Below are 72,089 nucleotides of genomic sequence, written 5' to 3' on the forward strand. Positions count from 1 at the left end.
CGAGCTCATCGACGTCGATGAGATCGGCGCCAAACTCCCTGACTTCGTTGCATAGCTTGTCGACTCTCTGCCACTTGAATCCACCATGCCGAGCGAACACGTCAGCCTCGTCGGAAGCCTCACCCGAAATGTCATCGTATTCGTCGGTAGAAACCTTGTCTTGGTCTTGGTCTTCTTCTTCATCGTCTTCTTCGTCCTCCTTGGCGTCGGAGAAGGCGCGAAAGGTGGAGGCCGGGGACTTCAAGGAAAAGGAGGTGTGGAATTTGAGGGAAAAAAGAAGGGATCGAGGGCGAAGGAGAGAGAATGAGAGAGTGGTGGATGAAATAAGTTTTGATTCTGGAACACTCTATGAGATTGAATGTGAGAGTTCTGATCCTCAAAGACCTAAAGGCCTCCTTGAGGAGTTCTTTGCCCGAAAGAGAGAGAGAACTGAGAATAAGTTCAGATCTGAATAAAAAACAAAAAAAAAACCAAGACCACAACGGGTTTGTTTAAAAACGTTGTTGAATAGAATAAATTACATCGTTTTTTAACAAAAACGATGTTGCTCACAATTCATGTTACTTACAATATTACCACCGTGTCTTTGAATAATGTAGTTCAACAACGGTGTTCCAAAAACGATGTTGTAACGTGCAAATAACACCATTTCTTGCAAAAACGTTGTTAAAATAAATCACTTATTTACTAAAATGCCATTGCCTCTAAAATAACATCGTTTTTGGAACCACCGATATTGAATGTGCGTTGTAGAATACTATTATTTTAGTAGTGACATAAGTAAGGGTTCCAAAGATAATTAGATACAACACAAATGGGACGTAGTAACAAAATTACATTGCCAAAACAACCGGACCTATACCAAAAACAAAAGAACCCCCTACCTAACCTAGCTAGACCTGTCAAAACATATATATAAAGCATAGTTGGTTTCTTTGACTTTGCTCAAATGTACAGCAATTTGGTGAAAGGAACCAAGGTGTTTACAAGTATCTCGTGTCACACACACTAACTAGACTTGTTTTGCATAGTATATATATACAACGAAAGGAACCAAGGTGTAAGTGTGAATTACTCTTATTAAGTGACACTCAATACCCAAGTAGTATTCAAACTATCAAATGGTAGTATACTAGAACCATGGAAACTATGAAGAGGTATGAAATGTATAGATTAAAATATCAGGCACAAGAATATGAATAGTTAGTCCAAATAAATAAATAAAATGAAATGATCAAAATCTACTAAACAAGTAATGCTTATTTTTTATCCTAATCAAAATTTTCTACTGTCTTCAATAGAGAATCAATAATGACATTAAACTTGTTGACTGTATAAGTGAGTACTCTTTTGTTCTAAAGTGATATTAAGTTGCTTCAAATCTAACCAAAAATAGCTTCTAAGGTGATATAGCTATATAGCTTAAGGCAATTTTTTTTATGAACTCCTTACATTGAACTAGCATCTTGCTTAAGCAATTGCAAGGCACACCTTAAAGCCATCAATAAAAGTGCTTGAATCTCAATTGGATAAAAGTAAACAACCTATTATGTCAAAAAAATGAAAGTAAGAATAAAAACAGTAATTGTGGATGCGTTTTCATTATTGGAAACACAAAATTGGATTGTTCTTTATTTATAAATAGGATTGAACTCTTCACAATATTAATCTGCGAAAGTAGAGAAACCTAGAACTAGAACAATATATAACATTTTCCTACAACTAATTCTTAATTATATTCTCTAGGCAATGTAAAATATGATGGAGTTGTAATCATAGATTTCAACAAACTCACCATGCAACATTCATCTGCCCATGTATATAGTAGAGTGAGAAAGGTGTCAAATCCCTCTGAAATGCATAAATTCAAAATCAAGTGCATTTGGGCAACTCTACGAAGGGAGAGTCTCCTGTAGACTTTGGGTATGCACGAAGCAATATAAACCAATATCCAGAATCAATAGAAGCAACCCTGCCTAATGCACTTTCACCAAACTTTGCCACGACTGGAAAAAGGTCAATCAACGATGGTTATTTTACACATTCAAAGATGACTCACCATCTTTGAAGCCAACGTCATGAAAAGTCAAGTCTTTTCACAATGATTCCTAAAAAATCATCGTAGAAAAGCTATCATTCTAAGACGGTTTTCAAGTCAAAACCGTCTTAGAATGATAATTTTTCTAAGACGATTTTGAAAACGATTTTGACTTGAACACCGTCTTAGAATTTTTTTTTTAAAAAAAATAAGGATTCTAAAACGATTTTTCAGAAAAACCATCTTAGAATGTTTTTTTTTTAAAATTGAGGATTCTAAAATGGTTTTTCTGAAAAACCGTTTTAGAATATGTTTTTTTTTAAAAAAAAATTAAAAATTCTTTCAATGAAGACCATTTTTAAAACACTACGTAGCTGATAGGTGATGTCTATTACTTTTCAGCATCAACTTTCAATGGAAAACATTTTCTTTCCATCTTGAATTTTCAAAGGTAGCTGTCAAATAAATTAATTGCCTACATGCACAATCTGATTTATATGACATTTCTAATCCCAACAACATGCTATTACAAAATCAATTCAATTCATTTGTTCAATTGTGTTTGACCACTCCATGGAGTTGGCTTGTCATATCTCTCTTTATTCAAAAGGGTGGCTTTGTATTTGTTGTGCATACATTTTGTTAGCCATCAGTGGAAGATACCAAACTTAAAACTGTCAAACTATTCTTTTACTGATAAATGTGGATGGCAGAAGACTAGGCATTTGCTTGGATAAACTTTGTCATGAGTACTTTGAGAAGAAAATAAGAAAATAAAATAAAATAAATTTCTCTATAAGTTAAAGTAAGTTTATGTATAAACTAATTTATATAAATTCTCTAATATTAGTTTCCCCAAAATTTGATATTTTTTTAAAGGCAAAGATTAATTTAATTAGTAAAAGGATTTACAAAAGTCCTGTACAAGTTGTATAGACAGTACAATATACATGTATATAAAAAAACATATGTCTAGAAAGATCTAAAACAAAACCTCCCTAAAGAAAGAGCATCACACAACCATATGCTTTTTACATTACAGTGTTACATAGTAAGCAACTTTTTGAATAAACTACAAAGCGAAGCAAATCAAAGTAACTAGTAGTCATGAATACATGGGACTACATTTAGGAATTAGAATACCAGGAATGTTGTGGAATTAACAAAGCTACTTTTTGAACACACTTGATTTTCCAAGTCATTAACCAAAGTATGAGTGTTTTTGTCCGAGAAGTAAATGATTTTTTTGACAATATAAGTTGTTTTTTTTATAATAGGAAATTCTTTCCAAAAAGAAAAAGTTTCTCTGAGAAGCCAAACTGGCACAAGGTTCTAAAAGGCAGGAAAAAAAACCCAAAACTTGTAGAAAATTTAAACAATTAGCAAATGTACCAGCTAGTTAGCACAAACATGATGCAACATTATATTGGCACTTGATCGAGACCGTACCCGAATCAAATAAACATTAAAAATACAGTATCTAGGAAGTGATCTTAGGTCGTCTCCCAACGAGCAATGGTCAACCAAACGTTCATAACAGATAATAATAAAACAGTAACGAATTGGGGGTTTTTTTTTTTGTAAATTAAACAGCAAGCAAATTTGAATTAGAAAATAACAGAATTAAAACATGTTATTTTCCCTTGATTCACAAGCAAGTCTCTTATCCTAGGTTACGAGAATTTATCCTTAATCAGTTCAACCACTTAATCCAACCCTAAATTAAATTACTAAGCGAAAATTAACATAAGGCTATCATTATGTGATTAAGCAACACATACATCAATTAATCATGAACGAAACTGATCATTAAACATGAACGTAAATTAAGTGCAGAGACAATTAATCAAGCACTAAACATGCATGGATTAATAACAACAAATACAGAGTAATTGGTGAAGAGGAAAAACTTATCAGAATTTAATAGTAATAACAAAACCTAAAAGAGAGTTGTGCTTGATCCTCAAGAGAAAACAACGCTGGAGACTTAGCCTTCCATTAATAAATAGAAAACGAAATTGTAGATTGAAGCAGAAACGAAATTGCAGAAAATGAATTTTATTCTACATGAACAGTGCACATGAACAGTAAAAACTGAAATTCTAAAACCCTAGAATTATTCTCCTCTTCGAAAACTTCCTAAACTAAAACCCTAGAATTATTCTCCTCTTTGAAAAACTCCCTAAACTAAAACCCTGATGTTGTTATATAGGTCCTCAGCCCCAAATCTTACAAATCTATTTTAAGTCCAAGCCCATAAACGAAATAAAATAAAATCTGAACAAGATAAGATAAGATTGGATGAAATAAAATATGGACGAAATAAAATCTAGATGAAATAAAATCTGAATAAGATAAGATTTGATAAAATAAAATTGTCTGCTCTCTTCAAGTCCAAGCCCAATTCCGAATTCAAGCCCAATTGCTTATAATTCTCCTGAAATTAAATTAAAAACACAAAATTAGTCAAGTAGGCCCAAATGATAAAACTGCATAATTAATTTGACAATTAAGGCTAATCGGTAATTAAAATGGTGACAAAAAGGATTAAAAAAAATGAGAAAATAATGACACATTAGCACTACTACATAAAGCATTACCTAAGTTGAAAATTCTTTGGACTGTACAAGAAAATATCGTATGTGAGTTGTAAATGTGAGGAGGTCATTTGTGGACTCCAAAAGGCCATTAACAAATTGAGTAACCTGCAAATTATTTGAAATTAGTCAGAAGCAGTCATGTTGGAAAATGAAGTGCTTAAAGGGTTAATAGTAAACTCGTGTACAAAAGTTGCATTACTTGGGTATGGATAAGGATTTGTAGCAGCATCCCAAAGGGCTCAGTTAGGGCACCAGTTTTTGCCTGAAAAATGTCAAACTCTTTCATTATAATGATTTCTCACTGATTAATAAAACAAATAAAAGCATGACTTTGAAACTGTATCAAACAGAACAAATGTTGAAGCACCAAGACATGGAATTTGAACCTAGGCTTCTTAAAAGTGTCCGTTAAGACACTATACAAAATGGTGCAAGGAATTAAAGGAGGGGAAATTGTACTTGTACATAATGAAGTAATAAACAAGATAATTTAAAAGCATAATAAACACTAGAAAATTTGTAAATCTTGTCATCTATGAGCAACCTGTATAATGAAGCACACAAATAAGAGGGTCGGTTGTGCACGGAGGGAATAACACCCAACTGTTACAACAAAGTTTAATAATAGCTTAAGATTCTAATTCTAAAGAAAGAACATTGTCATTGTTACTATGGTTGGCAAGCACACCACCATTTAATCATAATTAATATTGAAATTTTGTAAAGAGGGTGACATTAAAAACCACAAAACTATCACTAAGTACAAGAGTGTGTCTCAAATATCAGTTTGGAATAAATCCATTTCAAACTAGGAAAAACGAATACATAATATGATACAATACAATACCATACAGACATGGGTTCTAGTGCTTCAAGGAGCAAGAGGGTCTCCTCATCCGTCCACTTTCCATCACTAAACCCTGGAAATTTTGCTGGCTCCATGAGTATAAAATCAAAAGAAGGCATGCCAGAGCCAAATTTTCCATTACTGAAGCAATCAGTACATAGATCAAAATCTTCCTGTCAGACACACCATTCAACAAAGTAGGATATTAAATAATCATAACTCTAGCCTTCCCACAAAACATGAGCAATAGACAATGGTTTAACAAATGGTTAAATAGTTGACCAAATTGTTGCTAACTGAATGACAAACAGACAGACAGGAAAATCAATCAACACAAAAAATAAACAACGGTCATTGAACCAACAAAATTAATCAACAGATACAATGACCATCAGCAGACAATTACACTCTCTAGATGATGCATTTTTTAAGAATTTGGAAAGGTTAATGAATTTTCTAAGCGGTCAAAACAGATGGAGTATTTAAAAATTAAACTCTACATATGCTACATGCTAGAAAGATTTAATTCAATTCACAAAAATATTGCAAACTAATTTTGTTTCCTCTACTTCTTTTGGAGAGAGATTATAAAACAAAAGTTATTGAACAAAAATCCTATTAGGGCCATTTTGTTTATGATTAAAAAAGAAGTGGTTCTGATATAAAATAATCTAGTAATTATTATTTAGAGATTTAAAAAAAAAGAATCTAGTAAATATATATATATATATATATATATATATGAAAACAATTGATTTTATGATAAACTATTCAAAACAGCTTTTGAATTTAATCAAATTTTAAATTATTTTCAACTTCAATTATTTTCAAAAGCCGAAACAAACACCTGAAAAAATAAAAGAAAAGCTAATTAAAAAAAATAATCTTTACAAATAAAATTGTAACAAGCAGGCCCTTAATCCCTTGATAAAGAAGGGGCGCTACCACTTCACAGACCAATGTAAATATTCTACAACTTTTACAAGATTATCAAGCTTGGGAAACACATCTAAGTTGTAGATTAAATCAGAACTTAAATATCTTGAAGATTAAGCCATCATAAATGTCTTCAACATATTACTAAGTTATGCAAATACATCCAAATTATAGGCAAGAACCTGCTTCTGGCAATGGTAGCGTTTGCAAGAACGGTCAACAGAACAAGAGTTGCAATGGTACTCAACTTTTGGCCCTTCATCATGTTTCACTAACTCTTCAGCAACTGTAGTATCTAGAAACAAACCAGAGGTCATAATTGGAGTCATTAGGCCAATCTTCTGAGCAATTGGTGAGAATTGATGACTTTCAAAGCGATACAATTTTTCAAGGAAGGAATTATTTTCTGGTACCCTGTCATCATCAATGCTAGCCACAATAGAGCCCATAGAAAGTAACGGGTGGAAATTAATTAAACCCCAATAACCCAAAAACTCCAATTCCTCTTGCCTAGAACCTAAGTCCCCAACATTAATCTCTAACAAATCTTTCAATTCAATATGTACATTTGGATTTGTGTGAAACCTCTTCATAATATAATTATGTATCTCCATGTATGTATTGATGAGAATCCTGAAATTGGCCAAATACAGGCTAAAGGCCGAAGTGGAGAAGGGCGAAGGCCCAAGTGGAGAAGGATAAAGCCCCCAAGTAGAGAAGGATGAAGGCCCAAGTGGATAAGGATGAAGGCCCAGAGGCAGAGACACTATCAAGACTATTAATTGTTGCTGAAGGCCCAGATTAATTTAAAGGCCCAAGTTAAATATGTTTTTTAGTTATAATTTTTATTTATTGTAATTTTGGCCCAAATTATTTAGAAGGTCCATGTCTATTTTTATCTTTTTGTTCAGATACACTATAAGTATTGGTTTTTATTTTGAATAAAAAAGACTTTTGGGCATTTGATAAAATTTGGTGAGAGTTTCTCTCTGAGTTCCTTATTGAACCAATCTCAGACTTATCAAGGTAATCCATGTGGCGTCTACCCGGACTTATCTTCCTTCACCGGAAGTGGCGTCTACCCTGACTTATCTTCCTTCACTGGAAGTGACGTCATCCAAAAACTCTACAGCCTGTATCAAGCGATCCGCTCCTAGTCAGGATCACATCATCTGGTATCAAAGCTTCGGCTCTTGATATAGGTTCTATCCTATCCTATTATTTTTCTTTGTAATTTGTCCAGGTTTGAGTTTTGTCCTTGTTCTGTTATTTGTTTTCTTGTTTGCGTCTTGTTGCGTTCTTGTTTGTGTCTTTGTTTCGTTCTTGTTCTTGTTCTTGTCACGTTTTTGTTCTTGTTCTTGTTTCTTGTGTCTTTCAGACTTTGTGTAAAAAAAAATCTGTTTGAGTTTTATTTCAAGTTTAAAAAAAAAGTTGCAGAAATTTGAAAAAAAAGAGAAGAAAACAAGAAAAAAAAGAAAAGAAAAGAAAAGAAAGTGGGGTGTTTGATCTTTGAACACGAAATTGAGGAAGTTAGAGGCTTTTTTTTTGGCAGAAAATCATGTACCAAATCCCCTTATCTAGATTCTGCTCTGAATTCTGAGCGTTTTGATATATAGTGGGCCTCAAACGGACAACCGTAGCAAAAGTTATGAGCATTTGAAGTTTACTTGTCCTATCTGTTGTCCTATCTAATATCTTATCTGTTATCCTATCTAATATCTTATTTGTTATCCTACCCAATATCTTATCTATTATCCTATCTAATATCTTATCTGTTATCCTACCTAATATCTTATCTATTATCCTACCTAATATCTTATTTGTTATCCTATCTAATATCTTATTTGTTATCATATCTGTTACCCAAATTAAAGCTCATCTGTTATCCAAATCCAATCTAATATATTATTATCCAAATCAAGTCCAAGTTGTCATCCCAAATCAAATCTGTTTGTGATCATTATATTGTCTTTCCTTTTATTTTATATTACCTTGTGTGTCTAATTTGGTCCATCCAGGAACTTAAGAGGAAACACAAGTGGTAAAAGGCAAGAGTGAAAACATCACACAAAAGCCTATATTGAGAACATCAAACACGAGTGAACTACCATCAAAGAGAGAAACACGTGAGTAGAGTGTGGTGAGGTTTGGAATTTTTTTAAAAAAATTACTGCAAAATTCTTTGTTCCTTAATCATGGCAGGAGCTGGTGACAATGGTGGTGTATATCATCAACTGGACGGATTTCAGCACTTGTTACTGGACTCGATGACTACACAAATGCAACGTTTGTTGAACCGTAATAATGAAGTGCTCTATAGGCGAATAGAACGACTAGAGCACCAAATGAATCCAAATGCTGGGAGACCTTATGGTGGCAACAGAAGGGTCAATGATGGATCGAACCGAATAGAGGGGCAAGACAGAATTGAGGGAGTAAAACTCAATGTATCCTCTTTTAAAGGCAGGAGTGACCTAGATGCCTACGTTGACTGGGAGATGACGATTCAGCATGCATTCTCATACAATGATTATCCTGAAGAACAGAAGGTAAAGTTAGCAGCAGCTACATTCTCAGACTATGCCCTTATTTGGTGGAAGAAAAATCAAAGAGAGATGAAGAGAGAAGAAGGGCGGGAGATAGATACATGGACTGAGATGAGAAGGGTTATGCGAAAGAGGTATGTTCCAACTAGCTACAGTAGAACCATGCGACAGAAACTCCAGAGGTTATCCCAAGGAAGTTTGACTGTTGAGGACAAGGAGATGGAGATGGCACTAGTGAGGGTCAACATTGAAGAGGACACCAAAGCAGTGCATGATGGCTTCACCAACAAGATTTCTTTCCAGCACCATGACCAGAAAATTATTCATAAACCTTTATCCCTTAGAGAAGTGTGTCATAACCAAATCAGAAGGAGAGAAAAGAGAGAACAAGAGAGAGACAATAGTGAGGCATCACAGAGGAATAGAAAATGGAAGAGTGATACACTTGAGAGATAGAGTGATACACAAGAGAGAGAGAGAAAGTGATAATTCTAATCAGTTAACTATTTATGTTTCTCTTAGTGTTCAACCCTTATTGTAGGAATTTAAAGATGTCTTTCCCAAGGAGATTCCTCATGGACTGCCACCTTCAAGAAGCATAGAACATCAAGTTGATCTCCTTCTAGAAGCTTCATTGCCTAACAAGCCAACTTACAACAGCAAGCCCCAAGAGACTCAGCATAAGGATGCACAGGTCAAAGTTGAGTATGTGAAAAGATTGTATGACCAAGTGAAGGTGCAAATTGCAAAGAAGAATGAAAGTTATACTAAGCAAGCCAACAAGAAAAGGAAGGAAGTGGTACTTGAACCTAGTGATGATCCTGGACATTTGAGGGCAAATGTTTTCCAAGAAGGAGGGAATGATGAGAATCCTGAAATTTGTCAAATACAGGCTAAAGGCCCAAGTGGAGAAGGGCAAAGGCCCAAGTGGAGAAGGATAAAGCCCCCAAGTAGAGAAGAATGAAGGCCCAAGTGGAGAAGGATGAAGGCCCAGAGGCAGAGACACTATCAAGACTATTAATTGTTGCTGAAGGCCCAAGTTAAATATGTTTTTTAGTTATAATTTTTATTTATTGTAATTTTGGCCCAAACTATTTAGAAGGCCCATGTCTATTTTTATCTTTTTGTTCAGATACACTATAAGTATTGGTTTTTGTTTTGAATAAAAAAGACTTTTGGGCATTTGATAAAATTTGGTGAGAGTTTCTCTCTGAGTTCCTTGTTGAACCAATATCAGACTTATCAAGGTAATCCTTGTGACGTCTACCCGGACTTATCTTCCTTCACCGGAAGTGGCGTCTACCCTGACTTATCTTCCTTCACTGGAAGTGGCGTTATCCAAAAACTCTACAGCCTGTATCAAGCGATCCGCTCCTAGTCAAGATCACATCATGTATCATAAGTCTGATTTTCAGTTTTGCCATTAAAGAATGCTTCTCAATTGGATGGATATTCGTCCATGAAAACCAACCTGAAATCAATTGAAGGGGCAAAATGATTAATTTAATATTATTTTTTAGACCTTCAGATAAAAATTCAAATCTACTTACAACAATTAAATATTGAATAGTTGGAAAACCAACAACTTCAAAAATTTAACCATCTTCCGAGATTTTAGGGAGATTCAACAAGACACTAAGGTTGCAAGCATTTGCATAATGGCATTCCTAATATATTGTTGGACAATGGAAGCATTGTACTTACAAGTTACAACTAAAATCCAAAAGCAGATGCAATTGCTACATCTTATATTCCCTTCTTTATGTTTTGTAGCATATTTTACTCCCAGATGATGATTTTATTTTTTTGAGAAGCTAGTAAGGATGATGATTAGTTGTGGTGTTTCTTCTTTCTAATCCTAAGAAAGTTTGGATAAAAAAATAAATAAATACAAATACTCCGTCAAGGAAGAACAAAGTTGTTTCTAGTCTTCCTTGCAATTATTCACTAACGGAAAAAGATCAAAGGTCTATGTAGCTCAACAAAGTTATCCAAGTCAAAATCTCAATACAAAGATTCCAACATCACTAACCTTCTCGTTAAGGTATTGTTATTAAGGCGGGAAAAACAATACAAAAAAGAGAATTCACCTCGAAACCTAAAAAAAAACTACATCAAGGTGTTACATTGTCAACAATTATACCTTGAATTTCATAGTTAAGATTTAAGAATGACCACACAAAATCCCCCACAGAGACCTTTTTCTTCAGCCAATATTACTCTAAATTAGTAGAGGGAGATGAACCATAATTTGACAAATTGTATCACTCACCAGTTCAGACAAGTTCAGCTCAATCATTCCTCCATAGAACACCAAGTAAACAAAAAGCATATAAAAGAAAACCATGTATATTTGCACGAGTACAAAAACTACGATTCTAGAATAGACGCAAAGTTTCACCGCAATGATTGGGAACCACATAAGCATTGGAATCATGTTATCTAACAACTTCAAATTGAGCTTCAATCGCAACTTCCATAGCCTCTCACTCACTCTGCTCTTTGAGTTGCTCGGCTAAGGCCGCGGAATCCAGCACACATTCGGAGTGTTTCACGGCAAGCGACGCCGGACGTGGTGGCGGTAAGGATTTGATGAGCCCTAGTCAATGGACCATTGTGGAAAGGAGGAGTGTGTGGAGGCAAAGCCTTGTCGCAAGTAATGCATTTGGAAGGTGTGGACGAATAATTTGAGGCATTTAGAGCGTTGGCTTTTTACTTCAGAGCAGCGCCACGGCATTGGATTTGCTCTTGGAGGCGTTGACGGAGAGGTGGCCTTGGTCCCTCTTGCGACGGCTTGGGAACACTAGAGGGGGAGTCGAAGAGTGAGAGGGGAAGTCAAAGAGTGAGAGTGTGAGTGGAGGGAGAAATGAAATATTAAAAACAGTAAAAAATACTCTAAGTAAAAATCGTCTTAGAATGATAGTCTTTTAAGATGATTTTCAAAAATCTGTGGTAAAACTGTTGTATTTATTTACAAAAATATTACCATATTTTTTTTAAGTCGATTTTTGATCAACCGACATAAAATCAACATCTAAATAATGATTTTTGTAATAGTGTACTATCAACAAGGTGTCATGATTTCTGGATCATCAAGTACTTTAAAACTTTCCTTCATCTAGGTGAAACTTATTAATCCTCATCTCCCATGATTGAAGGCAAAGGGTCTTCAAGATAAAATTTCTAACCATGACAGATTGCATGAGTAGCATTATTGTAAAATGGTTTTCTCAGATGCTGTATCTCTCAATAATGTGTTGTATAAGTACATGAAATTGTTGCTAGCAAATCTAGCAACTCTAGCCGATACGTTAAAAAATAACAAATCTAAAATAACAACTCCTATGTATTCTATATAGCAGCTTGAATTTAAATAACAAACTGTTTGTTAAGGCTTGTTAACAGCAGTGTGTTACAACGACAATTTGTTACGATATTAATTATAATGATAATACTTGATTAAGACGGAAAGAGAAAGACACTTGATTAAGACGGAAAGAGAAAGACATTAGCCTGTAAACATGTACTCTCTAATTTCGGTTCGTTAACAATTCTATGAATTAAAAACTTTGATTTATTTAACAATAATGTGAAAAGTCAATTAGGTAAATGTTGCTTCATCATGTTCTTGCAAGTTGGAAGAGTTTTGTTTAATTAGCCTGTAGTACATATCTTTGATTAATTCTTCATCCATTTTCGATTCCTTTGGATGGTGTGTCCCTTCATCAAACAAATTAAAGCAGCATGCAAAGAGGATTAGATCGGATTGTGCATATATGGGTCACATCATTTAAATTCCATAAATTAAACAAGTCAAAACTATAGGTGCTCATATATATCCTCACTTTTTTGGCTTTCTCTAAATATAGATTCGTTTGTTTTGCATTAAACGTCAAACAATTCAAGGGGTTGTGATCAATATAAAGGTAGGTTAAAGCATGAATTTCTGGGGGACCTAGTTGTATGTGCCGTTGTTGTATTTCTTCTTCAAACTCTTAATTCCTTTCGATCATTATTTTTTCTCTAAACTCTGAAATTTATTTACTTGTTGTCATTTATTTTTCTCTAACTTCTACATGATCTTAGATTTGATTTCAATTTACATATCAAAAGCACTTTACATTTCTAATATTTTATCTTTGTTCGTATATCAAATCGATTTATTTTCAAAGCATGTTATTTAGAGATCTTATTGTGTTTACATTTCAACTTCATTTATTAGTCAAATTTTACATGGTCTTTACTTGTTTCGAAAACATCTGTTCATGAAATACTATGTCTATTCTGAAACTATTGTCGTGGATATTAAATTATCAAAATGAATATTTTCAGATTGATATAATAATACATGATTATGATAAAATTTTATGTGCACTCGATTGATCTCATGTTTTTTTAATTGAAAGTTATATCAACAGTTAGTTTAAATAAGAAAAACTTGCTATTGCAATTCTGTCACAATACTAAATAAAATAAATTATTTGTGATTGATAAGAATTAAGTGTAAAAATATGATAAATTATATTTCGATTATTTTAACAAATTTCCACCAAAAATAGGGACACAATTGTCTCTATTTGATAGTTATCAGCTATGAAGCACCAACATCGACACGGACACCGGATACGACACGGACACAGACACGTGGACACTTGTAATGTCCAAAATATAGAACGTAGTACGGGTGTCGTGTCAGTGTCGGACACTGACACGGACGCGTGTCGGACACCGGAAACGGCAAGGGGCTGAAGTGTCTGTGCTTCATAGGTTATCAGGTGTTCAGGCTCGGGTTTATTTTTGTAAGCTCATCATTTACCATATTGCTGGAGGATTCATACTTGCTGAACATGTATTTCTCTGGATTGAATTATACCAGATTGGGTGATATGATGCTCATCTTTGAGATACATTCTGCGGTTTTGTGCAATGCTTGGGAACATGTAAGGTGCTCTATCACAACATAAAGGTCCCGATGGTGACTTGGCTTGATACAGGTTTTATAGGCTTTTACTGTTTTCTTTCTCTTGTTGGTTTATATCTTTCCTTTTGGTGGATCCACGATCCTTTCTGCAGAACATATTTTGGGTGGTGGGATAGGTTGTTGGTAACTGGGGTTATCTCTTATTTATATCTTCATTTTGATTTAAATAAGTTATATCCTTTTTTTCCCAACCTTGTTATTCTTGCTCTTTATGTATTTCCTTGGTACCTCTTTTATCTTAGAGATCATGAATGTCTCTTAACCCATTAAGTCAATGTTGATATGTGACTACCAGTGATTTAAAAGAATTTTACACAAAATAAAAATCAAATACAGAAATTTTGGTATCTCTCGTACAATTTTTATATAATATACATAGTTGTTTGTCGATAAAAAATAAAAACAATAAAAAAACTACTTATAAATTTCACGACTCGATTGAAAGAATTTTATCTTCATTTTGTTCATATTTAACCGGGGGAGAACTGTGTAGACTCTATAGGGAGTAAGACAGGTGATTAGATTTCCTTCTTTTTGTTTAAGAGGTGACTTGATTTTCTAGAATGTAAGAAAAAACAATGTTAAAAGGACTTCGTAGAATTAGAAATAAGTTATTTGATTTTATCTGTTTCAATATGTAATCATATCTTAAAATATATTAATCTTTCTCACATTAGATTTTATTTGTTTTGAAAAATATTTTTCAGAAAATTTATGTTCAGGAACTACTTTCCAAAACAAATATTTCTTTTTAACATTTGGGAAAGTACTGTCCTAAACACTTGTGTTTTACAAAGTTTTTTTTTTAATGTTAAGAAAAACATATAAGACAAATAGGACCATTAAAAATTTCGTAAAAGAAAACTTGTTTAGCAGTGAAGCAATTGAAGTGAATATATATATAAACCAAATAAACAATACAATTTCATTATTTCTAAGATATCGGATTTTTTTTGTATGAGTAAGAAAACTGCCTTTTTAGTCTTACTAAGTTATATATTTTTTAAAAGTCAGATTTATTTTTCAGCTTATACGAAAAAGTAGTTCAAGAGATTGTCTCTAATAAATCATTCACTTACAAAAAAATAAAAAACATTAACTCTTCATATATACAAATCACAATGTGACCTAGAACTGCATTTGGATAGAGATAACTTAATACTCAATCGATAAATTCTTATCATAAAATTGACTTTAAAACTTATTAGGAAAAATTAAAAATCAAAAACACCCCCAAGTACAATCACATCAAAACCTTTATGCACAAACCCACATATAATAATAATAATAATAATCTAACTCCACATTTCTTCAGGCATGTTGTTAGTGCGAAGGAAGCGAGGAATATGAGTGAACACTTCCCGCCCAAGGAGGCAGCAAAAATGTCTTTCACGTTAAATTTGACAATAAGAAAAAAACAAAACTAATGAAAGATTACAAAATTGGGTTTTACAAAGATGAAATCGAAGTAAGCTGCCCAACAACTATACCTCGACAAGTGAATAAAATGTTCGAATCCAAGTCCTCCCAGCTAAAAAACTCACTCTTGACCATACTCAAGGTGAAGGACCTCTTTTGTTACATCGATCACTTCCTCCACCTCGATGTCCTTTGCCTCGTATTCCTCCTCTTCATCGCTAGCCTCTCCATCCCTGAGCTTTTGCCTCTGTAAACTCTCTTCTTCGTGGATCTGCTTCCATTCATTAACCCACTTGTCCCACTCTTCCTTCAACATCCTGCGCTTCTCACGCTCCTGTTCACTCAGCAGCAAGGAAACATCTTGATCTTCTGCCTCGTATTTCTTGCTGTATTTCTTCAAGTTCTTTGCAATCTCTTCCTCTTTCTCCGGAGTCAAGAAAGATGGTGGCCTTGGTCTCCATAAGAACTATATAGCAAACAAAAAATAAGAATGTGTAGTTGATTACACAATAAAGGCATTCAGTGGTAAACATGCAGATTAGCAATAATAAGGACTACAGCAACAATTTCAATGATGAGTAAAATTCTGCTATAACAAAAATTTATACTACCAAAACATCGATTCAAAATTGGAGCATTAAAATGTCCAAAACCTATCACCGTATGAACATTCACACATGATTCATTGTACCATGGTAATAATATAATAAGTATAATTGCCAACAGTGCATCAAGTGCAAATGTCGAAGTACCTGAAAGAAGTGATCCTTCAGAATCCGATATAGATGCTTGCCATTGAAAGACCATATATTGAAACCATTCTCCATTTCATGAACTGAAGTCACCGCAGTTGCAACATATCTACAGTATAAAGAGAAAGCAATATAAGCTTGGGATAATTAAGAAACCAACCATAAGCACTTTTTCAGTAAAATTGCAATTATCAAACACATGATGACAAAGGTAAATACAATTTTAAACTGATTTTACAAAAGATTAACCTATAAACTGCCTTTATTAGCAATATCATTACTCATTCAGATAGACCATATACCTTCCAGTTGGATCCCATTCAATATCTGTTGCCATAAAATGTTCAGCAGTAGCCATGGTTTCAAGTTCATCAACGTTGTAAAATTCCAACTGTCCATTGAAGCCTTTCAACCCAGCCAGTACAATGTAGCGACCGGCAGGTGACCAAAACAGAGCATTTGCTTGCTTGCCCTTCAGAGTAATGAGTTTTGAAACTCGGCTGTTCTGACCAGTACGCATGGAATAAATGCTAACATCAGGCTTAGGGTTATCACCATGAATAACTGCAAATCTGTGACCCTTTGGCTCCCAAGCAAACGCAATGATCTTATCATTCTTATTCTCAAGCTCCAAAACTTCAATTGGTATATCCCGTTCTTTTATACGGAAAAGCTCAAAGCCTGTGTATGTGCTTTTTTTTGTTTTCGTGTACCTCTCTACATTAACAGCAAGGTAGTCTCCATTGCTTTGCCAGTAAATCTTGCAGTCACTGACACTGAAAAGGTTCTTCTGCCTGAGTTCCTCTTTGCTGGGGATTTGAATCAGACTAACCTATAAATATATCAAAGAACATAGATATAAAATAATTGATAAATAATATATGACCATTCATTATGATACCCAAGTAAAACAAAACTTTAATCCATGTACATGAAAGAAAAAGACAAACTTACCCTGGCAGGCTGGTTACCGCCTCCCATCTCAGGAACAAAAAGAGCAATAATTGGATCAGTTGGAGACCAGCAGAAATCCATTATATTTTCAACCTTTAAAGATTTCTTGTCAACAAGAGAAAAGGTCTCTGCCTCATAAACGGAGAGTATATTTTTCCCCATCCTTGCAAAGTATTTATCATCTCTTCCACCACTCCATCTGCAAAGATAATGACAAGAATGAATAACTGCATTAGACACATGACAGATGCAAAAATAATTGCATGAGCTAGATAAAAATAAAGAAAAAAAAATGTACTTGAAAACAGGCCATGAAACTCCAGTGACACCCCCAGCACCTCCAACTGCAAAATCATCAGCACTCCCTTTGAAGTCCCTCATCACTTTACCAGTCCTCACATCAAATATATTTATCACAACTCTCTACAGAAAGGGAAAAAAAGAGTCTGTTAGGAACAGTGTCTAAAATGTCTAAAATACTATTAAAATAAAAACAAAGAAAAAAGCACTCACATTGGCATCTCGGGGATTGCTTGGTTCATGGCTGCTATATGTTACCAAATACTTCTCACCAGGCGAAAAATCAATAAGTTTTACCTATAAATATAAATAATCATTAGTATGGAAAAAAAAACCAAAACTTTTGCCAAACAATGATAGAAAGCAAATCACAAAGAAAACCTGAGGATGTGCATATCGCATAAGTCTATTAAAGCTTGCAGCACCTCCCCAGACTGCTGCCCCCTGTCTGTGAACAGTGGCCAAGTATGTCCCCAAAGGAGACCATTGCACAAAACTCTCTGTCCAAAACTGTTATTAAAAAAAATACATGAACACCCATGCCAGCAGCAATAAAAAAATCATGTAAAAGTAGGGCACTTGTAAATATTAAATAGTACAAGATACTGAAATAAAACGTCCACTCACTGCACGCTTATAAACAGGATCAGGCTTTAAATGCCTGGCATCGTTCCACAAAACCTCAGTATCCGAACCAGCACGAATCACAAACTGGTCCCTGGCCTTTGCATCAGTGAGCCAGTGTTGAAGATTTTCCTGTAAGAGATACCAACACCAAGGAGCATCAGAAATATCAATAAGGTACAAGGTTCCAGAGCAAAATCTACTAAATCATAAATCATAACTAAAATACAAACATATATTTTTCAAACTTTAAGCTATACAACAAGTAAAGCAACTGTATTCACAATTCCACATAGAAGGGTGGTTCGTCAGAAAACCTGAAAGTGCTTTAATTCATCTAAATACTAATATAATAATAAATATCAGCAGAACCACATTAAAAGGGAGCCAGTGCCTATATATTGTATAACATATTATGAAAGTGCAGCTAGCAGAAAGCATCATATAATCCAAATTATCATAGTAGCAAAAGGCAACAATTGAGACAAAACTAGGCATAAGTCATGGCTACAATAATACATTACAATATAAGCATAACAACCTCTATAGAGTAAGAGGCAAAATGTAGAAAAATAAGCATATGTAAACATATGAACCTTACCCCTGGAGCATATGGCTTAGTTTCAGGAGGAGCCCACTCATTAGGCACCTTCATGAATCTGTCAAAGTCATCAAACATGCTCACGGCAAATATGTGTGCCCGGTCCAATTTGTACCCATGAGTCTTCTCTTTAGCAAGCTCAGCTTCCTAAGAAAAAATAAACGCCCAATTTAACCACACCCAAATCAGAAAAACAACATACAATTCAACATCGACTAAAAACACAATTGACATCAAAATCACTAACAACAAACAATATAGGACAACAATTATTTTTAGATTACATTGAAGAAAGAGCGTGTATACCTGAGGGGTATTGTACTCAATGAAGCAGTAACCTAGGGTTTTCTCGGTTTCAGGATCAACCGGCATCCAGAGGCCATCCTCCTTGATAACACCAATTTGACTATAAATTTTTCGAACCACTCCTTCAAGCTTCTCGAACTTCTCCCTCGGAACCACGGGGAGGTTATCCACGACAATGATGTTACCAAATCCAGACTCAAACTCGAGATTCTCCTCCTGGTAAACCACCTCGTCATCACTGTAAAAAAAGAAAAGAGTCAGAAAAGCGCAACCCTAGGGTTCCGTTTCAGGGGCCAGAACCTGAAAAGGGCGAAGTAGTTGATACCTGACGATGCCGCAATCTTCGCCGGGAGGGAGGCGAATGGCGTCGAGATCGAGAGTGGAGAGATCGACGCCGAGACGCAGCGCCGTGTCCTCGATCTCCTTCATTACCATGACGTCCGCCATGACTGTAGCAAGCACAGTGTTATCGTTATGGAGGCAGATGGCGGTGCGAGAGAGGGTTTGCTTTCTAGGGTTTTCTCCAGTTTCTGAAACGCAAAAACGGTGCGCCGCAGGGTCTAAGGATTGCGTTTTGATATTCTTTATAGGTTTCTCTCTTTATATTAATTCTAGGTGTCACTCTCTTTTTTTATATTAACTCTGGAATTATTATTAAAATTAAAATGCTGTCAACATTTTTTTCTTATACTGATATTAGGTGTCTCTTTTTTTATATAGTTTATGTAGTATAAGTTTAATGGGTTTTCAGTCAAAAAGTATTGTGAATTTTATATTTATTATTTTAAGAATTATCTTTTAAAAGTATATTTTTTTATTATTTGTAAAAATTAAATTTATATTTTATTTAGGTGGTTGTAAAAATATTTTTTAAGGAATTTTGTGATGTATGTTTTTGGAATAATAAAAAATTTAACAGGTTGAATTTATCTTTTTTTATTAGAAAAAATACTTGTTTTGTGTCTGGCCATATTTAGTAGCTTTTACCAATTCTGTTTCATATATGTCGTGTCCTATTTTAAATTTAAATAAAAATAATTTAAAATACATTTAAATTTAAGTATCAGTAACAAATATTTTATTTCAAAAAAAAACAATGATAATAGACATAAAAAGTTATTTCATGTACAACTTAGCCGCTCATACTAATTTTCACGTATAGGTGTAAGGAAAAATAACATATTTTATTATATACTAGGTTAAAAATAGACACCTTTTTGGAACTAAAAGGTATATGTAATTAGTGTCGCCTATTTGAAATATTTGAAAATATGTAACTGAAATTGGTAGTTAAAATAAAATTGAAAATATTTAACTGAAATTGAAAGTTTATAATTTTTGGGAGTAAAATTGTCCATTAGAAAAATGGATATTAAATAAAATTATTTCCTTTATAATCATTATAGATAAAAATAAATTAAAGAGATAAATAGTAAATATTAAAGGGAAAATATTAAAAAGATCCTATGTTATATTATTTTTTTCACTTTTAAATTGAGCCACTTAACAAATTCATCTTTTATACAAAAAAATATACCTTGTTTGGTTGGATAAAAAAGAGAAGAAATGAAGAGAATTGTGTGAAATTTAAGTGTGCATGTGTGTTTGGCTGGATGGATTTGTGTGGCAATTTTTTTAATTTTAACATGGATGTCACAGTTTTTAATTGTTGGAGTTTCATGATTTATAATTTAATATTTTCTAAATAAACCATGAGCCAAAAGAATTCATTCATGAACCACGCATTAAGCAATAGTCATTCAGGGTTGCCTTCGTAACACACTTTCAAACAGTAGAAAGGTGTTTTTTTTTATTACCAAACGTTAAAAAAAACAACACATCTACTCAACCCACGCGAATAACACTGGAGCGCTCACAAAACCAATGCGGTTTTCTCATGCGTCATGTTTAAAGGCATACACCTTATATAGAAAAGGTGAGGTCTATCTTAATTTAGATCATATTTAATCAATTATTTTCTAATTAAATTGAATTTTATCTTAATAAAATTAAATTCTCAAAAATATTATTTCCATTTGCTTGACATTAGTAATTTAAAATATATATATATATATATATATAATTAAAAAATAAGTGGAAAAAACTGAAACAATAAATAAGAATAGATAATTATCGTAGAAAATAAGTTTCGTTCTAAAACACAAAATAGCCTCTTTTTCAGCCCCGTCAAGTACATGTGGATGTTGTTATATTCTATAGACCAAGTTATATTCATCATCCAAATATTTCACTTTAAAGAAAAAGTAGTTCCACGATTATTGATTAATATTACATGCAAATATATAACATATTTATTTCCTTTCTTGTTAAAAATTTACTGAAAAGTTAGAACTACAAAATTACAAATGAAGATCGTGTAAATGAAAAACACGACTTATAAAGTTGTAATTTTAATTAAATTGTCAATAACAGAGGTTCTTTATACGTCAAAAAAAAAAACAAGTACATTAAATATCAGTTATAATTCCTCATATCTGAAATTACCTATTACCTGTACGATAATGAATACTTGTTTATAGAAATGGGAATCAACACACCCCTCGGCATAGTCATCCTTACTTCTAATTTAAACTTAGCTACATAGCCCAACACCATTAATTCAATGTAATGTGTCCCATCCCTGGATAACTGTCGTAATTTTGAAATTCCAACAGTTAATGAGTACAACTCTTCAAAGTAAGAATTTTCTATAAAAATATTTGCAAGTTGGCTATATCAAATCAAATTAAATTACAATTATTGTACAATCATACAAAGAACTCCAACGGATAAGTAAGGTGCAACTAAGAAAAAAGCTAGTGCCACAAAAGCTATCAATCAATCTTCTTTGAAGAAAGAAACTTCCTGGTGAGATCAGATTTCAATTTGCATCCAAAAGAATGTGTTTTGATGAATAGGTCATCAATGTCTTCCTCCTTCTGCTCGTATACGTAGAAAGCTATAAACGCAAAGGTAACCCCTGTAATCGTGACCAGAAACAAATTAGTATCATTCCTCACCCAAAAAAAAAAGAAAAAAGAAAACAAACAAGTATCATTCCCATGGGAGTTCAGGCAACAGCCCCACCAAAAAGTGATTCGATGAGGTGTGACATATAACTTGTCACCCTCAGGAATGTCAATTCAAATTATTCAATGAGGTATCCATAAGAAAACAGAGCTACAGACTTCTGAATGCTGATTGCAATTTGCAAATGAAATTTTTAGAAATAAAAGGTTATCAGACATGATTCAAAAATTCAACCAATGTCAGAAATCTATTGTGAATTCAAGTAATATAACATTGGCTTCCTGTCATAATTTTATTGGTTGCAGAAATAAATCCAATTAAATGGAGGCAAGCATAGCAGTATATTTTCTGTGCAGACAAATTCATGTTGACACATGCAAGTTTGTTTGTTGTGTGTGTGTGTGTGTGTGTGTGTGTGTGAGAGAGAGAGAGAGAGAGGGAACCTATAGTATACAAGCTCTGCAGTGAAAAGGCTCCAAGGAAGCTGAGAATGAACAGAGAGAGAACAACCTATTGATCAGCAAGGGAAAGATGTCAGCACTTCTGATACTTGAGAAACTTATACTCAGTAAATTGTCTGCATATGTAAGCTTGCTTATAAACAAAATTTCAGAGAGAAATTTTAAAACGAATGCAGTGCAGATACCTTGAAGAACAGCACCCAATCATTCCCTTCTGCAAGGGATTTCAAAACATTCACAGCAATATTCCATGATGAGGCCACTGAGAGAGCAATTTGATGAGACAAATATTCTGATAAGTGAAACCATGATTTGGGTATTTTCTCAAGAGTAAACCCCAATCTGCACAAGCATTAAAGCAGAACAATAATTAGCATTTATTTTAACATTAAAAACTCCAATGCTTCTAACTACTAGATTATCTTTATAGTTATCATTGGACAAGTTAATTGTGTGACAACTGCAATATTCAACAGTACATAATGTACTCACATTTTTGCAGGTAGAATGGCATGAATGAATAAAAAGATCGATGCAAACAATAGAAGCTTTGTCAGAGCACTAATGATGGTATTTTCCGATGCAATGAAGTTGAAGTATATTGCAATCAAGACTAACAATGCGATGAAAGTTTGCTTTTTATCCTTCCAAAGCAATGTGTCAGCAACTGCAAATTAGCACATCAATAAAACTCAGATAAATAAATGTAAACTGTAAAATTACTTCCAGGATGAGCTGGTTACAATGTTCTGTTGGTAAAGTAGGTAGAAGAGATCTGATAGTATTGATCACACAAATAGATAATAACTGGTCAATTTATGATAATCAATTAAGTTAGAAACAATAACTCCAAAATTTGTTAAATTGTTGTTTTAGGCCTCTTACAGCTACCACATCAAGCACAGACATGCTTTATTACAATTTTAAAAAAGGAATTATCAAGATTGAGATATATGGATAATAGGTAGTATATGATACGGACCTGCAGTTGTGAGCATAAACTACAACTTCCTGCACTATCTGTTACAATTTTACCCGATTTCTCTGACTTGGAAGATAAATGTTATGCAAATCACATGTCTATCAATATGCTCTTGATTATAATCTAACCAGACTCATGAGACAACCAAACATATGATACAGTAATGTAGGAGCAGCAGCCATGTGCCTATTTTTATATGTCTATTAACAGTTTAATTCTACTTTACAATAAACCCAGACCAATTGTAAAAACAGCAAGTCCAGATTGCCCAAACAAAGAAGTTAGATACATATAGTTGATTATTCACACCTCTTCCACTTCCAAGATATTTGGAAGCTTTTGAGGGACCTTCTCTTTTAGTTTTAGGTTGATTTTCAGCCTTCAAGTGTGTGAATGATTCAATTGTCCTCCGCAGACCCTCCTGCAAGAAACATTACAATCTCATTATTATGGGAGAAGCACCAGGCAAAAAGTAGGATTAATGAATACACTCACTGCAATAGATGTAAGGAACTTGGTGCACTGAAATATCATCCATTTAAGGAAAACATCTCATACTTGATTTCATGATATATATATATATATATATATATATATAGATATAGATAATCTTAACTTGTTATCATCAGTGATTTTGGGGGCCTTGAGTTAGCCAAGTTCTCATGTTTTTTATCTTTCAAAATATGAACACAGAATGTCCATGATAGAGCATATATATTATTACTTTTCTGAAACGTCATAGAACCTGTAGTGTTACGATGGGTGCATAGCCAAGGCGATCCTTTGCTTTTGAGCAATCAAAAGTTCTGCTGCAAGATGTGAGTCTTATTCTTGAAGGAGTTAACTGGGGCACCTTCATCCCATATGGGCCTAGTAGCCTATATATCCACTCCACCAAATGTGCAATTGGCATGATAACAAAGGTAGGGATCTTTATTCTTGGCCTGCAAGTTACAATGTTACATGACTCAGATAACCAAGAAGTGGCATTGATAATGCCATAATAATGTTTGTGTTTGTTTATCTGAATGAAAAAGCATAATTATGTTCCTTATTTATTTTAAATATAAAAGCAAGAAACATAAATACTTATGAATTATTGATTAATAATAGGAAGCCAATTTTCTAATTTACATAAAGAAGAAGCCATCATTATGCATAAAATAGATAACAAATAATAGCCACTAGCCAGGCTAGCAAGACCAAAAATTCCATAATCCAACATCCCAAATTGACAGCAACTTCAGCCTAATCCTGCTGATAAGAACAACTTAAATTTGCATCTTTCATACAATTTTACAAAACAAAGAAAAAAGATGTATTAATGTTATAATCACATAGGGTGATGCAGACTAGGCATAATCTCAGATAACTTGTTATATTTAAGTTTTTAAATTTAGGAAAATATTCCATATCTCTAGATAGCCTCTATGTTTGATTAGGATTTGACCATTGGTCCAGTCTAGGATTATAAATACTCCTTTTTTGAGATTCAAATTGGTATTTTCTATAAACTATTAATTATTAATAAAAAAAGAAAAGTTTCAAATTTTTGCATGAAATTTATGGGTGTTTTGAATCCTTGGTTGATATCTAATGGTTAACAGTACGTAAGAACCTACCCTTCATACCCAAGACCTTCCACTACCACTGACACGAACTCCCAAAATTTCATAGACTCCATATTTGTTATGAAATATGCCTACAAAACAAGTATATGTTAGCAAGAAAATACCAAAGCAATTGCTAGGTTTCCTAACTTGCAAATCAATCACTTTATGCAATAATTCATTCTTAGTCTAACAAACTAGGTCACTAATAAGTCTTTTCTAACAGGCATTTTTTCATGTTTCCTCATTTTCCCAAATGAAGAGATCTACCCTTCACCATATTGTCATCATTTAATCAATAATTTACATCTTCCCAAGTATACACTTGTGATGAACCAACAACCATTCAACGATGAAGCTGCCCTGTCCAAACCTTCAAATATATCATCATCATCTTCTTCCTTGCATGTATGGCTTTAAATTTTCATTTACAAACACAAATAAACAAAAGATACAAAGTAATAACAGAATCTTTCAGTGGTACCTCTCCTGCAGCTTTTTCTGAAATTGGTCCTTCTGAAACTAGAGCTCGATCAGCACATATATGGGCATGAGCCACATTTTCAACATATGTGAAATCATAAACATTATTGCCATCACCAATAATGAACTGGTCAAGAGAGAAATTTTATAAATATAAATAATAGAAACAAAGAAAGGTTGAAGAAAGTTTCTGCTAATAAGTAGTTAAATATGCATATTGCTTAGCAACCATTTTTGTACATATCCCTCCTAATGTGATAAAGCAAAATGTTTTTCTTATCAGTCTCAGTCCAACATGCAATTTGTGGATAGTTTCCCATTCATCAAGAACATCCTAAGGCTAATAAATATTTCAAGATTACATTGTCATTAGTGTTCAATTAGTTATTTATCAAGACTCCACATATGCACAACAAAATATAACCTTTAGAAAAAACTGAACACACCATAGCATCAGTCAATAAACTAATAAAACCCAGTCAAGCTAATGATTAACTTATATGTCATTACACTCAACCGCAAGGCATGGGATTTAGAGCATAAAAGCAGATCCAATAGAATGGGAGCTTCCTTTTAGTCATATATTATGCAATACAATAGACAAATTTCATGCCTTCTATAGGCCATATTTAGGTTTCTAAATAACTTCCAAGGTATAACAATTATGCCAGACAATGAAGTTACATTTTACATATACAGACACTAAAATCTATATCAGTAGGAGGAAGTACAACATGTACCTTAGACTTCCCTTTTCTGGCAGCATCAACTAGGGAAGGCACCAACAGCCTATCACCAGGCCCAAAAATGCTGCTAGGGCGTATGCAACACGTTAGGAGCCCATTAGTTCCATTAGCTTTAATAACCAATGCCTCACCCTCGGCTTTCGTCGCTGAATAATGATCATTAGGCTGAAACAAACCAAATTCATCTCAGAACTACCCCAATCGATCTAATAACAAGATTGATAAATAAACATATAAAGCCCCAGTTCTCACACACTCGTAGATACTTACTACTATCATCTATCATTCTCAAGTTCCATGCGAGAAAGAATGAAAGCCGAAACTAATAAACACGTTCGAATATTTTGTTATTTAAGTAAAAAGAGTGTTGCTAAAGTGTGTACCGAATGCGCATAAGGCATTGTTTCGTTTCCGTTATGAATTCCATGAACGCCGTCGAAGACGACGCTGGGAGAGCTGGTGTAAACGAGACGCTTCACGTTCAGCTCCACGCAAGCATCAATGACATTCTTGGTCCCTTACAAAAACAAAGATCTCAGCCAAAGAATCAAACTTGCAGCAGCAGAAGAAGAAGAAGAAGAAAAAGAGTGAGGTTTTTACCTTGCACATTGACGGAATGATGAAGCTGGTAGTTGTTAATGGAAGAGTTCGGAGCAGCCATGTGGAAGACAACCTCAACTCCCTCCAACGCTGCACTACTCATAAAACAACATTAGTGTGTCGTGTCGTGTCAGAGTGAGAGAAGAGCTTTGTTGGCTACCTTTTAGGACTTGGACCTTGTTGCGAAGATCGAGCGAGACATATTGAGCCCGGCCAGAGTGCAGGGCCTGTCCGAGAAGCCCTAACTGCTCGGCGGGCTCGAGAACAATGCTGGCTTCCAAATCGGCGATGCGAACGCAGTACTCGTTGTGACGGATCAGCATTTCCACCAAATGCCGAGCAGCGAAACCGCGACCTCCGGTCACCACGCACCACTTATCTTCCACTGCCATAGTCAAACTCAAAAACACACACAACGCTCACCTGATTCGAAGAATCGCAGATTCACCCAAAACCCCAAAACCCTCTTCCAAGGCTGTAGATCTCGCCGCAAGCACGCCACCAACGGCGGAGGGACGGAGGAGCCAAGAGAAGCGACGCCGCGTCGGAACAGAGGAGCGAAGAGAAGGGACGACGGAGGGGGTGAACGCCTAACACACCAGTGTAGAAGAAAACAGTACAGCAATAAAGCAAATCTTTATAAATTTGAGAATTCATTTTTATGTTAGGATTTGGGATCTTCGATTTTAGAATAAAAAAACAATTGTACAATATTTTAAATTATATATAATTATATATAGATTAAGAAAGTAAAACTTGATTGCTTCTCTCTTGAGACGTGTTATTATTTTTTTATGGTTGATAATAGATGGGTTTGATTACAAATTTATATTTAAATTAATTAACACATTTATACCCCCATTAGATAATATATTTGTCACAAACATAAATTCAAATTACACTTAAGTTTAGTCTTAAATACGTTTTTGATATCTAAAAAATAATTCGTTAAATTAATGTCTCAAATTTATTTTTGGTCAATTATATACTTGAAAATTTACTTTTTAACGTAATATTTGTCGTTAGTCTCATTTTATTAAATAATGACAAAATGGATAAAATGTCACGTCATCAAACCTAATCACCTAACACGTAGTCAAATTAAAGTCATGTCATTATTTGGTATTTATTTTTTACAAAAATCAAATTATTATATTTCATTAACTAATGAAATTATAAAAAAAAAAAAACTTGACTGAGATTTGGAAAACGTTCCCTCTTCGAAAATGTGAGTTCATCTTCTCAAAAGTGGTAGTGGCTTTTTGCAATGGTTGATTGTAAGTGTTATCAAGGTTGACTGTGATATCTACTAAGTGGAAACAAAATGAGAGGGTCTTCTTCACATGTATGTGTTGTCGCATTCAAGAGAGGAGTCATCTTTGAACTGTAGCAGGTACTGTGATTTTTTCATTTTGTTTATTTGTTTTCCCTTTCTTTGTGGTCCCCTTGTCTCCTATTACGGTGTTGCAGTGGTCCCTGTTTGTGAAGTTGAAAAATTTTATTTGGGTTTTATTAAGGTCCGAGTACAAAATGATTAAGGGTTCGGGGAAGGTTCGTTTAGGGTTTGATTATGGTTTAACCGGGTTCGATTAGGGTTTGATTAATGGTGGACGGTAAATTGATAAACATTGTTTCTATTTCTATTGCAGGCATGAGTTTCAAATTAAAATTGCATCACGATGGTTTCTTTCAAAGAGACCCTGCAATGCAATATGTTGGGACTAGTGATTCTGGAAGTGTCATTGATATAGATGTTGACAAGTGGTCATTCTTTGAAGCAATTGAGATTTTAAAAGAAGACTTTGGATATGGTGATCAACTAATGAGGCTATGGTGGAAAGGTGGTTATGGTGAGTATAAGGAGATTACTATGGGCAGTCATGCATTGGAGTTGTCTAATTATATCATTACTAACAATTGTGAGGTGGAATTGTTTGTGGAATGTGTTGGTGGTAATGAGGGGGTTGTGGATGACAATTTTTCTAGTGATTCTGAAGACAGAAGTGATGAATCAATGAAGGATGTCCAATTATATGACTCTGAGGAGGAAAGGACAATTGGATTGGATGATGGTTTTGATTTAACTATTCCAAAAATTGGTGGAATGAAAAATAAACAAATAAAGAGGTTGGCTTTAAAAAATGTGTGTAATCTGAAGGGGTGAAGGTGCGAGGGAGAAAGGTGATTCAAGTGATGATGCTTGTGTCAACATTTTTGTTCATAAAGATAATGGCATAGCTAACAATCAACGTGTACGTGTTGAATTAATTGAAGTATCTGATGATTACTTCAGTCGGGAGGAAAACTTAAACCTATCAAATGAAGTGCAGAGTGATGCACATTTCAAGCCGGTGGACAAGGCTAGTGGTGGCAAGAAGGCTACTGGTAGAGGTAAGAAGACTGCTAGTAGAGGTAAGAAGGATAGTAGTGGAGGTAAGAAGCCTGCCGGTAGGGGTAATAGGGTTTAACACAATTATGTGATTATTAGTGACAATTTATTTGTGCACACATTTGCCTAAAAATCATATTGAAGATGTATGTTTGTGAACAGTTGTGTAGTGATGATTCAGAGTTAGAGATATTTAAGAAAAACTATAAGATTCAACTACGAAGGGTCCTGGTAGACCAAAGAAATTGAGAAGGAGAGAGCCTGATGAAGACCCTAATTGGACAAGGCTAAGAAAGGGACTCAACTCCTTATAAATGAAGCCGGTGTGGGGCAACAAGTCATAATACCATGAGGTGTACATTGTCACCTTCGATAGTACTTGAAAAAGTAAATGAGGAAGCTAGTGGAGTTGTTGAAGGTGTAGTTGAGGGTGCAACTCAAAGTGCAGATGCTGGAGTTCAGACTAGGCAACTCAATGTAGTTAAGGGTGACACTAAAGGAGTAGCTGAGGGTGGAAATGAGAGTGCACTTGTTGGAGTTCAGACTGGGCAAGTTAATGTTGTTGAGGATAGCACTGAGGGAGCAGCTAAAGGTGGAATTGAGGGTGAAAGTGATCGAGTTCAAACTAGTCTTATTCAACATCAAAAGAATGACATCAAACAAATCAAATATACAAATAGAAACAATAAGGTAAATTTTTTATATATTCTTAACATACTATATAACAATTCATATAAATTAATTTTGTAACTTAATTTTGTAGGAAAAAGATGTGTAGTAGTCTATAAGAAAAGTTCTTGGTCATCATCAATAGCAATAGGCCAAACCTATAAATTAGTACACAACTGTACTAATTTCATCAATGTCAATGCATTAATTTTGTATTTTCTAACATCAACATTATCCATTAATTTTCAAAAATTTCAATTTTGTAGGGAGAGTGTGGACATCAATGTACTAATTACTAACAACAAAAGTTTTGTCAATGAAAGCTTACTCCTAAATGCAATGCACCAACAATAAATATTACAAATTCAAGCAAAAAAATAAAAATTATCAACTACCAACCAACTGTTGAGAAGAAGGTTGAGCTGGAAATTGGTCTTGTTGCAGGCAAGGCAAAGACAAACACATCAATTAACAAATCTAAATGACCAATTCAAGATACTAAGTCCTAATTAAAAAATGATATTGTTGCTCTGTCGCCTGGTTAGTACTCTTTTTTCCTTATACCACCAGATTAAATTGTCTCCTGGTTAGTACTCTTTCTTCTTTTTCCATGTGATTCCACTACTTTTATACTAAAAATTAATAAATTATCTAGCGACTGAGTTTAATGACGAAAACTTGTTTTCTTCCATTTTTAATTATGGAGTTGCTAAACTTTAGTGATAAATTTTTAAAAGTTATTGTTTTGTCACTAATTTTAATTTTTGCAATAGATTTTGATCTTAACTAGTTGGTATGACCTGAGGCTGAACTGTGATTAATATATATGTCACCTTCCAAGTTAGTTATATAAATAAAGTTGCAGGTAGCAATGATGGAGACGGGGGGCACGGACGACCAAGCCTTGACACTTCTTATTTACATAAATATATATATTTTTAAGTTAGTTATAAGTAAAATTGTGTAAAATTAAATATTGGCTTAATTATTATAATAACGATTAAGATTAATTAGTATAAAATTAGTTATTATTATTATTATTATTATTATTATTATTATTATTATTAAGCTAATAATCAAAATAATTGATATAAAATTAGCTATGTTTATTATTATTATGATTAAGCTGATAATTAAAATAAAACAATGTAAAAGTAATTGTATGTTTATTATTTTTTAATTTTTATGATAATGGTTTAAATTATCATTATTTAAAATAAAAATGATGATTAGGTAATGGAGAATTCTCTTTAGTTTATGGAGAAGTTGCAACATTTTTTTTCTTATTTTCTTTTCTTAAAATTACTTACAAAAAAGTTATCTGAACATGTCCCAAATATATTTGGTGACAAGACCAGTAAATCTGATGACAACTAAGATTGTTTGTCGTCCACATGAATGGAAACATTTCCAACTGGGTTGTGCTGCCCTTTAATTCCAGAGATCAAATATTGAAGCTATAAGTTTCAAGCAACAATCTTCCAATTATAATTGTAGTGTAGATCAATTACTTCTCATGTCAAATAAGAAACTGGGCACAAGTATATTCACACAAAAATGTTGGAAGATCAATATCATCAGTATTTATAGCAGGGATTGCCTTATCTATGTCTTCAGCAGAAAAAGGAATGCTGCACAAAAAATTGAAGGTTAAGATGAGGGGAACAAAGCAAATGGAATTTCCAATATACTATAGGTCCTATGGAAATATTTTACCCCAGGAAATGTCAACATAATCAGTGATTTATATCCTTGAGTAGGCATAGAAAATCCTACACATGCTACATGACATGATCAAATTAAGACAGTAGATTCTGCGTTGTTTCAGAACTACATAAAAGGATATTAGTTTATTACCAAGTAGGAAATTATAAGTAAAACATCTTAGAAACCAAATTTGCTTTGTAGCATGTCAATAATTAGAACATCTAAAACACAACTTGCCTCATTGGACACATCCCAGTACATAGTACTGATTCGATAAATTTGCCTCACAGTCAAAGCCTGTTAAAGAAGTGAACTAGGAATAGGTTAACCTTTCTTTAAATTGTATTATTTCAGCAAAAGCACAAATGAGAATATTGCACCTGTAATGCATGTAAAATAATGAGATACACATGAAACAACAAAAGGAAAAATAATAAATGGCATAAATAATTGGTGCAAAGGACGCAAGTTCCTCCCTCCCAACACAGTGCATTGAGTCATTGACAGTAGTCCAACTGTTACCCTGGTATTCTTAGATAGATATGTCGGGCATAAAGAGACACCGACATGTTTTATTGAAAGAAACTAATAATTTAACAAATAAATGAATCGAATCAATTACATTGGAGCAAATATTGAAATTCACATACAGGCATTTAATACCATCAACATGGTGAGTTGAATGAGGCAGTGTTTATTGAGCAACCTTAAGGGTATGAGGAGTAGGCGGTAGAAGACAAAGTATATAGACTCAGAAAGCCCTATATGAACTCAAACAAGCTCCTCAAGCTTGGTACAATAATATTGAATCCTATTTTGCCCAGATGTTTGAAAGATGTTTTTGTGAGCGCACTTCGTTTACAAAGACAGAACAAGGAAGAAGATTTCTTGTAGTTAGCTTGTATGTGAACAATCTCACTTTCACAGGTAATGATGAACCAATGTTTGAAAGGTTCAAAGATTCTATGAAACAAAAGTTTGATGTCTAATATTGGAAAAATGAAATATTTTCTTGGTGTGGAAGTAGTGCAAAAAACTAAGGATTTTTTCATGAGTTAAAGTAAATATGCTAAGCAAGTGTTGGAGAGGTTTGATTTGAAGCATTGCAATCCTCTAACACCTCCCTTGACACATGTCTGCAAAATCAGCCGAGCCTCCTAGAGTAAGAATCAAGATGAATTATAAGTTTTGATATCATATTAAATTTTAATTTAAAAGTAATTAACATGTATTATCCAACAAACATATAAATTACATTCCAAGAATTGAAGAGACAATGTGAAATTTTCTAACAATTATGACTTATAATGGTGGGAAGTCTCATGTATTTGACTACCAGAATAGACTTCACATAAATGGCTAATATAATTAGTTGGTTCTCTAAAAAAATAATTGGTGGTCACACCGAATCTAGAAAATTTTCTTAGTGTGAGCAAAAATTAATTTGTAATATTTTTACAAAAAAAGTATTACAAACTTTTATAAAATACATAATGTTATATGACAAAATAAATCCAAAATACTTAAGCTTATATGAATTACAAATATTCTTTATATATTTTCATATTTTGAAAATGTTATATAATTTTTTTATTGTCAATACATTCAAAAATTAATAGTATAAAATAATAAAATTATAATCAATTTATTTTTCTTTTTTAATTTCTTATATTTTTTACATTTATTTTAACAAAAAATATTTACAAATAAAATAAAAATTCTAGTGGGGACAATTGCCCCACACCCTACACTATCCACCGAAGCAGAGTTCATAGCAGCTGCCTCATGTGCATGTCAGGTAGTGAGCATGTGTACGATTCTCGAAAAACTTGTTCATGAACAACGTAAGTTCAATGTGGTGTTTTATGACGATAGCTCATTTATTAAACTTTCATAGAATCCTGTTTACTTGGTAGAAGTAAACACATTGACATAAGATTTTATTTTCTTTATGATTTAACAAAAGATTGGGTTGTTGGGTTGGTGCACTGTGAGTCCCAATAAATTGCAACACGTTTGAAAGAGTGTCTTGGTTTCATTTTTATCATATTAACATGGCCCTTTTTTTAGTTAAAGTAAAATATATTTTTTGTATGTCTGTTTAAAGCTTCAACATGTAAGGTAAGAGCTATTCACATCCTTATAAGAACTACTTAAACATCTTTAATCGATGTAGGATCTCAATTACTCAAGAGCTAACATCTTGATGATTACATACTATAACATTTTACTCAGCTTTTTTGGTCAGAGTTCCTTTATAGGTAGACCTTTTTTGAGACATTAGCAATCAATTTTGATAATAAGTTAAAATTAAGACATACAGGAGGAGTATTCATTTGTAAATCTACTATTTTTACCTTCACCAATTTTTCAGTCAACTATATTATGAAACCATTCTTCATTATAATTTTAAATCCATCCACCAAATAGACTCAAAGGACTTCTCCCCTTCCTCATTTAGGCCTTTGCCACCCTTGATATTTTGAATCCAAGACACGTTCCCACAAATATCTTTAGTTGTTAACTATGCAGCAAAGGCCGGATGATACAAAAAGTACTATTATTTAGACAAATAGAATTATAAAAATTGAAAAATTGTCTTCTTTTGTTTTGATAAATTAAAAAAAGTGAAAACTAAAAAATTGTATTAATTAGGTTTTTTTTCTTTATTATAATTTTATTTAATTAATTACTATGGAATTATTTTTTCAGATTAAAAAAATATTTAGTAATAATTATTAATCTTTAATTTTTATATAAAATATAGAGTATTCTATTGAAATAATTTTAAAATACCCTCACCTTCTATTGAAATAAATTATAGTTCTTGATTCCTCACCCTTTGGTTTCTTCTTCTTTGGTTATACCCTAATGGATCTCAACAATCTCCTAAATTTCTGGTGGATCATTTTTTATACCGCTTTTGTGAAGTTTGTCCTTGAGCTTGTGATTCAAAGTTGTTTTCGGTAGCAACCTCAATGAAAGATTGAAGATATAAAATTCACTTAATGATTGAAAATGAGAGCTTAAGAGTGAAGGAAGAAGTGGCAAGTTTGAATTTCTTCCTTTTTAGTAATACTAACAAACTAAAATTTATTACCTGAAAATTTTGGGTAATCTTTATAGAGTTTTTTTTATTGAAATAATTTAAAAATATTTAAATTTTCTATTGTAATAATTATAACTAATTAAAAATATATAATATATATTTTTATATTTTGAAAATAATTCTTCTATATTTTTTATTGTGACATTTAAAATCCATGGCTAGTTTAAGATAATAAGAGTAATCCATTGTATTTTTTTGCATGAGTAGCATTAAAATTACTAGGAAAAAACAAACACTTTGTGTATTTTCATGATTTTTTTAATAAAAAGAAAGATAATAAAGATTAATGGGTGATTTGTGTAGTTATAGGGATAAAATAATAGTACATAAAAAAAAACTCTATTATCTTTATATATATAAGATAAAAAAGAATGAGATCAAGCCTGCAAACCTATTTAACTCTAATTATGGTTCGTTAACAATTCAATAGATTAAAAATTTGATTTATTGGGTTCCCGAGAATATTATTTTATGTTTGAGTTTTATAGATGAAAAAAATATAATTAAAAGTTTAAATAATATACACATTGTCATAAATTATAATCTCAATAGAATCATTATATTACACTTCGTTGTGTTTGTCAGTTGTATGAACATGAGCCATTAATTAGCTTTGTTGCTCCTAAGATTGTAACATATCTTCGTAGTAAATGGTTTAGTGAATTGGATTCAGTTTAATATTACATGTGTTTATAATTCTAGAATAAGGTATTATATTGTATTTACAGTGTAATGATTTGGTCTGACTGATTGAATAAGAATACCACGATGGTATGGAGCATCAGGTTTCAATTCAAGGATGTATGCATGTATGCTGAATACAATGTTTAACATTGGTGTTTGTAGCACATGTCATGTAAGCTAAAATTAGTTTGATTTTGTATGTTATACTCTGTTGTGATAAATGGTATCACAATGTAATGGTGCAACTTTTATTTTTGAATTAGAAGCATCACTTCCTAAGAGTTTAAGATGCAAGGTATCATGATTGGAGACATATTATTAGCATGAGTCTTTGCTCCATCTTTCTGAATACAACAGAGCTAAAATTGACCTCACTATTTATCTGCATTTTGATGTAATATAGTGAATTAGCATTTATTCATACATGTGTTGTGTATACCATGATCATTCCTGATGATATCAATTGATTTCAAAGGCAACATGAATTACTAAATCGCATAAGGCATAACGAAACAACTAAGACAAGAACTATAATTTCCATTCATTCATGCTACCTTGAGCCATATGTTTTCGATGACCACTTCAAATAAATTGTAATTTATCTTTTTAAATATCAAAGTCTTCTATTAATCAGTTATTGAAATAGTCAAAAATAGATTAATTATATAATCAAAAAATGAAGTTGACTGTTATGATAATTTCTACAAACCCACATTTTCTTCCTGGAACGATCAATTGTTACTAATAGATATAATAGGCCTTAAGTATGTCTTTGACCATATTATAGGATACCATGAAAATGTTATTTAATTAATTCGAAACATATTTTAAATTGTCATATTAATGTCATTCATTGGTTAAAATCTTAATTTTAAATAAAATTGCACAAATTATTTGTATTCACATAAAAAATATTAGTAACAAACAAATAATCACTATTGACCTATACAAATTACAAATCCATAACAACTTTATCGATTCGTAATACATTTCAGATTCACCAAATGACAATTTTTCAATTATCTAAACTAACGTCGTTGTGGAAGTATATTGGTGGGTGCAGAAAGTAAAGATGACACTCCTGAATGTATGTTCTTTTTTAAAACCGCAAACACGATTTCATTCCATGTGTTGCATTTCCAAGGCTTCCTTTGCCTTCTTGACTGACCAGTGGGAGAAGAAAATTTTTTTTTGTAAAAAATGAAAAAAGAACCTGGCTTGGAAGATGAAGTTGGTCCATCTCACATGCAACCATACCGCCCTCTTATGCCAACGATGTTGTTTAACATTGTCAATCTGACACCCAACTTGCGCCAAGGCACCGGGCCTGGTAAGATTTTTCGTTCAAATACAGTGTATTTAGGTTATTTGTTGTCTCTTACCAAGCAAACATCATATTAGCCTTTTAATTATCTACATTTCCTTTGTTTTTTTAACAGAGTATATCATTTTTTCAATAATCATAACACTGTGGAATAGAAAACATACAACTGAGCATTTAGTTTTAATTCATCAAACAAGTGTCTTGCTGATAATAATATGTGTAGATAGTCCTTAGTTGTCTACTTTTGTATGAACACGTTGAAAATATGATTTGAAAAATAGTTTTAATTGAATAAACTTAATTGTTTTTAGTTCATCAAATATACCCTGATAATAATATCACTGTTTTTGCACTTCTTTGAGTATTATTGATATACCATGTAGTCTATAATGAGAGAGTAATTTTTGAAGTTCATATAAAAAGCTCTGTTCTGTTGCGTTTTGATGGCATTCCATCAATTTATGAGTGCTGCAATTTTTTCAATGTCATTACCTTTGTGTATTGGTTGGTTGTTCTGTTTCAATTCATAATATGCATAATCTGGATCTACATTATATGAAATTTATCAGTGCTGCAGTTTTATCAATTCATAATATGAAATTTATAAGTACTGTAGTTTTATCAATTCATAATAGGTGTGTAACATACATATTTATTTGAGGCATTGAGGAATTGGCTTTCATGCTGATACAGGATTAGTGTTAATTTTGTTATAAGATTGTATAATAATGTGCTTCAACAATTATTTATGTATGAACATTTAACACTGTGCACTCTTGAACTGTATATGGAATTCATAATTGATGAATGAAGACCACAAACAATGCTATGAGATGGCCAACATGATGTTGCAAATCACAAGAACTGAAGAGGAGATTTTAAACACCGTTCATGCTAACGAGCAGGTCAACCATTTATTATGATGTTGTTGTCATTTTCATTTCTATTTAGCATATTATTTTCTCAATTAATTTTGACAATGGACCAATGATTTTTTCTTATTCTAATGTCACACGTATTTCAAATGTAGACTTATGGTGAAATTAGTAGGTCATTTGCCATGAGATGGAAGGATGCCCTTGAATGATACTGATATTTGGTTGACAAAGATGAGAATATGCATACTGTTGTGTACAACCAAGATTTGCAAAACCCTACTATTGTCTTAGGGTGGACAGCACTAAAGGATTTTTATCAGTTGACCGGAGATCATCAAGTGACGTTAAACCATCATGGTCAAAGTGTCTTCTTGCTTACCATTAAGTGCCGAACTTGGTGACTTTCTCGGTGCTTCTCAATGAATACAAAATTAGTTACAACAACTTGGTAAGTTACTTAACACAAAACTCAATTATTTAATTAACCTTTATCTATCAAATTTCTAATTTCTTCCATTTCGCACATAAATTTTTGTTAATATAAGGATGTACAGAGCAATATGTATTATTTCATTAAAGATAGGATTTGATCATTTGAATTTGGAAGACATTACGGAATGTCGTATAGTTTACAATCATTGGAGGAAGACAACTAAAATTGGAGCAGGATGGAATGCTTTTTGTGAAATACAAGCTTTCAAACTTGACATGCTAATTGTCTTCGAATTCTCCGATCCAACCGTTAACTATGTTTTATTTTGACCATGCTTATATTAAGACTTTTTTATTTCCATTTTCGTATATAATATATATTTTCCTTGTGGTTCATATCCAAATTAGTTTATTCGTAGTCTAGATTCATTTTTTACTTATATTGTTTTTTTTAATCATCTATTTTCCTTTAAATTTAATAAATAACAACACTATACAACATCATAATTGTATAATTGACATGTGTATTGTAATTTTTATTTTTCCTCTTGCGTTGCAGACAACACAATAAAAACTAGACAATTGAATGATTTATAAAGAAAGTAAGAAATACAATTACTACAATTTGCATCTTGAACTACCATATGCCATATTTGTCTTCTATTCAATAGTCAAAAGTTGATTAATTACATCTTCAAAAAATGAATGTCTAATGGCTACGAACCCACATTTTCTTCATTCAGCTGTCAATAGTTAATAACGGATCTAATAGGCCTTAATCATCACATTGTCCATAATATATGATATCATGTCAATTCTTTTTAATTAATTCAAAAATGTATTTTTAAGTGTCATATTAATGTCATGCATTGGCTGAAAACTAATATTATATACCACTGGAGCCCAAATTATTTTTATACACATTCAAATTAGTAGCAATAAACAAAAAAATGATATTGACACATACAAATGAAAAATTTGTAACAATTTTATACATTCGTAATTCATAACAAATTCACGAAAGGAAAATTTTCAAATTATCCGAAATGGTGTGGGTGTGCAAGTATATTGGTGGGTGCAGGATGCAAAAGTGGGATTGCTAAAACATGGTTCATTCTTTAAACCGCAAACATGGATTCATGAATTTGCTTTGCATTTCAAAACCTTATGTGCCTTCTTCACTGACTAGTGGAAAAAGCATGGATAATCAGCCAAAAATGAAGACAAAGCCTGGCTTGGAAGATGAAGATGGTCTGTCTTACGTGCAACGACAATGCCATGCTCCACCAACGCGCCTACTTGCCTCTGTCATCCAGACAACTAACACGTGTACAACCATCACGCCTGGTAAGATTATTGGTACCTATACACTATACCTATATTTTTCTATTGTCTCTCACGAAGCTAACATGATGTTACCCTTACGAGTCTTTGCATTTCCTTTCTTGGTTAATAGAGTATATTCATTTTTCGATGATCATACCACTGTTGAACACAAAATGCAGAATTGGACATTTAGTTTTAATTAATCAATTTGTATAGCGAGTGCAAAAAAAATTATAGTGTTATACATGTCATAGAACACAGAGTATTGAGTGTTAAACCTCATTTTTTCTACTCAATTTTCATTCTTCAAAATACATGACTGTTAAGCCATTTTATAATTCATATAAGCATTTATATTATAATTGTTAGAAAATGATTTCCATTTGGCCAATTTCATTTATATCAACAATGTAAATATAGATCTACCTGTTGTCAACACCGAATGATATATTAAAAGAAAACCATATCAATCATGTGCTATTACAAGATTGGTTCGTTCATGTATTTCATTTAATCTCATTTATACACATGTACTGTGTTATGAAAGAGTACCTGCCATTTTAATATATTAGGTTTGTTCTGTTACATGTTGAAATTGGCTTTCCTGCAAATTATTTGTGGTGTAGTTTTTTAATGTAATTACAATTGTGTATTCATTAGTTATTTTGTTTCATTTCTTAATATAAATAATGGTGGGCACATTGACAAGCAAAATAGATGTGCCATCTGCATTTTTATGAGAGAATAAGAAGGGAATGCTCATTTTGATTAACATTGTATAGTATCAGCTACAAAATTAATGCAATTATGTTATAGCATTCAATGATAATATTAGCTATATATTAATCTGATTAATTGGTTTTTTTTCAAGATTTAATGATGTGAAGTTTTTAAATCCATTTGAAGTTCAAATTTGATTACCAATATAAGTTAACTATAATAGTTTTTATCCATTGCTTATTTTGTTAAGCCTATCAATATTCTTTCTTGCCTTTTTTATTTCATGCTCAATGATTTTCCAATATTTTTCATGACAGTCCACACTTCTCCTACACATTTCCTTCTGATCAAAGTTCATTCTCAACTTCCATGACATATCAGTATTATTAGACAAGCTTTCCTTCTGTTCAAAAGTCATTCCTCCTGATTGCGTTGTTGCTTGGCTTTTCTCTATGAGCAGTGCTTTGTCTACTTACTTCGAAAAGATTTGTACTCTTTTGAGGCTGCTCAAACTGGTATGTGCTACGAAGTGCCAAGCAATACTCTTTTGAGGCTGCATTTGTATCTTGAAATGATGACACTGCCTGTATAACACTCCTAGAGAAAGGCTCACTAATATCTGATAGAGTACCCTTATAAATCACAAACAAGCAAATATGTATATCAAGGTCTAAAGAAGAGTACAAAAACATGACATTTTGAGTGCAATCTTGGGTTTACAATTCAAAGTCATATTTTCCAAAAAACCAAATAGTAACCACTACAGGTTTTCTTAGGCATAAACTATATTTTGCTAACTGTGACTTGTGATGTTGTATCAGCGACAAAAACCTGGGACTAGTGGGTTACAAGGTAGTAGCCTATTATGATTCAATATGATTTATATACATGTAGTCTATTATCAAACCCTACTTCTCAATTTAATATGTCAACTTTGTTCTGTTACCTCTTGAAATTGACCTTTTTGTAAATTATGTCTGTTGGAGTTTTATTAATGTGATTACAATTGTGTATTGAGTATTTCTTGTGTTTCAATGCTTAATATACATAATGGTGGCCACATTGCACATGGAAAATAGTTGGGTCATCTGAATTTTTATGTGAACCTAAGAAGGAACTGCTGATTTATGTATAACATTCTATAATAGTATTAGGTACAACATTAATATCAAATTTGTTATAGCATTGTGTAATCGTATTATGTTTGTATCAAGATTTAATGATGCCAAGTTTTTAACTCCATATGGAGTTCAAAATTGATGAATGATATGAAGACAAAGTGCTATCAATTGGCAAAAACAATGATGCAGATTACAAGAAATTGAAGAAGAAATGTTCCAGACCATTCTTGCAAAGGATTAGGTCAACCATTTATTATGATATGACTATCATTTCCAATTACCATATTGATTTTTGAATCATTTCGCTACAGCTAACCAACCAATTAGCTTCATTCTAATGTTACATATTTCAAATGTAGATATATGTTAAAGTCAGTAGGCCGTTTACTATTAGATGAAAAGACCAGCTAGATCATCACTCGCATTTGGTAGACAAACATGACAACATGCATGATGTTGTCTACAATAAAGCTTTGGTCAGCCCAACCATTGTGCATGAATGAATAACACTAAGGACTTTCTATGGGCTCATCATGTCACGTTAACCTATTATGGTCAGTGTCTCTTCTTGCTAATCATATTCAAAACCAGCAGTGATGCAAATTTTTTTCCAAAATGACACTCATTATACAATTAAGTGCTGGATTCAGTGACTTTCAAGGTGTTTCTAAATAAATACAAGGTCACGTGCAACAACTTGGTAAGTTACTTAACTATATACTTAATTAATTCATAAACACATTTATTTGTCAATTTTTTTTTATTATTCGTTATCTCAAATTAAGTTATTGGTTATGTCAGGATGTTCCAAGTAGTATGTATTACTTTATGAAAGACAAAAGGCTCACTCATTTGATTATAGAAGATTGTGCCGAATGTCACAGTGTTTACAATGACTGACGAAAGACGACAAAAATTGAATTTGAATGGAGAGATTTTTCCTAAGTCCAAAGCTTCACACCTGACATGGAAATAGTCTTCTAATTTCCTGATTCAAATGTAAACTATGTTTTGATTTCACCATGTTTATAAATGTACTCAATGTCGAAAAAACATTTGTAAATTGCACATTTATTTAGTTCTTAAGCTTTTGCGACAAACTATGTCTGCAACATTATAACTTTATTATTTCGGTTTTGATACCTACTTTTCTTTTGCATCATCATCAAATTTAATTTGTACGTGTTGATGATTCACTTTTTTTTCTTATATTACTTTTTACCTCAGTCACTTGCTTTTAATTTTAAAAAATAACAAATATTATATCTACATAATCTACACCTATATTATAATTTTTATTTTTCACCTATATTATAATTTTTATTTTTCAACTTATTTGCGCGAATGCACTCAACTTAAACTAGTTATACACTAAAAAAAACTAACTAAAAATCATTATTATTATATTTTTAAATAATCTTACACGATGGTCGAAAATATCACTTAGGATAAATTGGAGTAACTTTATTGATCCCATAATTGTTAAGGTAGTAACAATAATAATACACCAGAGCATGAGATTGAGAAGACAGTCACATCTAATTTAACCTTCAGAATTTATTTTTTAACGAAGCAAATAAACCTATATCAACCTGCAAAAGTGCAAACGCACTATCCTTACCCGTCCGTCACATTCATTATTCCTGGTTCCGTTTCTTCCCACCAAACGAACAACGATGACGACGGCGTTTGAGCGTCACGCGCTTCCTCTGTTTCTGTTTCTGTTTCTGACTCCGATTATCAATGCCTCCATTCACGACTACTCCAACGAACCCTTCACTCATCGCTCCGACGCCTTCTTCTTCCACGGCGGCAGCGAGGCCCTCTTCGCCAAATCCTTCATCAGGTTACTCACTTACTTAGTTAGGCTTAGGGTTAGGGTTTCACTCCATTCATTCTAATTCAATATTCAATTCAGGTTCGAAACGGTGACGTTTGCGCGTCCTCGCGAGTCCGCGAGCGTGCATGGTAGGATGCAGTCGAACACGGGTTTGGTGGAGGCGATAATCCTTGAGGTTCGGGATCGGAACCGGATCGGAGGCTCGTACCTGAAATCCGATCTGATTTGCTGCGATCCGAAGCTGGCCAAAGACCGCAACTGCAACCTCGGCGAGGTCATCATCCAGAAGAACCCCGACAACCATGAACTCCCCAAACGCATCAAAACCTTCTTCCAAGGTACCGATGAGCAGGTCCAGATGGACGCTGTAACCCTCGAGATCAACGCCACCGGCATGTACTACCTCTACTTCATGTTCTGCGACCCTTCCCTTAAGGGCACCACCATTCAGGGAAGGACCGTGTGGCGAAACCCTAATGGCTACTTACCTGGCAAAATGGCCCCTCTTATGACCCTCTATGGGTTCATGTCACTGGCTTACCTGTTGCTTGGTCTAGCTTGGTTTCTGAGGTTTGTTCAGTTTTGGAAGGATATTATACAGCTGCATTATCATATCACTGCTGTTATTGCTCTTGGAATGTGTGAGATGGCAGTGTGGTACTTTGAGTATGCCAATTTTAACTCCACCGGGACTAGGCCCATGGGGATTACACTCTGGGCCGTTACTTTTACCTCTGTGAAGAAGACGCTGTCGCGGCTTCTACTGTTGGTTGTCTCTATGGGTTATGGGGTTGTCCGCCCCACGCTAGGCGGGAACGTGATTGCCTACAGAGTGCTGCTTCTTGGGCTGCTGTATTTCAGCGCCTCCGAGGCGCTTGAGCTCGTGGAGCATTTGGGAAACATCAATGACTTCTCCGGGAAGACTAAGCTGCTTTTGGTGCTCCCTGTGGTTTGCCTCGACTCGTGCTTCATTCTTTGGATTTTCTCGTCCTTGTCCAAGACCTTGGAGAAACTGCAGGCAATTTTCACTTTATCTGTCCCTAGTGTGTTGTTGTTATTGATTGGTTTATGGTGGTATTGGAATGTTGACCACTTGTCGTGACTTGAGTTTTGACTGTGTATAATGGTTAACTCCGGTCTCTCTGTTGAATGTTGTTGAGTTATTCCAAGATTTGTGTGCTGCTTTTTTTTTTTTTTTTTTTGGAGTGGTTAGGTGTAACATTTGTACTTATTTTTGGATGCAGACAAGGAGAAACTTGGCTAAACTGGAGCTCTACCGAAAGTTTACAAACACGCTCGCGGTGTCTGTGCTGCTGTCCATTGCGTGGATTGGCTTTGAGGTAGTTCTTGGAAAAAAGATTTTGATGCTCAGAAATATGCAAATTTAGGAGATTTGCTCTATCTGTAGGAGTTTCCAAACATTTTCATTTATGTATTTTTATGCGAGTTGATGATGCTCACTAAGCGTTCTTACTGTGTTCAACCAGCTATACTTCAATGCCACTGATCCATTGAGTGAATTGTGGCAAATTGCTTGGATTATTCCAGCTTTCTGGTGTCTGCTTTCATATGCTCTCTTGGTGGTGATATGCATCCTTTGGGCTCCATCACGGAACCCTACTAGGTACTTGTTCTTCCCATGGTCTTGGTGTGGTGAATGGTATTTTTTTAGAGTTTACTTGGTGTTTTTATGCTAATGTAGTTAGCCTTTTTATTTGAAATGTGTTTAATATTTATGAGATTAGAACTAGTTATTGCAATAGCAAAAGTTGCTTTGGGTCTTCATTTGCTGATTTTTTTTTCGCTTCATTGCAAACTTGGATTTATGTACTGCACATTTAGGTGGGTGTTGGATTTTGTTTGCATTGTTAGATCATACACTAGTGCAAGTTTCCTTTAACCTGTAGATGAAAATGCAAAATTCCATTTAGCCTTCACTCTATCTTTCATTTCTGTCTCTATATGCATGTGTGCTAATGTAGAAAATGAGACAAAAACCATCTATGCAAGTTGATGTTATGTTAGTTGTGCGGCTTGTACCACTCTATGTCCTTTTCAAACTACCCCTCAAAGCATACAAAAAAAAGTTGGTAATTCCTTACCTGTAGTGTTGTGACTATTATGTCATCATTTCCTGTCTTTAATATGCCAGCCACATATACTTACAGTTAGTCCCCCACAGAGTTAGAGTGCTTAATAAACAGTGTTTATTCTTCTTGGCTTTATTTGTATTCCATAGCCTACACAGCTCTTTCAAATTTCCAAACCATGCCTGTGGTGAGGCCATACTAGGCCTTTTTACTTTTAGTATCGGTGTTCAGTTCAGATTCTTCCTGTAGCTAAGTGGATTCTCCACATAGATTCTTCCTTCTCTCAGAATGTATAAATCAGTTATGGTTTGAGGTTTGACCGTTTTGAGAACTTGGTTGGCACATTGATTTTAATGAGTGTAGGTATTTTAAACTGCTACACGAAGTAGTGTTATGTTAATGAATATGTGTGCGTAGATAATCTTAATCTTGTAGTTGCTACCTGGCCTTGTGTGTGCATGCATATGGGAATGCTAACCAGCTCTTATGGGTTATTTTAAATATAAGTTTTTTAAACCACTGCTCAGAATATTTTTAATGTAAGTTTTTCAACTATGTTACTGGATTTAATTGTACATTGTGTCCAGATAGTCCTAGTCTTGGAGTCACTACTTTATCTGACTCGACGAATGCTAACCTGCACTCATTCATTTACAAGTTAACATCATACTATTTTTTAGTTTTGTTATTTCCAATTAAATAACAAATCTATTTTAGTAATTATGAATTATGAATATTATACATTTGACTCATTAAAGAAATCAATATTTCAATAATGTTATATTAAACAAGTCTTTTTCTCTCTTGCTCCTTCTTGCACACTACTTCTTCCACCTTCCATGCCTCGATGGGTCGTCTTTCTCTTTTTTTTTGTGCTGATTTGTTCCTGGAAAGACTGATTGCACATATGTCTTTATTTCTAGATATGCATACATGGAGGAAACGGGAGATGACTTTGATGAGGAGGGTATCTCTCTGACAAGCAGTGTAGCGAAGATAAGTGGGGATGTGGCAGCCAAGCTTGATCGGAAGGCCATTGATCACGCCTTCGGAGAAGATCTTGAGGAAGATAAGCGAGAATAATGTCAAACTTGTGTAGTATAGTAGTGTTTCATATGACATCATTTCTCCCAAGATGTCTGTGATGTCCATATATACATATGGTTTTGTTGTATGCTGCAGGTGTCTGTCAGTTGTTGATGATGGGGAAACAAGGAGGCAATATCATTCTCATCATTAGATCAAAATCGTTTAATCGCAAGAAATTAGAATAGTTTTTCATAACAGAACAGATGGTGTGATAAAATCATCCCCCAGCTTGATTTCAAATGACCATCATCCGTATGTATTTACTGATTTACATTTCCTTTTCTTATGGGCTCTTTCATAGTATAATTTCCGGAAGCCCTATCTACAATTAGCAAGACGAGTTTTAAAATTACTGCTTGATGATTTTATCTTTAAGGAAAATTATCCTCATTCATTGACTGAGACTCACATGATACAATTCGAAACTTTTACCAGGGTTATACTTGATGTGGTAAATTCAAAAGACCTAATGGAATTGTATACGCAATTGACTTTCACTCACAACAACAGTTTGCCTCCTCAGTTCCCCAAAAGAAAAAAACTCACAACAACTGCATAAAAAAAGGTTTTAAATTTGAAACCATGGTCATTAACGAACAATTTGCCACTATGTTGGGCTCATCTAGACAATGGGGACCGGTATGTGATGAGTGCTGTTAGGTGCATCCAGCATTATTGTTGGTGCATCCAACACTAATCATCAAAAGTCTTATGGATTAAGTTGATTTGTAATGAGAGAAATTAGCAGGGACAGTTTTGTCATTTTTAAAAAATGCTGGTGCATCAGCAATAATGTTGGTGCACCTAACAATACTCGTATGTGATTGTGTCCCAACTTCCTCAAAATCATTCCCTACCTGTTCTAGTTTACTATGGGTATGAATTTTCTTTTTCATTCCCGGTGGATATCTACCCGTACTTTCCTATAATTAAAAAAAATATTTTTTTTGCAAAAAAAAATACATAAAGAAATAATTTTTTTAAAAAATTAAACAAAGTTAAATATATTATTTATTTAACGAGTCAAGTTTTAAAATATAATTTTTAAAAATTGAATAAGACTATTTTTTTTAAATGAACAAAGCTAGAATAAAGTAAGAATATTTTAATAATTATATAAGTTGGGTAATTATATACCCAAACCCTTTCCCATTTTAAAATTTAAGTATTACCTATACCGTATCCGTCTCCCGTCAAAATGAGAATTAGGCTAATCCTCTGTTCCTTAACATTTTACAAACATTTAATAAGTTTCTTTTGTTGTGAAAACATTTAATAAATTTTATTCTATTTATGAGTTAATTTATGACATTAAAGCTATTCGATTGGTCCATTTAAATGATTTAACTGATTGAATTTTTTTCAGAGAGAAATTTTAGTGATTGATCTTAAACGACAAGTATGGAGGTTACATTCAATTTCAAGAAAAATTGCTTGAGAAGCTGTGTTTGAAGAGCAACTTCAATATAAAGTAAATGATTTGTTTTTTATTTTTTTAGATCAGCATCAATAAAAAGTAAATGATTGATCGATTGATTCTAGAGGCATCCGATACCTGCTCAGTGGTGTCAACAGTTGAGTGTTGAAGTCATTATTGGCAATTATGGAATGCCACTGTCGGATGGACAACTTCGTCCTAGCCGTATATGAATGTCATCTTCCTCCAAGTTTGTATATATCTACTCCTTCTTATTGCCATGCACCTCTTGTGTATCAAATTCTCTTAATTATTTTCTTTTTCTTGATGAAAGCAAGGTATGTGAAAATGAATTTCTTTGTGTTTCTTCCTAGCTACTTATGCTTGAGTTGTGACTATATATACTGATTGCTGCACTTGGTTTTTGATTTTGTGCAAAAGCTAAAAAACCAGGCATCACCTTCATGGTAGTAATCATCATCAAAAGCACCACATGCCAGGTGGAGGAGACAGTCCCTATGATGACCCTTTCTTGAATTCTTGTTGCTGCTGCTGCCACTGTTTTCTTGCTATCTCATACATTTTCAGTGCTTTCCAAAGATGCATCCTTTTTTTTCCTTGTTACCCTCTCTTCAAGTGCTTTGGGTGGAATGAATCTGCTCCTAGATATCAACATCATCACATCCAACACACGGAAATGGAATGATTCATCTTACTTATCACTCATCCATTCCATGTATTTTAGTTTCTTCAATCCTTCCTCTCCCTTCTTCCAAAGAAAATATCCTGATTTAATTTGTTACATATTTTGATTATGACTGCTGGTGTATTATTATTATTATTTTTAAAAGCAAATTTATTGAACTTTTGCTATACAGAAGAAGCACAAAAAATTTGATTAAATAAAAAAAAATTTTGCTTTCATTGAGAGTCGAACTCAAGACCTCCCGCTTACTAAACGGGTGCTCTAACCAACTGAGCTATGAAAGCAGTTACAGTGATGAAACGTGTTGTCTCTGTATTTGTCCATTTAAAACGAGTGAAGCGTTTAGGTTCACATATCGATCGATTACGTGTTTTCATTGCATTGCATGTAACATATCTGTTTTTGTCAGCAAATAAAAAAAATATTAATATGGTGGTACAAGAAATATCAAATCCCACATACAAAGACCAAAGAAAAACACCACACAAGTATTAATTAGTGGTTAGAACACATTTACCATGCAAGCATATAAATGTAGAGTAACCATCAATATAAAGTACCCCACAAATCATTTACATTTCCACCCAACAACATGACCACCCTCGTTCCTGCCATCCAAAAGCAACAAAATGAATCAACCAAGCCAAAATCCCAGCACCATTGTTAACGAATCTAAGGTCCCCCGGATAACACATTAATAGCCAATTCTACGAGGTATCATAAAAGCAATTGCCCGGAGATGAATCCATTCTGAAAATGAATAATCAAAGTCCTTCGAGAGAACTTTCAGCCAACTCCAGAAGAAAAAAAATGATATCTTGCATAATATATTCCCTCGTCATGTTTTTTTAAGACTAAAGTATTAAATACATAACAAAACATAATTCATTAATAAATGTGAAAAAATAAAATCAAAATATACTTTCAGATTTGTTACAAAGAATTGTTTTGTTTTGATTCTTTAGAATGCTCATTCTCTATGTAGAAGAAAATTGAAAGGAGTAAGCTTAAGAACCAAACACATATGTATTATATATAAACATTTTACTATTAAGAATGTATTTAGTAGTAATTATCACTAATTAATAGTCATTACCATCCATTCGTAATTATTTAATATTTGACATTTTAACTTCAAAATTGATTGAGCAAACTTACATACCATAATTAGTACAGTTTTAGCTCCTAAAAACAAGTGCATTCCTATGCCTCCAAATGAAAGAAGCAGCTGCATGCACATCAAACAACATCCACAGACCTCTTTTGCTTAAACTATTCAAACCCGAGGAATGTAGGTAGAAGTGAGAAATCAGGCATTGAGGCAAAGCGGATTGAGATTGCATGTAACATATAATTTTGCCTGCCAACAGAAATATTTCTGGAAACATCCAGGCTAGATAGTTTGTTTACATAGATGAGAAATTGTCAAATTTGTGGGTAAAAAAATTAAAAATTCTATCATGCTAGATAGAAACCAAAGCTAGATTTCAAGATATGAAGAATCGATTTTTATAATTATTTTTTTCTGGTTAAATTACTCATTTGGTTCTTATAGTTTCATGATTTTTACTTTTTTAGTCCATATAGTTTGAAAGTGGTCTTTTTAGTCCCTATAATTTACATTTTAATTCTCTTTTAGTCTCTATAGTTTAAAAGTGGTTTTTTTAGTCCTTATAGTTTCATGATTCTTACTTTTTTAGTCCCTATAGTTTTCAAATTATAGGGACTAAAACATAATTAAAATACAAATTATAAGGACTAAAAAGAACACTTTTAAATTACAGGACTAAAAGAGAATTAAAATGTAAACTATACGGACTAAAAATGCCACTTTTAAACTATAGGGACTAAAAAGGTAAAAATTATGAAACTATAGAGATCAAATAAGTAATTTAACCTTTTTTTTCTTGAAAGAATGATTATGCCTCCACAAGCACCATGGGTCAGCACTATTTGCATTTTATGATCAATGTTTCTGATGGAGGTTAAAAGATATCAAGGGTTTGAATATATCTATGTCGAAGTCCCATATCGAATGAGGATAGTGTCGAAATAAATTATATAAGTGAGGAGTAATTCTCATCTTACAAGTTAATTTTATAGGGTTAAGTTAAGCTCAATCCAGATTTTATTTCAAGTTTTTTTTTTAAGTTTTGCTTCTTCGTTGATAATCTATTTTTTTACACTATTTTTAATATATATATATATATATATATATATATATATATATATATATATATATATATATATATATATATATATATATTATAGGTGAAATTTGAAGTGCAGTCGGCGAAATGTCATATCATATAAAATATTATGTATGGATGAATTTGTTTGTCTTCACTTGAATGATGACTTCAAAAAGAAAAAAAGAAAATGCGTAGTTTAGCATCATGTAGTTTGTATCATGACTTTGGTGCATCAAAACGGCATAGACAATTCTTAACTTTTCTCAAGAGCTTACGGGATAATTAAGGGTAGAAATCAGACTTGACTATTTGATAAGAATTTAGTCGATCCGAACTCGGGTTGAATATTATGTAAAAAATTTCAATTATGTTTGATGTGATATAAAATTGTGAATTGTTTATTTCAGTTCCCAAGTTTTTACTTCAAACTAATCTTTTGACTATGCATAAAAAAAACTATTTGACTTTTAACTAATTTTTTCTATAAAAAACTTTTAACTAATTTTTCGATTACTTTTACTAAGCATAACAAAATATGTATTGAAAAATGACTATCACCTAATAGATTAGAGAACTGTATATTTATTATAAATATGAAGATTGTGTTTGGATTATTGTTTGAAGTGCTTCAAACGAATAATTCTACTTTCTCATGCAATAAATGTAGAAGCAATATATTAAAACATGTTTGATTTTCATCTCAAACATGTTTCTACGATTTCCAAGGTAAATTTGACGGGACCATGTAAACTCATCGAAGAAGTAAGGATTGAAATGTATTGGGCTATCTCCTTTAGCAAACATACACTTAATTTTTTATTGAGTTAACTTATGAAATTTTAGAGAATCTTTATAAAATATTAATAATTACCTGAATGATTGATCAACACACTGAAATTTAGAAAACACACACGGACAATTGATTTGATATCTTTCTCGACCAAATCTTCTTATTTCTTATGGGACCTTCTGTTTTCTCTTTAGATGGGAAAGGAGAAAACTATTTATGATTTATGGTCTTGGGGATCATAAACATGTCTTATGCTTTAAACCTATTATGGTTTCCATTATCCCTTAATGAATGCTCATTAAACTTATATCAATTTTATGTTGATCGTCTAATAGGTTCACCAAATTAGGTAACTTATATTGAGCACATAAAAAATGTAAATAACTAATATAAATGTTATAATATAATATGTAGTCCGCATTAATTAATTAATTATAAATTATAATATTCCTAACAATCTCCTACTTGAGGTTTATATTAACTTTAGGTATTTATATCACAAAATTCTTTCGGTATGCAATCGTATGTTATTTACTTTTAGACTTTTCTTAAACAATATGGTCCATCTTATATAACAACAAGGAACCACTACAGTTTTCATCACAATCTAACGTGACTAAGCTACAATGATCACTATTGTCACTTATACTTAATGACATAGATCAAATATGGATAAGCGGCATGAAAATAACATGTAATGTAATCTTATCCATGTTCATTTCCAACCAGTCCAAACCTTATTCTTTATAGAGATCAATCCAAATGCAACAAATATCGCATATATAAAAAACATAACACAAGTTTATAATAAGATGATAAACATTAACTTTATTTCTACATAAAATCAAAACAACAAAATGTTTGTAAATCATAAGATATAGAACATAAGCTAGACTCCCACTAAATTAAGATACTATCAAGAATTATACCCATATGAGCAATATGCTCATGAAAAACTTTAAGTGTCAGACCTTTAATAAGTGAATCAGTTAACATGGAATCAGTCCCTATATGTTCTATATAAATATGTATTTTCTAAATTTTTTATTTAATAACCAAATATTTCATGTCAACAAACTTTTACTTGATTGAATCCTTAATAAGACCACTAAGATATTGCTCCAATAAACATCCAATGACTCCTTAGTATTGGCAACAATAGGCAAGCTAGTTACAATAATTTAACAGTCATAAATTCTAGTATTTTAGCAAAAATATCAATTCCACCAACATGGTTAAATGCACTTTACTACTTTCTAGTGTTACATACCAAGATTACTCATATATCACCTTAGAACTCCACTAAAATTATTTCATGACAATAAAAATAAACTTAAGAATACATGATAAATTGCAATATAACTCTTTTGCAACAATAAATCGTATGATGCTAGTAGGATGTCATCAACTTATAATACAAAAATAATAAATTTACTCCCACTGAACTTTTAGTATATGCAATCATCAACCAAATTTACCTCAACACCATAAGAAGTAATTTTGATTAATTTTTTAATACCATTGACGAGAGACTTGGTTAAAAGCATAAATAAATTTCTTTAGTTTGCATATCATGGACTTTAGATCATCTTAAACAAGGTTTTCTGGTTGCACTGTATAAATTGTTTCATCAATGTTTCCATTTAGAAACGTAATCTTTACATTCATCTATGTAAAACAATTATCAAAATGATCTACAATATCATTATAGTCCTAAGAAAGTGTTTCTAAGAAATTAGAGAGAAAATCTCTTTGTGATCAATGTCTTCCTTTTTGTACCCTAAAAGGATATAAATTATATTCTTTAATGTTTTTTCCCCAAAGTGACTTTGGTAGAGAAAAATCAAACTTCTTACCATATATGTACAAGTCTAGTTTCATCATTTTGCAACTTTGTTCATGTTAGGTTTGTCTAACATTATATGTTGTAGAACAATTTCACAATTATTGAAGAAAATACATGGGAGACTCCAAATGTTGCACCTTATGTCATATCTATCATAGTATTCCCCACGGTCAGATTTGACAACCTTAATTTTCTTTCCTGGTTGAAGTTGAAATTGAAGTTCAACTTCGGTTTTGAAAGACTAAATGTCTAGATGTCAAAACTTCTCATAATTAAATAAAGGTGAATCATCTACAAGCATAATAAAATACATTTGTTCATCCCATGAATCCATAAGCTATAGAACACAAATATATGTATCTATTAGTTTTAATACATCCTTATTGAGTGAATGGGCAATTTAGTCCCTGAGATTGTACCCATTTTTCATATTAGTCCCTAACTTAATATTAAATTCAAAATAGTCCCTATCTTTGCATAAGTGTTGCAAAATAGTTCTTTCGTTAAATTTTAAAGTAACGCCGTTAATGAGGTCAATTTTAGTGTCACGTGGACTATCCAACGTGGCACTAAAGGATGACGTGGCATGACACGTGGACGTGCCTCGTAAAAGATGCCACGTCATTTGATGATAAAAAACGAGTAAATAGGCAATTTAGTCTCTGACTTTGTACTCCTGTTGCATATTAGTCTCTAACTTAATGAAAAATTCAAAATAGTCCCTATCTTTAGCATAAGTATTGCAAAACAGTCCTTCTGTTAAATTTTAAAGTAACGCTGTTAGTGAGGTCAATTTTAGTACCACGTCATTTGATGATGATAGAATGAGTGACTTCTTCAAATTTGATGGTTTTGAACCAATTGAGGCATATATACGAAAAAAAAACCCACACACACTTGCACAAATAAAAAGAACCAAAAATCCACAGCAACAACCTTATCTCTGTAGCCGTCAACACCAATGGGCGAGGTCTACATAACCATTCTCTTTTCCTCTTTTTTTTTCTTCAATTACCATCAATGTATCATTCCGGGTTCTGATTTTTTTGTGTGTTTTGAATAGGAAGAGAAAAAACCAGAGGAAAATAAAATGGAGGAGAAAAAAGCAAATGAAGAAGAAAAGAAAGAAGAAGAGAAAAAACCAGAGGAATCAAAAGATGACAAGAAATCCAAGGAGGAATCTGCGCCGCCAAAAATCATGCAAAGCACAACCTTTGCAATGCATGGATACTTTAAGAATGATTTTTGGCATCTTTTAAGTTAGGGACTATTTTGCAACACTTATGCAAAAGATAGAGACTATTTTGAATTTTTCATTAAGTTAGGGACTAATATGCAACAGGGGCACAAAGTCAGGGACTAAATTGCTTATTTACACGTTTTGTTATCATCAAATGACGTGACATCTTTTAGGTGGCACATCCACGTGGCATGCCACGTCATCCTTTAGTGCCACATTGGATAGTCCACGTGGCACTAAAATTGACCTCACTAACGGCGTTACTTTAAAATTTAACGGAAGGACTATTTTGCAACACTTATGAAAAGATAGAGACTATTTTGAATTTAATATTAAGTTAGGGACTAATATGTAAAATGGGTACAATTTTAGGGACTAAATTGCCTATTCACTCCATCCTTATTTCTTTCAGCACCTGAATTCCATTTTATTTGTTTATTTTTCCTTCATATACTCAATATAGACTATAAGGTCCAACTAATATAAAGGATCCAGAATTTCCTATAGCACAAACATCCAAATTCTCTATTAAGAGATATGACTTAAGCACTTATGTTATAAAGTCACATAAAAGTTCTCATAGCTTCAACTACAACTTTATGTCATTTCCCACATAGAAGAATCTTTCATGATCACTTGGCGGATGACTCCATAGGTAACATCGTATAAACATGCTTTTGTGAGTAGTAGAACCAAAATGTACCCACTAACGTCCTTCGGTACAAAACTACATTAACTTTAAACAAACAAAAATGAGAAGTTTACCGTTCTTCAAACACTAAATAGTGTAGTTTGGACTTCATTTTTTTATATGTCTTATCCTACAAAAGCAACAAGGAAAGTCCTTATATTGTTTTCTTGTTTCTTCTCTAAAAATAGAAAATAAAAAATTATGCAATATATTCAACTCTCAACTGACTATCTTTTCAAAATCTAAATTTTATACATGCAACTTTGAGATTCAAATAATGAGTATTTAAAACCGTACTAGTATTAACAACAACAATTAAAGAAGAGAAAATAAACATACAATGCACAAAAAATCTTTATGGTAAATTTCAAGACCCAAACAAGATATCTAACACATCATTAATCTTCAATCTTTGGATTGAGAGGGATTAACTGCTAGTGGTACTCAATACATTGATCATACATTGGTGATAAGTCCTATCAAACAAAGGTTGTTTTTTGACACTTCATTGTTCACATGGAAAACTTATATGATGATTATTTCGATCAAATAATGATTGTTTTTGAACATTTCATTATTCACATGGAAAATCATATTATTTATAATCACCATATGTTTACCATCGCAAACATGTAATTATTCTGTCAAATTGTGTCTTACTTTGGATTGAGCACAATTCGCATGAATAATTCCATGCAACATCTATGTAAATTCAATTAAATCAACTTATGCAACAAATATTACTTTGACAACTTGTTGTTTCAATCAATTTAACAAAAAATACAAGAAAATTTAATATAATAAATGAGAGGTCTTAAAATTACACAACTTTCTCATATAATTAAGTTATATAAAAATATAACGTGCAAATATTTTGCATGACAGACCCATCACAAGATACCTAGCACAACATTAATTCTAAGTCTTTGGATAGAGAAATTAATTTATAATTGGTACTCTCAACGCAATGATCAAATATTAAATTCTGTCAAATAATAGTCGTTCTTTGAATTGACTATTATTCACATGAAAACGCCTTATAATTGTCACACATTTATCATCACAGGTACAATTTTATTTGACCAAATTGCGTCTTCTTTTGAGCCGAACACAATTCGCATAAATAATTTCATAGTGATATCTATGTAATTTTAATCAAATCAATTTTCATAATAGAGATTACTTTGTCAATATATTGTGTCAATCAATTTAATTAAAAAATTACTAGACATGCAAATAAATGAGAATGATATATTATTGTTGGATTTACACCCAATCATGATAGCAGAAAAATATAAAACATTAATTATGACAAGTAAATATTATATCCTTAAACTATATTTTATGTTCTCATTAATTTATATTTAAATACACTAAGTAAATATCACATTCGTAAATAACGTTGAATCCATATAGACAACGTAAAAGAATATACCCAATAATGCCACACGGTATATTTAAATCCAAAGAAACAAACCATAACAAAAAAACATATTAATTTGGGATTTTTTTTTAAAAAAAATTAAAGTTATTACTCTCATCGTAAGAAACCTTAAAAATGATTATAAAATTGTTTCACTCTTTTGACACATACTAACCCAATGTTATAGTTGGGTGCAAATATCAATCATAATAATATCCCCAAACCAAAATTAGGATTCATATAATCAAAGCAATTCAAGCATAACGAATTAAAGAAATTTAAATCTCAATAATCTAACAGTAATGGTGGCTCTGATGTCACTTGATGAAATTTTAGGGGATCCTTATAAAATACAAATAACTACCAGGAACTCATTATGTCAAATTATCAAGAAGAGTTTTAGGAATACTAAACCTCGACCCATAATAATTGATTAATGCAACGGAATCTGAAAAATACTTAAGAACAATTGATTTGATGACTTTCCTCAACAAAATCTCCTTATTCCTTATGAGACATTTGTTTTTTCTTTAGATGGAGAAAAGAGAAAACTATTTATGATTTTGTGTCTTGGGGACCATAATCATGCCTCATGTTTTAAATTTATTGGGATTCTCATTATCTCTTAATGAGCAAAATTGGTTTCAACTCATTAAGCTCATGCCAATTTTCTGTTAATAGTCTAATAGGCTCATCAAATTAGATAACTTATATTAAGCACATAAAAAATGTAAATAAATAATATAAATATTATAATATAATATGTACTCCATATTAATTAATTAATTAGAAATTATAAAATTCCTAAAATCAACATCTCCTTACGTTGAGGACAACTTTTTCCAAACATGCAAAAAAAATATTAAGATTTAATTAAGAATAAGACTAAATTAAAAGATGACATGAAATAATTTTCAACTAATTACCAAGAAGATGGAGATTTTATAAGTGTGAAGGTTGGTATGCAATCTTACTAAACCTTATTTTTATGGTAGGAATACATGTCTCTATCATCTATGCTAATGCATAAAGCTAATAATTCAATTACAACAATACTTTAAAGGCTAAATGATCATTTAATTTGATCTTTATTTTTTTTTCAAATTGATCATTTATCTTTTTAAAAAATTATTTTGGCTCTTTATTTTATTTAAAGTATTCTAAATAATTGTTTATCATTTAAAAAATTTACTTTAATATATTATCTCATTTAAAATTTTCAAAATTATTCTTCAATTATTTAAATATATTCAATTTTTTCGTTCGAATAAAACTCATATAAAGAATTATTTTGAATATTTGTAAATATTTAAAGATTATTTTTGAACCTTTTAAATAAAATGAGGTACTAAAATAAATTTTTCCAAAAGATAAAAATCATTTTAAAGAATACAAAGAATCAAAATAAACTTTTTAAAAGATAAATATCTAAAATAAATAAATAAATAAATAAATAAAAGACCGACATAATGACGTCCTCCAAACTTACATGCCTCACTTTATTTATCTTCCAAAAAAAATTAGTCACTTGGTTCTCCATAGATTCTTTATGTACTACTTTAATTATCTAAAATTGGTCTTAAAATTAATTTTTGAAATTTTGAATTTGTTATTAAATTAATCCTTCATAGATTCTTTTCGTCACTACTTTAGGGTTTCATTCTATACTTCTAAAAGCACTATATATTTTTTGTTACATTTTAAAGTACTGATTTGGTGGTAGACCTCCGTTCTATTTTTTCCCCCTATGATAATGAATATTGAAATGCATAACTATTATGGACACTAACGATAAATATCATGTATATTAAAATTTCATACAATTTTTCTATCCCAAAGAAAATTCATATAATTCCATATAGCAGAGAGAAAGTGAGAAGAAAGATTTTTTTTTGAAAATTATTTAAGACAAAGAAAAAGAAAAGAAATTTTTGATTTAGAAATTATCATTTCTCTCTCTTTTCTATCTAGCTACTTTCTTCTCAATTAAATAAAAAGAGTAAATTATACTCGCATCTCTTATTTAATGCACATTACATCCAAATCCCTTAATTGTTTAATGTACATTATATCCAAACTTCCTTCCTCCTAATCACCGTTTAATCATTTATTAGAAAGTATACGACGATGAAGATTTATGTTTAAAATACCCTCATCTTCTTTCTCACACTTATATCTCCTATATATTTTTTTTCAAATTGCACCTGAAAGATATGACACAATTTTCAACACTCTTCCTTTTTTTTCCCTCTAATTGGACATGAACCTACCTGGTTGGTACGCATGTGTTAACACATGTCCTCTTCCTCCTCCTCATTTTCTTTCTTCTTCTTCTTAGTTTAGTTTTTTTGATGCGTGTTGAGTCGTTTGATTTCTGTTTTGTTATTGGACGTGTTTCCAACAATGCCTAATGATTGAATATGGTCATTTACTTTAAATTTTAATGTTTTGCTCATGCATTTATGTTTTTAACTCCTTTCTTTGAAATATTTATTTTTGATGGTGAGGTGTTTGATATAATATTTCAATCAAGAGCTGCATCTTCTTGAAGTGTTAGTAATAATGAAGTAAAAGTCAAATATTAAAGGAAAACTGTTATTAGCTTAAGAAAAGTCCATTGATAAGTTCAATTGTTAATTTGTTATTGAGTATTTAACAAATATGTTAGGACAATTTCGTCTGTTCACATATTTTAATTGACATTAGTTAATGACGTTAATATAAGGAGTAAAAGTAATATAAAAAAAGAGGATTATCGAGTACAATTTGAAAAAAAAAAAAAGAAAGATGCGAGTGTAACAAAGATGTTAGAACAATTTCGTGCTCACATATTTCAATTCAAGTTAACTATGTTAACAAAAGGAGGGTAAAAATAGTATAAAAAAAATATTAGATACAATTTGAAAAAAAAAATACAGAAAAAAAAATACAAGTGTAATTCTTTCAATAAAAAATGTCGTTTTCTATATTTCTTTTTCTCTCATCTAAATAATATACCTTGAGTTGTTCTCATGCACTAATATATCATTAGTTAAGTATGAGAAATATAATGTATTTGAAAGAGTTGTAATTTTATTAAAAACACAAAACTATTCTAGGATGGATTTGTCTATTCTCAAAAGAAATTAAGAATAAATAATTCATTTAAATTACCTTCTGTATTGGAGAGAAATTATATTCTTTCAATAAATATATAACAAGAGTTTAATTTATATAAGTGTTAGTATAAAATATTTTTGACATGGACGTTTAATAAGATTTAATCATTTTACCCCATCATCATATTTGTTAATATGAAACAACAAATAAATAAATGTTTATCATACTTTTGTAAAAATATATCACCGATCCGGAACACGATGCAAGAATCAGTTAACCTAAAAATTTCAGTTTAACTAATAATTTCAAGTTCCACTTGAGCATAATTATTTCTATTGGAGAATAGCTATTATCTATATCAAAATTATTATTATTATTTAAATTTAAACTAAATTAACTGTTATTTTTATTTTAACTTAATTAATTAGAAATGTAATAAAATAAATTTATTTTATTTATTTAAATAATTATATAGAAAAATATTCACCTGTAGATTTTCAGAAATTAAAATTCCTAGTCATGATAAAAATTTTAAAAAATCATATATTTTCTTCATTTTAATTTTCAAATTAAATTTTATAGTAATTTCTCTTTATCATCACACACGACACAACAAGTGCTGTTCCTCTGCTTCATCCTTAAGACCAGAGCTGTGAGTCTCAGTTTCTTTTTCTTCTTCTGTTGTTTGTAAAACATGTTTTCTTCTCTTTTGTTCACCTGAGTGAAGGAAGACATAGGCATACCTTGTTGCTATTGCTGTTTATGTTGTAATTGTAATTGTAATTGTTATTGTTATTGGTGGTGATAGATTAGAATTTAGATGGAGCCTTCACTCCTACTTTCTTCACCTTCATCATCCACCCCTTTACCTTTCTTCATCTCAAACACACTTCTTTGCCATCCAAAACCCAAACTTTCTACCAAACTCAATTGCACCCTACAAAAGTCCCAAGTTTGGGGCACAAATTTGAGTTGGGTCCCATCACAATCACATCATGGAAGACCTAAATTGGATGCAGTGAGGCCCATAATAACAGCAGCGGTGAAGAGAAGGAAAGAGATTCCCTTCGACAACGTCATCCAGAGGGACAAGAAGCTCAAATTTGTGGTCAAGGTAAGGAACATTCTAGTGACTCAACCAGATAGGGTTATGTCACTTAAGACCCTTGGTAAGTTCAAAAGAGATTTGGGTCTTGATAAAAAGAGGAGACTTATTGCCGTGTTGAAGAAATTCCCAGCAGTGTTTCAGATTATGGAAGAAGGGGTTTACTCCCTCAAATTCAAAATGACCCCTGAAGCCGAAAGGCTCTATTTTGAGGAAATGAGGGTTAGGAATGAGATGGAAGAGTTGGTGGTTGTGAAGCTTAGGAAGTTGTTGATGATGTCACTCGAAAAACGGATTTTGTTGGAGAAAATTGCACATCTCAAGACCGATTTCGGTCTCCCACCAGAGTTTCGAGACACCGTTTGTCATAGGTATCCTCAGTACTTCAAAGTGGTTGCAACTCAGCGTGGTCCTGCTTTGGAGTTAACTCATTGGGACCCTGAGCTTGCAGTTTCGGCGGCTGAGCTAGCGGCAGAGGAGAATCGCATTAGGGAAGTGGAGGAGCAGAATTTGATCATAGACAGGCCTCCCAAGTTCAATAGGGTGAAGCTTCCCAAGGGTCTTAATCTTTCCAAGGGGGAGATGAGGAAGATTATGCAGTTCAGAGACTTGCCTTATATTTCGCCTTACTCGGATTTCTCAGGACTTAGGCCTGGGTCTAGGGAGAAGGAGAAGCATGCTTGTGGAGTTGTTCATGAGATTCTGAGCCTCACACTTGAGAAGCGAACGCTGGTTGATCACCTTACGCATTTTCGAGAGGAGTTCAGATTCTCTCAGCAGCTGAGGGGGATGCTGATAAGGCATCCTGATATGTTTTATGTCTCTCTTAAAGGAGATAGGGATTCTGTGTTTCTGAGGGAAGGCTACCAAGATTCTCAGTTGGTGGAGAAGGACCGGTTGTTGCTTATAAAGGAAAAGCTTCGTACTCTGGTTAATGTTCCACGGTTTCCCAAGGGACCTGCTCGCAGGATAGTTGAAGATAGCATGAGAGGAAGTGATAGCAGAGAAGATGAAAGTGGTGAAGAGGAAGAAGAATGGTTAGAAGATGTTGATAATTTAATGAATGATGATGGGTTTGATGACATTGATGATGGTGATGACTGGAGTGATGAAGAAGATGATGATTTGCCGCCAGATTTTGATGAGGATGCTGAACTTTTGGAGATGGGGCAAGGAAAGACTATTAAACAAGACTCGAGACAGAATGATGAAATGGTCCTTCTTCCTGTACTCCCTGATGGTCGTCCAAGAGAACAATGGTGATCTTCACAAAAGAAAGCATCTGGCTTCATATTTGATTTTGTACTGGCTGATTTGTGGTAGGTGCTTTACACAATGCTTGTTAAATTCAACTTCTTTATTTAGACTTGTTTGATCCTCTTTTGAAGGTTGTGATAATATTTGTATAGAAGGTTGAATTTTAATTGCAAGCTCTGCAGATTAACAAATTATTTTATAGTAACTGAAATACATTTCTTGGCCTTAGTTAAGAAGTTTCTCCCTGATTACTTTAGAATACTTTTGTACAAAATACCGTAATCAATGATCCCTCATCAAGATAGTTTACACCAGGCACATTTAACAGCATGCTCTTTAACTGCTCAGCCTAAATCTAGTTCTTTCAATTTAGCACAAGCAGGCAGGGTGCTTGCAATTGTAACAGAATTTGGCTCCTTAGGGAAACACAACTTGAAATGTATCCAAAGCATGAAAGCTGAAATCAAAGCAGTTCTTGAAAGTTACATATGCACAACAAAAATTACATTACTGGCTTGCCTTTGACTAGATTGAATTTGCTAACCTGTAAATGGCTTTCCAAATTGGAAGCAAAAACAATAAATTTTTAACAAATTACTGTAAGCTTAACTTCAAGCATACAGGCAAGCAAAGTACTGATTTCAACTTCTGTCTCTTTTAGGTCTTTTTAGTTGTTGTTTTTTGCCATTTCTTTCAAATCTGGTATCATTGAGGTAAAGCCTTGTGCTTCTTCAGGAAGTTTGTCAGATAAATCAGATAACTAACACAGCCTCTTGCTTGGTGAAGGTTATCATTTGGGCAGAAACTTCCTCTTACAATTATGTATTCATTTTATGTTCTAAATTTATGATATGAATAAATTTATAGTTTAAAATGTTCACTTTTTCTTTTATTCCTTCCTTCCTTTTTGTTCAGTTTCTAGGATATTATGATAATGGCTTAAAAAACATACTTGTATATGTTTTAGTTTGTTTTATAATCCTAAAAGCAGCCACACAATGAACAGATCCTCCAGAAGGTAAATTTGTTGTTAGAGCCTTTAATAATTGAATTCTTCTGTTTCACTATGTTCTTCTTGTGTGCATGTCAGTTAATTTTCTTAAAAGAAGGTAATATAGATTCTAATTTCATTCAAAGCTGAAAAAAAAGCTTGAGTTATTATAATGATAAGCTTCGTGGAGGTGTGTTTTATGCAATTTATTTCATCTTCCTTTATCTGCTGTCACCATTTAACTTCATATTGCATTTGCAGTAAATGCATAGGTAGATATTAAAAATACTTGGATCAATTCTTTACATAACCTAAGGAACTGGAATAAGGGTGATCAATGTACTCGAAATTGGACTGTGAACTACTGAAGATTGGTGTTTATCCTTCTTTTCCTTCTAATTTTAAGCCACATTTTCATTTTCACTGCATCCTGTGATGGTTCTCCAAATTGAAACTCGTTTACAAATTTCACGGTTGTTGAAATGACCATACAGGCTTGTGGACATGTTGCTGGAGTTGCACGCACTGTATGTTTTACGCTGCATTGTTAAGATTTGTAGCATTCAATAGGTTTCGAATTTTGGCAGGAAGATATTTCTTGGTTGTTAATAATTTCTTATCACTTTTTATGTGAAAAAAACAATCTTTAACTAAAATAAGGCTGAAATTTCTATTTGTGACATTCACCACCAATATTAATTAATTATATAAGGACACAACGAAATCAAATGTAATATTGAACTAACCTAGAATTGGTAGATAATATAGTAGAAGAAAACAAAAATGGCCAAAAAGTCAAGACGTTTGTAGATTATTTTGTAGGTTTACACACTTGTTGAAGAAGAGTCAAATGCTGTTGAAAAAAAAAACAAATTATTGGATTGGATTAGTGCTATGTTGCCATCAGTAGGATATAATTAGCTAGGGGTTTGGAGCTTTGTACACTGCATGAAAACGAAGATGGTGGATGGTTCAATTAACAAATTAGCATATCATAAAATATACATACGAGAATCCATTTCAAAGCAATTCGATATAACCCTGTAATAAAACCATTTATTTTTATTCCAATTCGTAACCCTGTAATAAAACCCAAAATAAACAGGGTCAGAGAGCATTAAAACATATAATAACACTATTTTAAAGCAAATACTTATCGACAAAAAGTATGACATCACCTAACAAATACTAATAAAACTTGTATTTTCTGTTTAACCAATGTAGCAAACAAAATAAAACTTGTCTCTAACGCAATGCCCAGAATCATCACATTTGTACCACCGTTGTGGCTTGCCTTATTGTCGCCACCGGGATCATTGTCTTGGCCATCACATTTGCCACGACCACCTTGGCCACCACCTCTTCTTCCATAGCCATTGAAATCAGCATCCCATGCATGACCATCTGCACCTTTACCACCATTGTTATCACAAAGTATAGAAAATCACTGTCATTATCATTGTCACCTTTGTCACCATTGCTCCACAAACATCATAGATTGTCATCACCACCATTATTGCCTTTGCCACCATCACCACCTCGTTCACCATTGTTCCGTCAGCCTCCATCGTCCCTCTTCTGCCTTTGCCCCTACAGTCCCTATGTCTACAACCACCGTTACCCCAAATAAAACTTTTAGAGTGTGTTTAGATGAGGAAGAATTTTAAATTCTAAGAATTTCAATTATTTCAATTGAAATTCTTTTATTTTTATAATTTTGTGTTTGGATAAAAAAAATTAAAATTATAAAGGTGAAAGAAAATGAGTCGCGAGTTCGAGAATGGAAAACTTTTAGGTGGAAGGGAGGATGAAGGTTATAAAGGAAATACGAGAACATTTTAAAAAGTTCTTCTGCCAAAAAATTTTAATTTCTCACATTTTAGAAGAAAATTAAAATTACATGTTTAAAATTCTGTTTTAAAATTCCAAAAATTTAAATTCTTCCTAAAAAACATCAAAACAATGAATTTTAAATTTTCTGATAAATTATTTTTCTCAGTTAAAATTTTCTATCTAATGACATTCTTAAGTAATTTCTTTTTTCTTTTTCTTTGGTCGATCATTGGACTCGAGCACTTCCCAATCCTCACTACTCATCTTCATCCTTCCTTCTTCTTCTCAGACCTAAGTTGCATCAAAAGGTGCTTTTATTATAATTATCTTTTAACAGGTTCAAATCAAATCAAAAGATAATAAAATCTTACCTAAAATAAAACCCTAGCTAAATATATACAATTATTTTGATAGGTTGAAGCATCATTAGACGTTAACCATAACTAGTTGGTTTATCTGTGCGTTGCACAGGATTATTTTTATCGACTATTTTTTAGTTATAAATAGTCTTGGTTATTTTTTTTTTAACAATTTAGAATATGATAGAATCATGTTATTATAATATAAACATGAATTACAAAAAATAGTCAAATGTATCATAAAATAATTTGCAAAATCCTAAAGGCAGATCCTAGATAAAAAATACAATAAGCATTCATCAAAAAATTCAAATATTAAAATTGATAAATTATAAAAAAATAACATAAAATAATTCCGTACTAGATGATCTAAAGAGATATCTCTTACTGCCAAATTCTTGAACAAAATATGAATTAAATTCAATGGGGGATGATCAACAACATGAATCTTTTTTTTTTAAAATCAAATTTTATTTCACCATCTAGGTAATTGACATTCTGAAAAAAAAACCTGTTGTTAACATGAATCATAAATCAATTCCTACTTAAATACATTAGTTTAAGCCATCCCCCTTCATTGAGACCCTAAAATTCAGCCAAATTTTAACTCCCTTCAGTTAAATAAACCCTACTATTTTTCTTTTTCTATTGCAATAACTTCAAACGTGTTTCCTTTGGGATCTTTATAAGTGACTTGATTTGGAAGTGTCATAAAATTCAAGGCTGAACAAGTTGGGCATCCTATTTTTTTTCTTTCTGAAATTAATACAAAAGATGAATCACTCGTTAAAATCGATTTCACGATAAATAATTTAAGCATTCGAAAATTAAAAAATATACAAAAAAATAAATAAATTGAAAGATGACAACTTATGAATGTTGGGTGAAGGTCACATATAAACGTCCTTTTTAGAAACTGATTTCGATTCTTTTCATCCTTCGCAACAGATGAGTTATCAGTCATTGCTTATTGGTTTTTATCTTCTGTTTAGTTGAAGAAACAATGGAGTTGTTTAAAGACACTTCAGTTCTCTTATAAAGAAAGGCACTCGAGTAAGGTACTCAATTACTACAGCAAGGCATCATAATGAATGAGGGCAATATGACTTACTATTACGATAACAAAACAACTACTCACTTAAAAGATAGGATGAAATCATGTTTCTCATGTTTTTTTTTTTACCATTTCTGTCTGATTGGTATTTCTCCATGTGGAATTATCACTATTAAAAACTATACTTTCAACATCGGTTATTTAGGGCATTCTACATCGGTTCTAAAATCGATGTTGAAAGTGTCGATGTTGAATGTATCACTGTTAACATCGGTTTTGGAAAACCGATGTTAACATAAATACGATAGCATCGGTTTTCTAAATACCCGATGTTAAACACAATGAACTACAACAAAAAAAGTGTATGCATCATCAACGTTGAGATCGGTTTTCAACTGAAACCGATGTTAATGTAATACATTAACATCTGTTTTCCTAGAAAATTGATGTTAATGTAATTTATTAACATCAGTTTCCTACCAAAACCGATGTTACTGTATTACATTAACATCGGTTTCAGTTGAAAACCGATGTCAACGTTGATGATGCATACACTTTTTTGGTGTAGTTTTTTGTGTATAACATCGGTTATTCATAAATAACCGATGTTAATATACAAATGTTAACATTGGTTATTTACAAATAACCGATGTTAATATACAAACGTTAACATCGGTTATTTGATGTTAAAATACAATCGTTAACATCGGTTTTCTATTATAACCGATGTTAAGGTGCATGTGGACATCGATTTTGGTAAATAACCGATGTTGTTTACTATATTAACATCGGTTTTTGTTAATAACCGATGATGTTTTCAAATTTTTTTTATATAAACTTTCTGTTTTTACAATAAACCCAAAATTGTATCTGTAAAATGCAATTTCAGACTCAATTCACAGCAAATAAATATTTTATTCTGCTTTCAAGCAGTTTTAATGATAATAAACATAGAATAATTCATTTATCATAAAGAACAATCAACAAATGAATTCAATGTTCAAATTACATAGGAAATGTCAAAAATGTTAAAGCAAAGTAAACTAAGCTAAAGTTAATGTTCGTAAATCCTAGGTCTGATCTCTAACTCGGAGATAATACTGTGCCCACTGGATCTGCAATGCCTTTAATCTCTCTGGCTCCAATGGTCTAGGATCGTTAAAATACTGCATGATGAAATAAATCATAATAAGTTAATAATGTAATACTAATTATAAAAAAATCGAATTTGTTTTAAATAAACATATCGCTTCCCAGTTATTCCTAAAAGTTCCTAAAATGATGGTGGACATCTAGTGCATGACATAGTAGCCGCACTCAGTACTTCCTTTTTGTCTATTACACTAAATACATAATGAAATTTGGATATTAATTAAACAACTAGTGTACAGACATATAAGAAATATATAAGTGGAAGTTTTATGTAAATGACGTACCTTGACGACAATCCACCTAGCAGGAGCCTTTGATTTAGGCTGTGGAGCATCATCAAGACCTTTTAAAGCATTATTCCATGCGAGTAACAATTAAAAAATGGTGTTGTACGTTAAGGTATTTCAATGCAAATGTATTGAAAATAACACTAACCTGTTAATAATCCCCTTAAGGTAGTTGTCTGGCCTGTTATGCAATGAACAAAACCAGACAACTAGGTGTTCCTTGGGCAGGATGACCACCATCTACCAGTGTCCGCTGCAGTGGAGACGAATATGGGTTAGTATATTAGTAAACATTAATTAAATTCAGTTATTTTGTGTGACTTACCCATTTAGGTATGCTCCAAGATAGACATCGCGTTTTGAACTCTGCATCCAACTCTTTATGTAACTTTCAGACTTAAACTGCGATTGCCCAGACCTCTGAATGGACTGTGGCTCGAGGAATCCATAGATATCAGAATTCCCCGCTCGCATACTTGTATCAGTGAAATGCCTGTTTATGTTAAGTCAAAGTTAAATATTTATGAATTCAAAGCAATAACTTAGGTAATTAAAAGTAATATAAAATGATTTACAGAATCCACAACTGTAACACTGAAATGCTGAGACATTGACCATCGTGTGCAATTTCGGAGAGGTCTTCGTGCTTTATGTAGAGTGAGAAATCTAGATTAAAGACCCCGAACACGGTGGCATCCCATGTAACCTGATAAGGCCTCAAGAAAAGCTCTGGGATGGTTAATGTCATCAGATAAAGCGGATCATCAACCTCTGGATCGGGCTTTGGAGGTGGTTTTGCCGGAGACACAACTACCTGAATGAGGCATGCTGAATGAATTAATTTAAAAAGAAGAAACATATAGTAAGAGTAAAGTACCTGCTGTGATAAAGACTTGACCAGATGTGTCGGCCAAGCAAGGAAGGTGTGAAGTGTCTGCCCCACTAAGGAAACCTCATCAGTGGGTACAGGAACTGGAGCATCTGCATCTGTAACCTCCTCCAGACTCACCTTTACTTGGCCAGGCAACAAAGAAATGTTATGAACAACAGTGAATCCCTCATGAACTCTCCCCATGGCAACCAGGCGAGCAAGATCTGCTTCTATGTACAAGCCGCACCTATCAGAGTCACCTGTCTCAGGATCGTTTCCTGAGGGATCAACACAACTCCCTTTTGTGCTTACTCGAGGAACAGAGGGACCAACCAGAGGCTCGGGAGGCGGAGCAAGTCCCTGAGATTACATCTGGGACTGAATCTGGGACTACATCTGACTAAAGGATGCCATGAGCCGCCGTATCACTTATTCTGTGATGGACTCCTCTAGCTGGTCCCTGATCTGTTGGGTCAGCTGCTGCAATTCTTCAGGAGGCAAGGAGGAAGAGCTGTGGGATGTCCGTGGAGCCGATCCAAAGTATTGCTTGATCGTGACACCGGCTCCAGCAGAACGGACACGTCAAGGGTGCTCTGGACGTCCAATAGCAGCGGTGAGAACATCCTAACGTCCATGAGGGACGAAGGATTCCAGTGTCGCATGCTCCTCAATGAAATCCTGCACAGAAAACACAGTTGTACATGAAATTCACAGAATATTGAAATATAATTCTAATGGTTAGTTGAAAATGACTTACGATCTTCTCAGTGATTTCCTTTGCGACCTCAGTCGTCATCTCCCCTGTTTTCTTCGTGCGGGCCATCTTCCACTTCACGTGGCGTCTGACCGGGGATGGAGGGTAGATGACACCATCAACGCTTCCTGACTGTGCAGCTTCCTCCAGCTTCTTCTTGGTCTTCTCAGCCAGGAGCTTCTGCTCTAAATAGTCATAACCCCTACGAGACAGAACGTGGGGGGCAGTGTTCTGCTTCTGGATGGCTTGTGCCTTTTTGCGCACATCATGCAAAAATTAAACAATAATGTTTCAAATTGCTAGAATGCAGTATAACAAGTTAATGTTTTTTGGAAAAAAACTTAAATGGCAAGGAACATACCTTTCAAGAAGGGTCTCTGCGAGTCCCCTATTTGACTGCGAAATACCTACAATGGTTGGGAATGGAAGCTAGCTTGGAGGAGGCCCCTATTTGATTGCGAAATACAAATGGCATACAACTTCCTTGGAACTATCACAACAACAGATTCAGCCCCATACGGAGGATAAATGGATTTGGAAGCGTGACCAAGGTGGATACTACACAACAAAAAGTGGATATGACTTGATTTGGGGAGAACAAATTGGAGCATATCAGAGTTCAGATTTTGTGGATCTATGGAAGCTCAAAATACCTGCCAAATCACTGGTGTTTGCATGGAGACTAATTAGGGATAGACTCCCGACAAAGATGAATCTTAGCAGGCGCCAAGTGATGGCCAACGATCTGATGTGTCCATTCTGTGGAGGTGTCATGGAGGAGGCTGCCCATTTATTCTTCAGCTGTAGCAAAATCCTACCTCTATGGTGGGAGTCTCTATCTTGGGCCAACCTAGTAACAACACTACCACAGAATCCAAGGGATCATTATTTACAGCATGTACTCGGGTTTGTGGAAGGAAAGAAACAAACAAAATGGCGCTGTTGGTGGATAGCTATGACATCCACAATTTGGAAGCATAGAAATATAATAGTATTCTATAATGACACGTTTGATGGAAGTAAATTGATTGAAGATGCAGTCCTACTACTGTGGACGTGGATTAAAGTCATGGAGAAGGACTTTGCAATTCACTTTAATCAATGGTCCTCTAACATCAAGGAAGAGTTTGGTAACTAGGTGGGAGGGGCTTTGAATTCATGTAACTTATATAGTAGGGTTCCTACAAGACTAACTCTAGTTCTGCCCTTGGCTGGGGTAGCTCGACTATGGTTCCAATCCAGACTCCATTTTAGTCTGCTGTGGAACCACTGCACTGGGCAATTCGGTATTTTGTAATTTAGTACCTCTGGTACTCTATCAATATATATTACCTATTTTTGCTGAGCAAAAAAAAAAAATCTTTGCTGATAAAAGAAAATTAAAAAAAAACAAAAATAAGTACACTGCCCCTAAAATACCAACAACATACTCACTATTGTTCAGCTTGCCATAATTTATATAAAAAACAATATAATCCTCATACAAATACAATCATGCAAGTATATTTCAAATATTTAGATCTATAGCCTCTATAAAAATTTGCATACGGGTTTTGCAATAATGGGAACCCACGCCATTAAAAATAGGAGGCCTATTTATAGAATTCCCTTTGGAAAATAAATAGTTTGATGAGGCCATATTCTTGAAGTTTCTAAACTTTATACAAGAATGAAGCTTTGATACCACTTGTTAGATAAGTGACCTTAGTATCTTAAGAAGGGAGGTTGAATTAAGATACAAAAATTTTCCTAATTAAAATTTTAACTCTCTTTTGGGTTAACAATGCACCCTTAATATGAATTATTCAAAGAACAATTCAAAATAAACTTCTTTAAAGCAAAAGATAAACTGCAATAATTAAAAAAAGTTTAAGGGAAGAGAGAATGCAAACTCAGTTTTTATACTGGTTCGGCCACGCCTTGTGTCTACGTCTAGTCCCTAAGCAATCCGCTTGAGATTTTCACTATCTTGTAAAAATCCTTTTACAAAGTCTGAACCACATAGGGACGCCCTTCCCTTGTGTTCAGAAATCCTTACAACCTAAGAGGCCCTCGGTCTCTTGAATAATAATCTCTTGAATATGTAGAAGAAAATTTCTCTCTTGAAGAGAAGGATATTACAATATGAAGATCACTCAAGATTCCTTATTGAATTAGCAAGTGTTTGGCCAATGAATATTTTGAGAGGATAAGACAATTTGGTTTTGAGAGGATAAGACAATTTTGTTCAAAAAAACTCTAAGGAAATTCGAACCCCAAGTCACATATTTGATGGCCTTTGATGGCCATTCAAAACCTTTTTGAACAATTGTGACTTTTGGGAGTTATTTTTAAAATTTCCTTATTGGTAATCGATTACATAAATGTGGTAATCGATTACACAGTTAGTTCTGAAGAGTTTCAGACTTGAAATTTGAAGTTTCCGTGTCTGGTAATCGGTTACACAACTGTTGTAATCGATTACAGGCTTTTAAAATTTAAATTTCTAAAAGCTGTTACAAACAGTTTTAACTTCTGGTGATTAATTACACCCCTTACACAATTTAAAATTCAAATTCAAAATTTGTAAAACTATTTCAGAAAGCATTTAGCTACTGATAATCAATTACATCCTCTGGTAATCGATTACCAGAGAGAAAAACATCTTATTTTGAAAACATAGTTTTAATAAAAAGATTTGGAAGATATTTTCCTCAACCAAACCTGTGTAGCATCATCTAAGAAATTCTTTTTAAAATTCTATGGACTAAGTTCATCGTTCTTCTTGATTCTTGATTTGGATCAAACTTGAGAAGTGTTTATTTTTGGCATCATCAAAACTTCATATT

At 32.8% G+C, this 72,089-nt stretch overlaps 4 protein-coding genes, 1 long non-coding RNA gene and 1 other non-coding gene across 7 annotated transcripts; 3 read left to right on the top strand and 3 right to left on the bottom strand.

The window, feature by feature from the left end:
* Window positions 1-15,362: 15,362 nt before the first annotated feature.
* LOC100817394 (eukaryotic translation initiation factor 3 subunit B) lies at window positions 15,363-19,484 on the bottom strand. Its single transcript, XM_003529009.5, has 11 exons — window positions 19,230-19,484; window positions 18,905-19,142; window positions 18,599-18,745; window positions 18,001-18,129; window positions 17,755-17,883; window positions 17,587-17,670; window positions 17,372-17,496; window positions 17,074-17,272; window positions 16,422-16,951; window positions 16,120-16,228; window positions 15,363-15,833 (listed from the first exon to the last, which is right to left on the bottom strand). The coding sequence occupies exons 1-11, from the start codon at window positions 19,349-19,351 to the stop codon at window positions 15,489-15,491; spliced, it is 2,157 nt and encodes a 718-aa protein (XP_003529057.1). The 5' UTR covers window positions 19,352-19,484; the 3' UTR covers window positions 15,363-15,488.
* A 2,022-nt stretch (window positions 19,485-21,506) lies between these two features.
* LOC100816854 (3beta-hydroxysteroid-dehydrogenase/decarboxylase) lies at window positions 21,507-27,462 on the bottom strand. Of its 2 annotated transcripts, XM_003529008.5 has the most exons (12): window positions 26,977-27,461; window positions 26,817-26,906; window positions 26,600-26,733; window positions 26,211-26,381; window positions 25,472-25,597; window positions 25,000-25,079; window positions 24,123-24,321; window positions 23,687-23,798; window positions 22,888-23,062; window positions 22,581-22,737; window positions 22,378-22,444; window positions 21,507-21,884 (listed from the first exon to the last, which is right to left on the bottom strand). In XM_003529008.5, exons 1-12 carry the CDS (start codon window positions 27,206-27,208, stop codon window positions 21,739-21,741), a joined length of 1,689 nt encoding a protein of 562 aa, XP_003529056.1. In that variant the 5' UTR covers window positions 27,209-27,461; the 3' UTR covers window positions 21,507-21,738. The 2 variants fall into 2 exon arrangements, 1 of the variants encoding a protein (XP_003529056.1); XR_005892179.1 differs by lacking the exons at window positions 21,507-21,884; window positions 22,888-23,062 and having other exon boundaries at window positions 22,372-22,444; window positions 26,977-27,462.
* A 15,248-nt stretch (window positions 27,463-42,710) lies between these two features.
* Window positions 42,711-46,543, top strand: LOC100816334 (transmembrane protein 87B). Its single transcript, XM_003529007.5, has 5 exons — window positions 42,711-43,021; window positions 43,094-44,033; window positions 44,260-44,355; window positions 44,503-44,639; window positions 46,029-46,543. Exons 1-5 carry the CDS (start codon window positions 42,852-42,854, stop codon window positions 46,186-46,188), a joined length of 1,503 nt encoding a protein of 500 aa, XP_003529055.1. The 5' UTR covers window positions 42,711-42,851; the 3' UTR covers window positions 46,189-46,543.
* A 559-nt stretch (window positions 46,544-47,102) lies between these two features.
* Window positions 47,103-48,484, top strand: LOC106799344 (uncharacterized). The gene is made up of 2 exons (XR_001389028.3): window positions 47,103-47,949; window positions 48,053-48,484. It is a non-coding gene; the product is annotated as an uncharacterized lncRNA (long non-coding RNA).
* A 43-nt stretch (window positions 48,485-48,527) lies between these two features.
* Window positions 48,528-48,601, bottom strand: TRNAT-AGU (transfer RNA threonine (anticodon AGU)). The gene has a single exon. It is a non-coding gene; the product is annotated as a tRNA-Thr (tRNA).
* Window positions 48,602-60,210: 11,609 nt separating this feature from the next.
* On the top strand, window positions 60,211-62,151 carry LOC100815794 (protein WHAT'S THIS FACTOR 1 homolog, chloroplastic). The gene has a single exon (XM_003529006.5). It carries the CDS (start codon window positions 60,419-60,421, stop codon window positions 61,964-61,966), a length of 1,548 nt encoding a protein of 515 aa, XP_003529054.1. The 5' UTR covers window positions 60,211-60,418; the 3' UTR covers window positions 61,967-62,151.
* Window positions 62,152-72,089: the final 9,938 nt, after the last annotated feature.

The sequence above is a fragment of the Glycine max genome, chromosome 7 (assembly GCF_000004515.6).
Source record: "Glycine max cultivar Williams 82 chromosome 7, Glycine_max_v4.0, whole genome shotgun sequence".
NCBI classification, from domain to species: domain Eukaryota; kingdom Viridiplantae; phylum Streptophyta; class Magnoliopsida; order Fabales; family Fabaceae; genus Glycine; species Glycine max.

Coding starts and splice junctions, on each gene's coding strand:
- LOC100816854 (XM_003529008.5), bottom strand. CDS start 27,208: ATGGCAGTGGAAGATAAGTGGTGCGTGGTGACCGGAGGTCGCGGTTTC. Junction 25,080..25,471: donor CAGAAAAAGCTGCAGGAGAG/GTACCACTGAAA, acceptor CTTGTTTTGTAG/GCATATTTCATAACAAATAT. Junction 24,322..24,999: donor GAAGGTCTTGGGTATGAAGG/GTAGGTTCTTAC, acceptor TGTAACTTGCAG/GCCAAGAATAAAGATCCCTA.
- LOC100816334 (XM_003529007.5), top strand. CDS start 42,852: ATGACGACGGCGTTTGAGCGTCACGCGCTTCCTCTGTTTCTGTTTCTG. Junction 44,034..44,259: donor AGACCTTGGAGAAACTGCAG/GCAATTTTCACT, acceptor TTTTGGATGCAG/ACAAGGAGAAACTTGGCTAA. Junction 44,356..44,502: donor TTGCGTGGATTGGCTTTGAG/GTAGTTCTTGGA, acceptor GTGTTCAACCAG/CTATACTTCAATGCCACTGA.
- LOC100815794 (XM_003529006.5), top strand. CDS start 60,419: ATGGAGCCTTCACTCCTACTTTCTTCACCTTCATCATCCACCCCTTTA.
- LOC100817394 (XM_003529009.5), bottom strand. CDS start 19,351: ATGGCGGACGTCATGGTAATGAAGGAGATCGAGGACACGGCGCTGCGT. Junction 17,884..18,000: donor ATCCTGTTTATAAGCGTGCA/GTGAGTGGACGT, acceptor TTTTAATAACAG/TTTTGGACAGAGAGTTTTGT. Junction 17,671..17,754: donor TGCGATATGCACATCCTCAG/GTTTTCTTTGTG, acceptor TTATATTTATAG/GTAAAACTTATTGATTTTTC.